We start from the raw sequence: 72,089 nt of genomic DNA, 5'->3' as shown, positions 1-72,089 counted from the left end.
TTCAATGTGATTTTTTATTTTTATTTTATTATTATTTATTATTATTATTATTATTTTTAAAAAGAAATTCAAGCTGCTTTGAAGCTTGCTTGCGTGCAGGAGATTTTGTTTAGAGGACGTGTTGCTACAATCTTCCCACTAATGCTAACTCTGTGGTAACCTTTGCATAGTCTGAGGCTGGTTCGAGGTTTTGAATCTTAGATCCTGCCAGGAGAGCTTCCGTTTGATTGATTAATGAGTCCATATCCATGCCGAAACTGGTGTTGTTATTTCTTGGTTTTTGGTTGAGTAGTGTGTTTGAAGTTGTGGGAGGTTATGAAACTGTATGGGTGGTTGAGGGAGGTGAAGGTTTAGGTTGGTTTTCAGTACTCCAGAGAAACGAGTAGAGAGACTCCAGATAGAGACGAGTAGCTCTCCTTCACATTCTACTTATTTGCTCTATCCAGGTGAATAGTTGGGACTCTTCCACATTATACTACTTTTACAGCATTAACACCTTGGAAAAAGTTGGGTAAAATATGAGTATATGATATTGCAAATGAAAAAAGGGGGGCATTTCTCATTTGATTTTTCTGGCGACAGAGTCTCGTGTCAACGTCTCAAAACACAATTTCTATATATAAAAATATATAATGACAAAAAATCGAGATATTGGAAAGAAATGTGGGTCAAGAATAATCTGATCTAAGATGAAAAAAAAAAAAAGAAGAATACATTTACCGCTAGTAAGATAATATTGGTATGTTTAAAACCGGTAGCAATCTGGAGATCTGGGCAGGAAGCCAGCCATTTCTCTTATCGAAATCCCCGGCAGCAAAATCCGAGGTCACCCACCAGCTTCTATACCCCAAATTCATTATCCATGAGAAGCTCTAAACGCCAATTGGAAAATTCCAGAGCGGGCAAGGGATCCCAAAGAAGTAGAAGACTATTATTCTCCATAGTTTATTCTATTGAGAGCTGTTGGAAACCTGGCTCTCATGTGTACTATCCAATAAATCCTGCCAAAAGAATTTCTTCAAAGAAAGCTCCTGCAGCATTACGATAACACAGATTGATTATATAGTGGTGGCAATTAAGAGAACCAAATATCCAGCATCAGCAACAAACAACATAGCCAATACAGCAAAAGAGACCACCAAGTCATTGTCACCTTTCACACGTAGCAACAATGGCAATTTAAATGACCTCCCTCGATTTTTGGTTTATCGGTCCCTTTTTTTGAGAAGATGGATACATTTCATCGACAATTAAAAAAAGGAAGTCAGCGGTGGTTATTCATCTAATGAGCCTAGTTAGAGGGAGACTAAGAAAATCTTGGAAGCTTAAACGCTAGAGAAGTATAAAATGGCCGTCACCCAATGTCAAAGTGCTTTAAAAAAGAAACTTGAGATCCTTGACGTCCCTCGTGGTGTCTTTGAGACGTTAGTCACTTCTTTCCTTTCACATGCATCATGTAAAACAAATTGGAATCATTTTCCACAATGTCTTGATATGATGGCCATCAACCCAGTCTTCCAAACAAACAAACCCAACCCCCCCCCCCCCCCCCCCCCCCCCCCCCCCCCCGCACCCCCCGGGGGCCCTTGGAGCGGTGGCAAGGCATCACTCAACTAGTCTTGATTAATTTTGAAGGACATAGCACCTTGTGCCCCAAAATAAGACTTAACCTATACTTCTTACCCCTGCTCAGACTTCAGAACAACATAGCCTTCATTCTGCTTCAATCCTATCCTTCACAAATAACATAACAAAGTAAGTGTCAAGCAGTGTCCAACTTCAGCCTTACCCAGCTCCCACAAAAGTAGCATGAAGTTCCCCCCCGGCCTCCTCATATAACTAGTCACCATTGCTAACTTTAAAAAGACCTTTCTTCACCTTTAACACCCCACCCAGAAGCAGAAAATGTCTGGAACTTTTCTGATCTCTCCAATCCCACTTAGTTATACCACGCAGAAACAGAGACAGGCTTGAGGCTTTTCCAAAGGTGAGCCTCTCGAAGAGACTACCTTCTTCTAACCCAGCCCAGGCCCTTGGTAAGAGAGGATACAAGGAATAATAAATTGTTGGTCAAAACATTAGTAATTCCAACTCCCGGTCTGTTCCTCTCCCAAGATTGATCACAGTGACAGAGAGCTACAATAAGTCGGATTATTCAATAAAATTTACCTTTTCTCCCATTCCAAATATTAGATTAATCTGACTCGTGGAAAATAACCACCCACATCCAAGTAACATAGATGCCACAAAATCAAGTGGGTTCAGATTGGTCGATAATATATAGAGGTTCCTCTCTTTCAAAATCAATAATATGGTTGGCTTGTTAGAAGAGTAGTTTGAATTGTAGCCTTTGCTCAATGCACTTGACATGGTTATTTTGCTTGCTGTGCAGCTCCCAATAAATTCAAAACTAGAATCACACAATTTCCAATTGCCAAATTGTAATAGAATGCAGCAGAATTAAAACAGCAGGGGAGTAGAGAAGAAGTAACATACTCAGGAGTAACTTTAGGTGGGCAGAAGGGGCTGTCTCTCATCAGATCCAACACGATGACTTGCCTATAAAGACACAAGTTAATAAGGAAGCACTTAAGTGAGTAGAACATAAGGAAACTCTACAAACTAAGGTCTGAAGATTCATACCTCTTCATTTGCTCCTGCTGCCATATTTATGAAAGAATCCTTTGACCTGATGAGGAAATAATATATTGGTAATTGCAATGGAGGATAAAGATGTACAAGTCATGAAGCTGCCCAAAACCCAGCTGAAGCAAATAATCCTAAAATTCCCAACTTGCAAAATCACATCAAAATATCTGCAAAAAAGTGAGCACTTACCTGTGGTTATTGTGGACATCTATCAATTCCATCTTCCCATTTTGCTGTTCGTCTCTGACTTTAGATAGGGGTGAAAAGAACTAATGGGACAAAAAGAAGCAGAAGATATCAACAAAAAGACAACCAATAAAAATACGTATCTCTTTTATCTAGTTTTTCATCCCTCAAAAAGTGTCTCAAAGTACCTGGTGCATCGAGATGAAGACAATTGAAATTCCTAACAGAAAATTTACAGTCAAAGTATGACCAAACAATGCAGCAGATGCTATGCCTGTAAAGATTGTCGCAACTGTCGACGAGTACTTCTTCAAAATTGTATCTGAACATATCAGACAACACTCAATATATATGATTACTATAATTATGCACAAGATGCAAGTAAAAAATATTTGTCATTAACAAGTCTCTAGCAAACTTTTTTTTTTCTAAATGCTTGGATAAAACAAAAATCTGCTTTGAATGGATGCTACGTTACATGTATGGATATGCAATAGATTTTGAACTGGAATACTCCATGCAAAAATAAAAAAATAGGAGAACAATCAAAATACAAAACAAAAGCAAAACAAAAAACAGGGTTTTTTTTTTTTTTTTTTTTTTTTGGGGGAGGGGGGGGGGGGGGGGGGGGGGGGGGTGGAATCAAATAGTTGGCTGAAACATGAACCTGCGTATTTGAAGAAAAAAGATGACAGAATTCCTTGCGCTGCATTATTAGCTATTAAAAGCATAGTAGCTTTTGAATGACCTTGCAAGATATCAAAGCTACTAGGACCTGAAACATTTGAGTAACATAGTGAGGCCCACAGCCTAGTTTGATTAAATATCTCATAAAAACAAAAGCAACACAATCATTGACAAAGGATACCACATTAAGAGACATGCAATTGGCTTCACTATGCTCGACATTGTTCTTGAGGACAAAGTTCAACCATAATGGAGTTTTAAAGACAATGGGAGCAACCACCCAATCATTGTATCAGAAGAAACCATTTCAATTCTACTTTCATTTCCCGTAATGGACAACCATTTTAATTTTCACAATTTACTCTCAACAGGATTACCAACAGATCATTCTTTATCCCACACACTACCATGTAATATTTAGAGAACCGTTGAAGATGGCTATAGAAGACTATTTTTCACAATAAATTTAACATGAGTAACTAATAAAACATGAGAGGAAACAGAAAAATATTCGACCACAAACAAGAAATTCAATTAGGTAATACAATCAACCACATGAAAGGAAAATTAAAATAGGGGGCAGGGATACTGGTAATATCATCTTATCTTATCTGGCGTGTACTTTCGATACACTACTGTTAAGTGGGTTAGATCCAAATATCACATCCGAGCCCTAAAACCCTGAGGCTATGACTAAGTTCAAGCCCTAGGCCTACAGGACCATAGTTTCTTGCATAATTATCTTGTATTACATTTTTTTATAACTAATTATCTTGTATTACATATATTATGTTGGGTGGATAATTGATAGAGGCTTTTGGTTGTGTTATCAGAAATTAATCACTTAAGATAAGTTTCAAAAAAGGAATTTTATCTAAAACCAATTCATAGACAGCTTGGTGTATGCAAGAGGCATGGGAATCTGTGGACCATCTTTTATCATATTGTCAGGTGGCTAGTGCTCTATGGAATGAAATCTTCTGTCAGGTTGGGTTGGCTTGGGTTATGCCCAAAAGCATGGTAGATATTTTAAACTCACGTAGAGGAATAGATGGCAGTCCACAAATTGCAGCAGTGTAGAAAATGGTTCCCATATTTCTCATTTGGTGAATCTGTAAGAATATTCTACGTGATTTTCTTGTACCTTTTTCTATTTCTAGCTAGATGACTCCCTTGTACACACCTCGTTGCATGTGGATTGCGCATTTTAGTGCTTTTTAATAAAATGTTTAGAACTCATCAAAAAGGAAGTATCTACAAACAACTGGTTTTTGATACAATGATTATACAAATACTAATTTAGGTACATTTATTTGCCAGAGAAATATAATCTGAAATACACTGCAATCATATAAGAAAGATTCGTGTCCATACCTTTGAAAACTACAGTTCCCAATATTCCTAGAAAGTTGAATATAGCACCATACCCATACAGAAATAAGTTCTGCAAGCCAAATATGGAGATTCAAAATTTTGAAAATAACTTGCCCAGAATACACTTCAATTAATTGCTAAATATCAGAACTTAGATACAACAAGATTCTGGATGTAAGATATGGACCAAAAGTATAAAACATATTTAGTATGCTGTAGGTAAGGAAGGTTGACCCAAATATGACTGCCAATTAATACACTATCCTCTTGAAGTCAATTAACCAAACCAAAAGAACAGGACCAGGAGCTCCAATGAACCCAATGTCACTGGTAGCCATGGTAAACTGTGTGCTTTCTTGACTTTCAACAGCAGAATTAAAGGGAACTTCAACTTTCTAAGGCTAGCCCATATTAAAGATAAAAACTTTATCTTGGGACCAACAATTTCAAATTCCAGCCCAGGTCTCATAACTGCACCCAAATGTCACTTGGTATGCTTTGATGACCACAATGGGTACCTCTTCCAAGATAAATTATGAAAGCATTAACAAAACATTTTCAGGAAAGGAAAGCATAATTCAAAGTTTGATAAAGGAGCAAAACTTACGCTGCTTCAAGTACAAATTTCTAGATGGTACTTGCTATATTCCTTGAATAAAATAATCAAATAATGCAACGCCAAGCCTTAAATTGTTGTCAAGACAAAACATAGAAATCATTTATACTCAATCTTAGTGTATCACCTGGAGGTAAATGCTTGTATCATATTGGCTTTTCAGAGCATATTCATTGTAGACGGAGGCCATGGACGGGACAGTTACCTGTAAAATAAATCATTTACAAATTATATTAGCCACTAACATTCACAAAGTTTAAAAAATAAGAAACACAACTGTAAACAGAGAGTAGAGAGTAGTTCCTCCAAAGTTCCTTCATATTGAGCATTCCAGCAGCATATTAAGAAAGAGAACAGAGACCAGAAGTAACTTACAAAGATCAGTGTGCAGATGTATGCACCTGTGGCAACAGGAAGACCCAAAGCAGTAGTACCTTCAGGTAAAGAACGCAACTGATTTACGCTAATACCAATGAGCAACAGAGCAAGAGCTTCCCACTGTAACAAGCAAATAAATCAGTTCCACACAGACAAGAAGCAAGGAATAAAGAGGTGTATTTTCAAAGGTGAGCCTAAAAGGAGCTACATTGCCCACTCTCACACAACAATAAGAAGAGCAAACATGGTCAGACATAACATTTCTTCATTTTTGCTGGAAAAAAACATGAGAAGCAATAAAGATATAGCACTAACCTGAATTATGGAAAATCGGCGTCTCATTATAATCTTTAACAAAACAGCAATTACTAAAACCTGCATGTCCATGGCCAACTATCAAGATCTTTACAAGAATTCTACTTTATTGACATAAGAATTTAACAAGAATAGAAGTGAATATTGAAGGAAAGCTTCCAACAAATCACTAAACTAAAATTCAGGCTGAGTAACTAAGCTTTCTTTATCATTTCACAGGGTATTTGATGAGGATCAATCCAAAAATTACACATTGAGGAATTTTTGATACAGGGTATCATCTGATCCAACAATTACACATCAAACGATTAAAACTCATCTTTGCAGCCATAAAGGTGAGGAAATTTTTACACAGGGTATCCTCAGATCCAACAATTACACATCAAACGATTAAAACTCATGTTTGCAGCCATAGAGGCTTCTGCAGGATGGTGAAAACAACACTTAAATATGCCAAAAATATTGTACAAGCAAGCAAGAATGTGTTAAATCCAGCTAAACCATCATAATCAGTGGACAGTGAAAAAATGGAATACAAATGAGTATTCCCTGCCCATACTTTAAAAAAGAAAAAAAAAAAAAAACACAGTAGTTCCCTAGAGCAGGACGCATTGCTGTGTGAGATATTCAAACAGAAAAAGCTAAGCAAATCGAAGGGAAGATCACTAAGATGCCATTAACAAGCATAATGGATAGCAAGCTACCTTCATGTTGCTCAGCATCTTCACTGTTGCAGGATTGAAATATAGCTGCACAATTAATGACCGACTATTACTTAGTTTATGATTTTAATGAAACATACAAGTTCTCAGAATACCCATAACCGGATATATTAATATGCAGACTATTCAACATAATTATCAATCCTCATAAATATATATATTTAGTAAAACACGAGAATTATACAAAATTTCATATAAAATTCTATGATTATCAAATGTCAACCGATCTCTTTCAAGTGCATTTTAAAGCAGCATCTCTGATTCTCCAGTCAGCAATTACAGTAGTTGAGTTCCCTAGGTGGGTCATGGTACAATGGCTACCAAGCTTAGGTATGCCATTCTGTAGTAAATTACCATGCATTTGAACAATCTGGAGAAAGGTTACATTTCTTCTGGGTTAGTATAACTGGCATTAGTGCAGCCTGCTCTCCCTAACCTATATCTCTTCTTTCATGTTGAGTTTTCCATATATATGGCATCTCAGAGCTTTGCAATTATATGAATTCTAATTACAATGGTAAAATCTAGTTTCGTAAGTCCTAACCATCTAACAAACACCCGTTGATGGCTCAACAGAAAAAGAACTAAGGCATGCACTTACGTCACTGGATGAGCATCTAGAATTCTGCTTCAGTAGTGCCTAGGCACCCGAATTCCTAGTCCTAAAATGACAACCTGGATGTTCAACATTGCCAGGCACCTGTTTATGCATGATATTGACAATAAAGTTTGTAGAAGACTTATGTCAATATTCAAAGAAAATACTGTGTGCATGAGCATGAGTGTACCATAATTTGACATGCTATCTAAAAGCAAAATCATACTCTAAGGAGGGCTATGTCAGGATTTACCTGCATCGTAAACTTTAGATAGTTATTAATAGCATAGAGAAGTGCTGGAACAGCAAGAAGCACGTTGTTTCGAGCTGCCTACAAGAAGAAATCTTATTTCTTACATTAGATGTCTCTATGTGTGAGTTCTCAAAGTAAACAGCAAACAAGAGAAGTCAAAGATGCATGTCAAATATACAGGATGAGAACAAAAAACAAAAGAAAGTCTGAATTTTGAATTAGAGATCAAGTATGCAAACAATAAACAAGAATTGAACATTCTAAGTACCACATCAGGCCATGCAAATGAAAAATGAAATACTTACTCTTTGTAAGGGTCAGAGACTATTTGCAATATATTAAGAAAGTGGTGAATGGGATCCCATATTACTTAGAAAAGAGCAGTTAAGGCACTTTATTATGTTTCCAAGGGACTCCAATTGTAATTTTGACTAGTCATTTTGGAGCATAGGCTTAAATGTGGATTGGGTTGTCTTTGGGTCATTACAAATGGTATCAAAGACAAACCCAACTAGAAGGGTGGGACTTGAGCCATGTCACCTATGATGGGTCCCACATTTTTATTTATTTATTTTTTGGGTGGGGCTGGGGGGGTGGAGAAGTTTGAGCCCTTTACAATGGTACAAAATGATTCCAATTGTAGCCTTGACCAGTCATTTCAGGGGATATGCACTTCAGCTTTCCTTAGGTCATTACAATATCACCAACAAACAATGCTCCTCTATATTGATAGATCAAAGATCATCTCAAGGAGTCAAGTGACGTACCAAAGCAGAGGTTTTATAGTCCTAATATTACCTAATCACATTTAAGCACTTAGGCACCTACCAAAGGCCGAATTGGACAATTTACAGCCATTCATGCAGAGTTTACCAAACCCGTCATTTTATATGCATGCCAAATATCATTTTCTAACCATCATATACAGAGTATAAGAAAGTTGGAATAAACATGTTATAAGGGAAGGAATTGAAAAGCATATCAACTTCTTTTGAATTTATACAAATTAACTTAATAACCATCAAATTGATGCCTGATTTGTTTCGAAACTCTGTACACACATATTTTGTATGAATCAACGCCCAATAGAATTGGAGGCTGCAAAAAGGAAGCCTACATTTTCCTTGTATCCATGTGCTCCCTTATCAAGTATAATTTCAGTTTCATTTTAACCATTCTTTTATTCAAGATCAACAATAATATCCCACCTCCATGTCCTTAATATAAGAGGAATAATATTGAAACCATCAAGTTTTTATAAAATCAAAACTAGAGAACTGCAAGAGAGCTCCCTCCATGAATACTTGTTCGATAAATAATAAGAATTTCATTAAAAAGTGAAAAGGCTCATTCCAAGTACAACAAGATGTGTATAAGAAAATCATACGGCCAGAGCTCCCTCCATGGATATCTGGGTATCTATATCTCAATTAACACAGCACTTTTAAAACACCCCATATGCAAGTCTAAACAGTCATCCTCTCCACTGATAAATCTAAAACTTGGAAAAGCATGGTTTAGTCTTATTATTATGAAAAATATGTCTTGTTTGAAAACTAAGAGTTATGCAACATATAAAAATAAAAATAAAAATAAAAATAAAATCCAACATCTTATTTCAAAATTTGAAGAACATAAATGTCGTGAGACCAGTGATACTTCTACCTGCACAAATGTGGAAATCGAGAGAAGAGGCTTCTCCCCTACTTTTTGATTCCTAGCCTGCAAAATAAACAAAAACCTTACCAAGAATATAGAAGCTCTTGCCCTTTAAGATGTGTAACATGATGCATATTGGAAACTATTCTCCAAGACTGTATAGTAAGTGAGAAAGTTATTCCAACTACCAGACCAAAACCTTCTCTCTCGCCCTTCACACACAAATAAAACACTATCATCTCCATCACATGCCAGAACCAAACAACATTTACTAACAACAATAAGTCTACCTACTCAAGATTGCAAAGTCAATAAAGTGACTTGATTTTACTTATAAAACTCAATTCATATATGTTCTGAAAAAGAAATGATATAACAAGAAAGATAAAGAACTAAACAAATGTACCTGCAATATGAGCATAACAACGGCAAAGATAACCTTTGCAACCTCTGTTAAAAAATTAACACTAATTGGGCTAAACTTGAAACTCCCATCCACCTTGGACATATAAACCAGAATAGGCTGCAGATAAAAAAGAGCATAAAACATTTCAGATCATCTAGAACTAAAGACAGAACTTCCCAAAGGAATCATAGCAAAGTTGTGGCATTCAATTAACAACCTGGACCAAGATCTCACATGTAATTTGACTTATGAACATGGATGGGCAACTTGTCTCCCATTTTTGTAAAAATTTTACAGATTTGGTAACCACAAGAGATGATAGCAGGATGTTTAAATAATTAAATCGGTACAAATCAACAAGGTAGAAAAGACAGTGATGGGAATGGCAATGGCAACGGCAATAATATTATTGCCGGCAGCTACAACAATGGCAGTGGCTTAGTACTTAGCAGTTCTGGTGGTAGAAGTTGGGAAGAGGTGAATGGGAGCACCATCATGGTGATGGTTTGACCATGTCAGTGTAGCTAGGTGGCAACAACAGACTATACCGCAGGCAGTAGCAATAATTTGGCATTTGTTCGTTGATGGTGGTAGGGTGCCAACAGCAATGATAATTGCAGGTGATAATGTTGGTGGTACCTGTGATGGTACTAGTGCATATAGTTGTGGCAGTTTACTCAGCCATGTTATGTCATGTAGAAAGCCTTTTAAAAGATTTTGGAAAACTCAAATATATATTTCTTAATTTCTACTTAATATAAACTTGTTCTCCATAAGAGACAACAAAATACACAAAGGTTACAAATTTTATTAACACTTGTTCATGGGAACAAAATGAAAACAATGATTAGAGATCATCTAGTGTTCAACCGAAAGAATATTTTTAAAATTTTGTAAATTATGAAAAAGAAAACAAGCATTTCAATCACCAAAAGCGCTTTGGCTGACCAACCATGTTCTATTGACTTGTTTTCAAAACAAGCGAGTCCATAAGCTAAGATAAAGAACTAGGTTTCAACTGAAGTTACAAGTTTCAAGTGCAGAAATCAGCCTAAATTCAAAATTCATTCAACCCCAAACCAGCAACCATAAAGAAAAAAAAAATCTAAAATAAGTCAAACCAGCACTTGACCCATATTGAAACCTTAGTGTGATGAGGAAATGGAAGCATCCCATACAATCCGTATTGAATTAGGAATACTTAATTCTCTTACTTTATGAAACACAACTGTTCTGAGTCTAGTGAGAGCCCAGACCTGGGAGGAGGGGGTTTGATACATGAGAGATTTATAAAATATTCTAAGCATTGAATGTTTACCTATCAGAGGAATCATAGATTACCAAACTTGCGGAGTATGACAGTAAAAATTTTACCAGTTCAGACATGCAAAATACCTGTAAACCAACTAGGAAACAATCACCAACAACCAAGATGATGTTGAGGGCACGTTGCTTGGATGATACCCTGCTCTTGTATTTATCATAAGCCCTAGACACAGTTTTGGCAGTAGGGGAAACCAACTTTGAATGGCAGACACTGCATTCTATCATCCCGTTGGTCATTGGTCCGTCCCAAAACTGTGACACTCTAACCAAAATTTTATCTGCAACCAGAAATTAGCTTATCACTATCCCTCTAGGGGTTGAACAAAACAAAATTGCTTAAAATCTATAATTGTCAAACTATTACAAATGCCTATCATAAACTACGTGTAGATAAACTGAAAATATTAAACATAGATGCAGATCAAAACAACAAAGGAGACACTTATGCTTCATATGGCTGCTAACAAATGTGGGGTATAAACGTAGAACCAAGATTTTGAATCTTAAGTTTTCCTCATTATTGAAAACAAAAAAATAAAAAAAATAAAAAGACTAGACCGACGGAAATATACAGTATGGTAAAAGGAAATCTTTTCAAAGTACAAAAGGCAAAGGCCCATATCATTTGTTTTCTTATCAAAAAGAAGTTTCTAAGCAATCAGACAGAATGTAAATGCAATGCAACTTCAATTATCCATTGCCAATAAAAAATTCTACAGCTATATTCAGTCGCATTTCATTAGAAACATAAGTCGCGGACAGTTCATCCAGATCTCCCTTCTAAACGATTTAAGAGCAACTCAGAAAAAAAACCTCATATAAACATACAGAGCTTAGATCTTGCTTCTTATGCAACAAAATGGAACTCCTAATACAAATATTAGCGCATTGCAAGCATAAAAAATAAAAATTTAAACAAACCAAATCATAAAAGCCACCTGATAAAAAATGCCTCCAAGCCGAGCATTAATCAAAGAAGTTCGTTCCGTCTCGTCGGCGGTGGAATTTCCCGCCAGATCGGCAACTCCGGCGCGGGAATTCAATTTGCCTCTATACACGATTCGTATTGCCGGCAGTGAACCTTGCAGCCAGATCCGCAATTCCGGTATCGGAATTCAATCCCTTTCTGTCCGGGCCTGAGATTAGAGCCTCGGTAGGATAAATGCGTAAGAGAATTTGGGGAACAAGAATACTCTCTCTTCTTATGGAATTCGGTTACACGCAGATGCGAGGAATATGCAGAGAGAGAGATATCTGGAATAGTACAGCAATTACTTTTTTTCTTTCTATTTTGCTTTGAATTCACCCAAACACCGTCTCCATGCCCTGTGTGCAGGAAAACGACCTACCGCCGCCAGCGAAGGATACTGGGTAACGGACCAATGAGGAGTGAAGCTTGTATATGAAGGAGTGGAGTCAAAGCAGAGTCGCGATTCGCGGGTGGATCGGGTAAGGTAGGAGGGTCGGTGACGGGATCGCCTCCTCTTAAATTAAGATGCAGATTTGTGTTTCAGGTTGGCTGTATCTTTCGCTTGATTTCAACTTGTTGCCCTCCCACGTTTAAAGTAGTTCGCTTTGTTCGTAATTATTTTCTTTTTCTTTTTCTTTTTTTTAAACTTCCGCCGGTTGCAGTCAGTCAAAACTGTGATCCCACAGTATGTCACAGTCGGGAAAATGTCGAAAGTAAAATTACATTTTTACACTCGCCGACATCTCACCACATCTAGGCAAGCGCGCATCCAGCAGAGGGCATTAATAGTCTAATCACAACTATCATGCTTTCTTACCAATTTTGTTGGGAGAAAAATCGAAGGTAGTGAAAGAGAGAATCTAAATTTTTAATTTTTTTTCTTGTATACACTGTATTGGGATTGAACCCGAGGGGACGTTTTATCGTAAAGAGTAATGGCATTGGTTTAGTGAATGTTGGCTTGCACTGAATTAGACAAAATCAAATTCTCCTGACTTTTAGCTAAGTAACCGAAAGAGATGCAATAACAAGTTTGTCTACTTTGTATGTTTTTAGTGTAAATTAAACTCTTTTTTGCGTTTCTTTTAAATTTCTTTTAAATATCTTTAAACATTTTTAATAAATAAAATAAAAATACCGATACATTAATAGTCACTTCTTAACTATTAGGTAAAACAAATTCATATAAAATAAAATAATATATATGAACTGTCAAATTGATGAAAAAAACTTAGGTAGTATAGTATCATTTTTCATAAATTTGACTTCAAATATACAAAGGTCATCTTAATTTTTTTTTTTTTTTCCTAACCGAAGAGTACAACTCACACATCTTAGAAGAAAATTTTGTACGATATTAAATTAGCCGAATATATTTACATTTCAAAAGAAAAAATCGTCGGAAGTGTGCACTATAAATTCTGGTAATTAAAATAAAATATAGTTTATTTGATTAAAAAATAAAATATAACCACTAGATCTGTAAAATATGATCAAAACAATTCTTAAAAAATATTAAAAGTTGCAATTAAATAATATTATATCATTATATAGAGTTTAAAAGGATAATGCAATGTGGATTAGGTTTTGAGTAGAATAGTCAAAATATAAAAAGTGTAATATTAGGCAAAATTTACCCAATGAGATAGCTAATCTAATACTATCTAATGCTTTAACTCCTCTCCTCCTATTAAATGTTCATGCATTTTTGGTTTTGTAATTTTTACTAATGCTTGATGTTGCGTCGTGTTTGTACGCCATTGGACCAGACTCTCAACAACTCGGATCCTCGATCTAAAGTCTGCAAACACAAAGGTAACTCCAAAGTCCAGTAGCCAAGGTGGTGGTTGGGTGGAGCCTCTGATGTCTAAATTAGTAGAGTTCAAATGAGAGGGTTCAAGGGCAATTGTAGTAAGCAAAGTCTAGAGAGTCTAACCCTCGTTTCAATGTTTGAGAGTTGCTTTTATACCTACGTTCAAGGTCAGAGACCCACGCCCTGTTGCCGGGTGGAAGGGTGTCTTCTTAGAGACCCTTTCTGTCATGCTGCATTTAATGCAGCGTAATCCCCTAATGAAGCAATTAATGCGGCATGATTCTCTAGTGTTTCCCATTGAGATGAAGTGTTTCCCTTCTCCTTCATTTGAGTAGCCTCTCGTGTTCCTAGAACCGTAACTCATCCTTGACCCGGCACCCCGTACCCAACTTGTAAGGGTAGGGAGTCTTCAATTGAGCCGCCAAGGGGCTTGGAGGATTTAGGCCCCCAGGTACTAGGCCTGGCTTCTTGGACCTTTAGGGGTTTAGGCAAGGTCCTCTTGACACCTGGTTTAGGCCTGTATTCTTAAACTTGAGGCTCCGGGAAAAATCCTCCAACAGTTACCCCACCAATTCCTACCAAAGTGGTTCGATGGGAATTCTTGCAGACACTCGTTTTCTCGCTTTTCCTCTTGATCGATTGTGGTTACTCCTACCTTCAGTGTTGTTAATTCATCCATTTAGTTGTTCCTTCACCTGTCCTGTCGCGATTGGTTCTCGTTCATTGTTGATGTGGCTCGACGATTCCCACTCCTTCTGTAATGGCACGGTCCAACGGTTTTCTCCAAGTACTTGATGGTGCATGTTCTGTCCTATCTGCATTGATGGTCTCAGACGGCTCTTGTCACGTCCTCTCCTTGTGCTTTGGATTTCCTATTTTATGTGGCATGGGGGTTCCTACAATCCCAGAATTTGAACCGTTCCTCCTAGTTGTGATGACCCGCTTTTGAGTGTATTTTCGCGGAAATAGTTGTTTTTATTTTAATTAATATATTAGTTATTTATTTTAATTTATTTGCGTTTTAACATTGTTTTTTTTTAATTTAATTGATGTTGTGTTTTATTTCTTTTAGTTGTTTACAGTTTTTAATCTCTTTTCGGCGGTTTAGTTTTGTTTCCCGGAATGAGGATTAGACCTCATCTCTTTTTCCCTATATCTCTTTTTCCTTTTTCCTTTTCTTTTTCCTTTTTCTCTTTTTTTTTCCTTCTTTCTTTTTCCTTTCTTTTTCTTTTTTTTCTTTTTTTTCTTTCTTTTCTTTTTCCCTCTCTCTCTCCCCGCGTCGACCCCCCTGGTCTCTCTCTCTCTTCTCTCTCCCTCACGCCGGAACCTTCAGCCGTTCGAACCGCCGCCGTCCGGCCACCGTGTGGCTCACCGCCGGCACCGTTCGGTTCCCCTCCCTCCGGCGCACCTTCCCACCAATTTCCACCCCCAACCGGCCGGCCGTTTGGCCGGAAAAGCCCTTTGAAGCCCGCACGGGTTTGGCTCCGATCCGCCGCCGTCGCTCCATCTCTGGCCACCATCTCTGGCCACCATTTCTTCACCACTTCATCACCGGTCTCTTGCCGTCCTAACCCACCTATTTCCGGCCACTAACGACCATCGGAACAGCTCCCACGAGCTAGCTTTCCTTTTTGGGAAATCCGGTCTCTTTCCGGCGATTCCGTCGCCACCCACGGCCAACCACCACTTCCAATAGCTTCACAACCATCCCTAGACCATTCCCTATCAATCCCAAGCTCTAGTTTGTCCCCGTTCAAAAGTGGGTTTTTCACAACCCACGGTCACAGTGAATTTTCACTGTGACGTTGCTTTTTTGCCACCGTTTGCAACGCCGCGTGTTTTCTAAAATTGCCATATAGCGCTGTAAGTATTTTCCAAACCCTATTTTCAGATTTAAACATATATTGCTCATTCAATAATTTTTATCTGTTGGTTGGTTGATTCCGGACTGAGTCCGAGGAGTTCGAGGGTCGGATGGATGGAGGACGGAGTTGCCTGTTTATTTGTTTTATGTTGTTGGATTATTTTATTATGTATTGTTATGGCATTGCATGGTGCATGCACGTGTGTTTGTGAAATAGTGTGAAAAGCATGTGTTTGGCGTAAGTGGTCTTACGGGTGCGTGTGTATCACGACCCCAAGCCGGGATGGGGTATTATCCCGGTGGAGCTCCTCTGGTCACTCGGGAGCGGAATAAACTGAGTGATGTCCCATGGGTCGTCGCTGGACGACGGGAGCGGGGGCTAGGGGTTGCTTGGCTATGAACGCGCCGGGCGCGGAACCGGGCATCGCTCTACGCACCGACTCCGTGGCCCTTCGCTGGTGAGGGCTAGAGGATGCTTGGCTACGAACGCGCGGGGCACGGAACTGGGCATCGCTCGTTAGGTGTTACATGCGTGGTGGTACTCTGCGGTGTGGCACTGGAGCTAGGGTGTGCGGATGACCCCTAGGGGAAGTCGTGGTGCATACGGATAATATGGATTCTGGATTGAGTTGGATAAAGGCCAAATGTGACTTTTGGCGTGTTTTTTGGAAAGGATGTGTTTTTGGGCCAAATGGGTTTTTTAGCGTGTGTGGAAAAATCGTGTTTTGTGGGCTTTGTGCATTGGGCATGTTTCATGCATATTGTTTGAGTTTTATGTGTTTTTATCTGGTAGTGTTTGGGTTTTACTTACCTGCGGTACCATTTTTGGTTCCGTAGCTTTTGGTGCAGAGTTTGAGGACGAAGAGGAGGAGGCTGAGCCCGAGGATGCGGCTCCGCCGGGTTGCTGATGATATGTTTTATATTTGTTTTAAAACTGTATTTGTGTTTTTGTAATATTTTATTTATGTAAGTTTTAAACAGCTTGTATTATGTTAAGAAAAATTCTGGTACTTAGTTAATGGCTTTCGTTATCCGCTGCGTGTTATTTCGTGCACATTTGTTGCTTTTGCACACACTTGGCACCCGTCGATGGGATGGTGACCCGGGTTGTCACCATCCGGACGTCTCGATTTCTCCGTGTTCGGGCGTGGGGATTTGGGGGCGTCACACTAGTGCATATAGTCCCTAGAGGGGCAGATCGTTCTATGCTACCGTTCTACACTGTTGTGTGTTGTCGAAACCTTTTTCATTTCCTGTACTCATCGTCTTCCTTCTCCCATTCAATGGCACCCAAGAATCCTTTTTGCACGCCCCAAAAAGGTTCTAAGGGCCCTAAACCCTCCAAACCCCCTAGTCCTTCACACATCCCAGCAGAGGCGGGGCTTTCAGAGACCCGTAGTCACCAAGAGGTACGTAGGTTCCTTGTAGCGGTCTTCGATGACTCTTCTTGACTTAAATGCATTGAGGTGGGAGTACAGTGTACCAACAGGCGTAGTCCTCAAGGTATCGTGACCAGATGAGGGGGTTGTGGATCTTGAGGGGTATGCTTACAAAGTTGTGTTCCCCTCATTGGCCTCATTGGATACTAAAAGAAATTCATTAGGATTATGGAACAATTGCAGCCCCATTAATTGAGTTACTTAAAAAGAATGCTTTCGCTTGGTCTTCTAAAGCTGCAATTGCCTTTAAAGCTTCGAAGAGGATTGTCACACATCCTCCTGTCCTAGTCTTGCCATTTGTTTCCTAGATGTTCCTAATTAAGATGGGGTTTGGATAGTGGGATAACATGAGATTATTTGAGATAAAAGTTAAAATTTGAATAAAATATTGTTAGAATATTATTTTTAATATTATTATTGTTTTGAGATTTGAAAAAGTTAAATTATTTATTTTATGTTACGTTAGAATTTAAAAATTTTGTAACGATGAGATAAGATGAGATGGGACGCTTTCATTATCCAAACAGGGCCTAGTGTACTACCTATAAAAGAGGTATTGGTGCCATTTTAATGCAAGGAGGTTGCTCTATTGCATATTACAATCATGTTCTTAAATATGAATTTTTACTACAATCTATGTATGAAAAAGAACTCCCAGTTTTGGTCTTAGTAGTGACAAGGTGGAGAGCTTATCTGCTTGGTCATCCTTTTTAAATCAAGACAAATTACTAGAGTCTAAAGTTCATTTTGAACAGAAGATAGTAAGTCCTATGTAGAGGTTGGTAGGTCTCAATTCTTTTAGGCTCTAATTTTGTCGTTGAGTATAAGCAAGGATATGATAATAAAGTTGTTAATGCTCTTTCTCATAGAAATAAAGGTGAAGAGAAAGAAGTGACCTTATGTCTATTAACTTATCCTACTCTTGAATAGTTGGAAGAACTAGAGCAATGTTATAATACTAACTTCCACCTCCAGCAGCTGGAGTAGAAGGTTCAACAAATTGCCCCTAGCCCAAGCTTTTTGTGCCTTTTTCTCAATGTCATTATTATCTTTTAGCACCTCAAAATACCCATTTCTTAGTGGTGGACAAAATTGGTTCCACAAAACCAAACCAAAAATCTAAAAAACCAACTACACCTAAACACTAGTTGGATGGAAATTGAATGCCTTGCAATTTGGTTTTATTTTCTACTCTCAAATGACTCATACCCTCACACCACCTCCATCACCATCTAATCCCTAAGAGACCCTTAGATTCATGGTGGGAAATTGACAAAAATTTTCTTCCCATGAAAAACAACCCAAAACCGATGGTATCAAACCACTACCACTCGGCAACACCCTTCCATTCACCTATTTTAAAGTTGCCACTTCATCATCACTTGGCAGCCAATCCCCCCACCTTCTACCACCTGAAAAATAGAGGAGAAGAGAAATGAGAGAGAAAAGAGGATGATGAATGTGTTGAACGACCATTAAGGCGTGAAAGTAATAGGGAGGAGAGAAGAGGGGGGTAGAGAAGATGAGAGAGGGGGGTAGAGAAGAGAAGAGGAAGGGATGATGGTAGGGAAGTTGGGAAGGAGAGAAAAGAGAAGAGAGAGAGAAAAAGGTAGTAATTCTAGTTAGGGTTTTTTTTTTTCTTTTTAATATATATATTGTTGAACTCAAGATTTCAAGTTTTTTGTAATTATATATTTACATATTGATTTTGATGATAACAAACGAATTCAAAGAATAAAGAAGTCTCAAGGTCAAGTTGTCTACACAATGGAGTCAAGCATATCAAGAAACCAAGCATGAGTAAGAAGGGAACAAACTCACATTAAACCTCATAAAATAATTTTGTAAATCTCTTAAAAATTTCAAAATAATGATTAAGACTCAAAATTAATATTTTATCATAAATCATTAAATTATAGGAGTGGGCAGCCGGGCCCCGCACCCTGCTACCCCGTCCCCGCCATGGCGGGGCGGGTAACATCGCTCTGCATGGGCGGGGGTGGGGTCCCCCGCCAGGCATCTAGTCCCCCTCCCCCTAGCGGGGAAGGGGGGTGGGGAGGGCCCAACCCAGCCCCGCCCCTACATATATATATATATATTATATAAAAATATAAAAAATATTCAAAAGCATAAATATATGTTTATATATATAAATATAAATATATTTTTATATTTTACAAATTGTGTATATATAAATATATATTACAATTTATTAGACTTGTTTACAAAGTATGCATTAACAAATTTAAAAACTATGTAGTTTAAAACTACTACACTACAACTTACATAAAATATGCACTAGCAAATTTAAAAACTATATAATTTTTAAATTATAGTCATATTTACAAAATTTAAATTTACAATTTGGATCTAAAAATATATTTTTGATTACTTTTGGATCTAGAAATAATTTATAAATATAAAAAAAAAGTAATAGCTTTTTAAAAGGAAAATGAGGCGGGGCGGGTATTCGCTTCGCACCCCACCCCGAATGGGAAAACCCCAGGCCCGCACCATGCGGGGTGGGGTGCGGGAAGGGGGTTACCCGCACTGTATGGTGCGGGTAGCACCCCTATTAAATTACATGTTCCGCATGTGCATGATATTTTTGAAATTTAAATTTGAATTTTTTAAAGATGATTTATTGTCATCTTTCACATGTGTATGATATGATTAAAAGTCACTTGCACTACGGTAAAAAAAAGTTATGATAACTTAGAAGTTATTTATGAAGGAATTTTGCAAGTTAATAAATCAAAAATTTATATTCTTACTGATGAATATGAAATGTTTGGGATGAATTATGATAAATATATTTATAGTATGTACACTCGTTTTACTAACACTATAAATAGTTTAACAGCTATCTACAAAATCTATTCCAAGGTGGAGATAGTAAAAAAAATTCTCAACTTTTTACCAAAACGGTAGGAATCAAAAGTGACAATAATTCTTGAAGTTAGATATCTCAATTAGGTTGAAGTTAATGAACTCATCAGGTCACTTACCAAGCACGAGTACATATTAAAAAGAGGAAAAGAAGAAGAAAGTCAAAGAAGAGATTGATACTTAAAGTTGCTCCTCATGAAAGCGAAAGTAATGAAGATGAAGAAAGTGCGATAAAGATGAAAAAGTTGCGATGATATTAAAAAGAATTAAGAGGTTTTTAAAAAAAATAAACCTTCTACGAAGAAATCATTCAAAAAGTTTTTTAAAAAAGATTAGGTAAAAATGACTCTTTAATTTATTATAAATGCAATCAACCTGAACATATCAAAGGAGATTGTCCTCTAAAAAAGAAAGATAGAAATAAGGACAAGAAAGTAATGAAAGTTATATGAGATAATGATTTAAGTAGGTCAGATAGCGAAACAAGCAATGAAGAATAAACAAATTTTTGTCTTATGGTTAAAGATGATCTTGAGGTAACAAATCTTGATAATATTGAAAATCCTTCATATGAAGAATTGCAAAATATTTTGGAAAATATATATATATATATAAGGAACTTGAAAAATTAGATATCAAATATACTACTTTGGAAAAAAAAATCTTCAAACGAAATTGATATTTTAAGAAAAGTAAACATTGTTTTGAAAGATGAAAATCTTGAGTTGAAGAAGAAAATAACTTATTTAGAAAATATTATTGAAAATTTTACGAATAGAAAAAGAAATTTTGAAAAATTTCTTGATAATCAAATATGTGTTTTTGACAATATAAGTTTAGGATACATGCCAAAACAAAAATACAAATATTATAAAAACTTCTTTAATGATTCTTCTAAATCAAAATCTAGCATTAAAAAGGCTTTTTATAAAAATAACTTTTTCAAAGAAAGATGTTATTACAATCACTCAAGTTCTTCATACATACCACATGTTATTTACAATTTTTGTAATAGAAATGATTATAATTATCATACTTGTCCTATTAAAAAAATAATAAATGACTATTAGGGTCATATGGGTATCCAAAAATCTTATTTATTCTAATACTAATAAATGAAGGATCCAAAGAACTTGGGTACAAAGAAAAATTATTTTAATTGTCTATGCATGAAACCTGCTACAAGCAAAAACAAATGATTTTTAGATAGTGGATATTCAAGACACATGATAAGAGACAAGACTAAATTCTTTGATCTTAAATCCAAAGAAGAACATGTGGCATTTGAAGATAACTTGAATAGGAAGATCGTGATAATAGGTAAAATTGATAATGAGTCTTCCTCATAATTGAAGATTATCTACTTATTAAAAGTCTAAAATATAATCTTTTGAGCATAAGTCAATTATGTGATAAATGATTTATAGTTACTTTTAAAATGGATAAGTGCATTATTTTGAATGATCATGATTGCAATATTTGTTTTATTGCTTTTAGAAACAACAATGTTTATAAAATCGAATTTGAAAAAATAGCCTCATAAGATGTCATTTGTTTTTCAACTCAAAATAAAATTGGTTGGCTATGTCAATAAGACTAAGTCATGCCAACATGGAACTTATTTCCAAACTTTTAAAAAATAATCTTGTGAGAGGTTTACTAAAAGTAAATTTTCTTAAAGAAAAAATTTTTGATGTATTTCAATTTGGTAAAAAAGTAAAAACATCTTTTAAAACCAAGAAACATATTTTCACTATTAGACCACTATAACTTATATACATGGATCTTTTTGGACCAAATAGAGTTGCAAGTTTAGGAGGAAAATATTATGCATTTGTAATTATTGATGATTTTTCTAGATATACTTAAGTCATCTTTTTTGCTCATAAAAATGAAGTACATAAAGTTTTTACCAAATTATGCAAGAGAATTTGAATGAAAATGGCTATATTATTTCAAATATCTGAAGTGATAGGGAGAAAGAGTTTGTTGATAAAAATATTGAAACTTTTTGTAATAAAAATAATTTTGTGCATAATTTTCTGCTCCTCGAACTCCCTGACAAAATGAAGTAGTAGAAAGGAAGAAAGATTTCTTCAAAAGATGGTTAGAACAATGTTGAATGAGAACATATTGCCTAATTATTTTTGGGGCGAAGCGGTAAGTTGTAACGCCCGTCCTTGTGGTGGGTCCTTGACAAAATAATTTTAATAAAAATCGACGAGAATTAAGATTCATTTTGATATTTCTTCTCCTTTCATGCCAGAATACAAAAGACTCAATGTTATAAATAAAATTCATTTTTTAATTAAAATATTATAGCAGAAAATATTAAATTTCATAATTAAAGTCTCTCGTACAAAATATCTTGCCTAGGCCTTCATGCTCTTCCCTTTGCGATGTGCCCGCCCTGACCTGTCATGCTCATCTTGTCCTTAGGAGGGCACACATACAAACTAAAATGAGTCGATGACTCGTAAGCATTACTTCATACAGTTAAAATATAATAACGTAGGCTTTTAGTCATGCATTTATCATTCCATATATACATATCATACATAGCATGCATAGACATTCTTTTCGTTTTAAAACGTTGGGAGGTGGAATTTTTCTTTAAAAACATGCTTTATTCTTTAAAACAATTTCCCACGCATCGCTGCCTTCATTTCTTAAAGAATATGTTCATGCATACATCTTTTCTTATGTAAATTCATGCATTCATACATACATGCATTCTTTCTTTCTTATCACTTTCGTTGGCCTTGTTGCACACCGTTACTCCCCGTGTGCCGGGGTTAGCGGTATTTTGGACCTGATTCCGCCACGGGTTGGGAATCCATTTCATCAGGATACAGCACTGGGTGCACTACTAGTACTACTTATCCGGTATGGCAATATGTCCAGTCCAGTCCATTGGTACCTTTTCCTTTTCCATTCATATGTCTGTTATGTATTTTCATATATCATCAATTCATTTCATTCCTTTACAGTCATTTACAGTTCTTTACAGTCCTTTCTTACAGTTCTTTACGGTTCTTTAGTTCATTTTATTTGTAAAGAAAATAGTTCATTTCATAAAAGTCATTTTAAAGAAAATAGTTTTCTTTCTTTTCATAAAAGTCGTTTTAAAAGAAGTTTCTCTTTTAGTAAAAGTCATTTTAAAAAAAGCATTTTTCTTTCTTTTCATTGTAAAAACATCTGTTCTTGCATCTTTTAAAGCTTCATTTCATTTCCTTTCGTGAATATACAAACAATACATACCACTTATAGTATCCATCCACATGCATACACGTACGTAATTGCCAAGGAGAGCCGCTATATATTTATACTTTAAAACTTATGCTTCGTTTTCTTTTTCTTTCGTAAAGCGTGTCTTCGTGGAGAAAAAAGTTTCATTTTCCTTTTAGAGAAAAGCTTTTGTTTTCATCTTCAATTATTTAAGAAAACTCTAGAAGAGTATAAACGCAATACTTACCTAGACTTCTAGACTTCATGCCATACTCATTTCATGCAATCCATTTGTGTGCGTGTCAAATGACAACCTACATGCATACACATAACTTTACGTCATCATCTATTAAATGCATAAGCAACTATATTAAAAATAGAACTATGCCTCACTTGGAATACTCTCTGTTGAACCCAAAATTTCAAGTTTTGTGTAATTATATATTTATACATGGATTTTGATGATAACAAATGAATTCAAAGAATAAAGAAGTCTCAAGCTCAAGTTGTCTACACAATGAAGTCAAGCACATCAAGAAAACAAGCATGAGCAAGAAGGGAACAAGTTCATATTAAAATTATAGAGTAATGTTGTAAATCTCTTCAAAATTCGAAATTAGGATTAATGCTCAAAATTAATATTTTATCATAAAGCATTAAAATACATTTTCCACATGTGACGCCCCCAAAATCCCCACGCCCGAACAGGGGGAAATTGAGACGTCCGGATGGTGACAACCCGGGTCACCACCCCAACGACGGGTGCCGAGTGTGTGCAAGGCAGCAAAAGTGTACAGAGAAACACGCAGCGGATAAGAAAGTCATAACTAAGTACCAGAATTTTTCTTAACATAATACAAGCTGTTTAAAACGTACATAGATAAAATATTACATATACCACAAATACAGTTTTAAACAAATAAAAAGATAACATCAGCAACCCGGCGGAGCCGCATCCTCGGGCTCAGCCTCTTCCTCCTCAACCTCATCTCCTGCACCAAAAGCTACGGAACCACGAATGGTACCGCAGGTAAGTAAAACCCAAACACTACCAGATAAAAACACATATAACTCAAACAAGATGCATGAAACATGCCCAATGCACAAACCTGTAAAACACAAGTTTTCCACGCACGCCAAAAGACACATTTGACATCTCAAACCATTATCCAATTTTAACCGTATGCACCATGACCTCCCCTAGGGGTCATCCGCACACCCTGGCTCCAGTGTCACACCGCAGAGTACCGCCACGCATGTGACACCCAACGAGCGATGCCCAGTTCCGCGCCCCGCGCGTGCGTAGCCAAGCATCCTCTAGCCCTCGCCAGCGAAGGGCCACGGAGTCGGTGAGTAGGCCGATGCCCGGTTCCGCGCCCGGCGCGTTCGTAGCCAAGCACCCCCTAGTCCCGCTCCCATTATCGCTTTCGATAACTCAGGGGACATCACTCAGTTTATTTCGCTCCCGAGTGACCAGAGGAGCTCCACCGAGATAATAACCCATCCCGGCTTGGGCTCGTGATACCCACGCACCCGCAACACACTCACGCCAAAACACAGGCTTTTCTCATAAACCCACAACACACGTGCATGCACCATGTAATGCCATAACAATGCACAATAAAATAATCCAACAATCATAAATCAAATAAACAAGCAACTCCGTCCTCCATCCATCCGACCCCCGAAACTCCTCGGACTTAGTCCGGAATCAACAACCAACAACAGTAAAATATTTGAATGAGCAATATATATTAAAATCTGAAAATAGGGTTTGGAAAATACTTACAGCGCTATACGGCAATTTTAGAAAACACGAGGCGTTGCAAACGGCGGAAAAACAGCAACGTCACAGTGAAATTTCACTGTGGCCGTGGGTCCGAAAAACCCACTTTTGAACGGGGACAAACTAGGACACGGGATTGATAGGGAATGGTCTAGAGGTGGTTGTGAAGCTATTGGAAGTGACGGACGGCCGTGGGTGGCGGCGGAATGGCCGGAAATGGCCAGATTACCCAAAACGGAAACTAAGCTCGTAGGAGCTGTTCCGGTGGTCGTTGGAGGCCGGAAATAGGTGGGTTAGGACGGCAAGGAGTCGGTGATGAAGTGGTGAAGAAATGGTGGCCGGAGGTGGAGCGACGGCGGCGGATCGGAGCAAAATCCGTGCGTCCTTTGGAAGCTTTTTCCGGCCAAATGGCCGGCCGGTTGGGGGTGGGTTTTGGAGGGAAGGTAGACCGGAAGGAGAGGAAGAGAATGGGACCGGTGGGAGGCCGAACGGTGGCCGGACGGCGGCGGTAGGGCTTAGGGAAGGTGACGCCGGCGTAGGGAGAGAGAGAGAAGAGAGAGAGAGCACGGGGGGGGGGGGTCCGAGTCGAGCGGGAGAGAGGAGAGAGAAAAGAAAGAGAAAAAAGAAAAAAAAGAAGAAAAAAGAAAAGAAGGGAAAAAGAAAAAAGGAAAAAGAGAAAAAGAAAAAAAAGATGTGAAAAGAAATGAGGTCCAGTCCTCACTCCGGGAAAAAGAAACAAACCGCCAAAAAGATTAAAACCACAAAAACAACTAAAAGAAATAAAACACAACCTCAAATAAATTAAAATAAATTAAAAACCGACTTTAAAAACGCAATTAAAATAAAATAAAATATCTGATATATTAATTAAAATAAAAACAATTATTTCAGCGAAAATATACTTAAAAGCGGGTCATCACACCACATGTGCATGAATATTTTTGAAAAATAAATTTGAAAATTTTGAAAGATGATTGATTGTCATCTTTTGCATGTGCATGCCTTGATTAAAGGGTTGAACTTTGAAAATATTAAAGATGATTGATTGTCATCTTTCACATGTGCATGTTTTATTTGAATATTTTCAAAAGTGATTGATGCTTTTTTAGACTTATACAAAAGGTAGATGATTTTGTTTGAAAAATTTGAAAAGTAAAGTGTGCTCATTTTGTCATATACAAAAAGTAAAAGATTAGCTTTGAATTTTTTGAAAATGAAAGTGTGCTCATTTTGTCATATGCCAAAAGTAAAATATTAGGTTTGATTTTTTTGAAAAAGTGAATGATGTTGTCTTTAACAATTGAAAAAGAAGAACCTTTTATTTGAATTTTTTTAAATTTGAATATGAAGTCTCATATGCCTATAAATAGATCATTTGAGAGCTTCACATTCACAACACCAAGAGCATACAACATTCATTCAAAGCTTTCATTCTCTCTTCTCTAAGCATTGAGCCTTAATCCTTGTTCATTTTGAGAGATATAGTTTGCGCTGTATTGTTCTTATTTCACTCATTGAGGAGTGTTTTCTGATAACCTACCCACTATCAGCTCTTGTATCAGAAAAAGAGTGTGTATAACCCTTGTGCGTGTAGAAAGTATTCTACACGGGGAATAGTTGAATTACCACGTGTAAGGTGATTGCAAGTGTAGAGGGTGTTCTACACGGATCCTTTGTAGCGGTGTTGTTCAAATGTGTAATAGGTTTCTATCTCCACCTGAAAGAGGTTGAATAGTGAATTTGGAAATCTTCAAGGGGTAGCTTGAGGCGAGGACGTAGGCAGTGGGGTCGAACCTCGTTAACATATTGAGTTTGCTTCTCTCTTACCCTTACTCTTTATATTTATTGTTATTTCATATTTTGTTTATATTTTATATTATATATTTGATTTATAATTGTTATTTTTTTAATACAACTCAATTCACCTCCTCTCTTATGTTAGTCATCTGGGCAACACTCTCCATCCATCCCTGGCTCTTATGTACCATTTACTATGCTAAAACTTTCGAAGTCTTATTTCTTAAAGTGTGTTGAACCCAAGATTTTAAGTTTCGTGTAATTATATATCTACATATGAATTTTGATGATAACAAATAAATTAAAAAAATAAAGGAGTCTCAAACTCAAGTTATCTACATAATGGAGCCAAGCACATCAATGAACCAAGCATGAGTAAGAAGAGAACAATTTTACATTAAAAGCTCATAGAGTAATATTGTAAATCTCTTAAAAATTTAAAATAAGAATTAATGCTCAAAATTAATATTTTATCATAAAGCATTAAAATACATTTTCCACATGTGTATGAATATTTTAAAAATTAAATTTGAAAATTTTGAAAGATGATTGATTGTTATTTTCACATGTGCATGACATGATTAAAGGTTTGAATTTTGAAAATATTGAAGATGATTGATTGTCATCTTTCATATGTGCATGATTTATTTGAATATTTTCAAAAGTGATTGATATTTTTTTTCACTTATGAAAAAAGTAAATGATTTTGTTTGAATTTTGAAAATATAAAAAATGATTTATTGTCATCTTTCACATGTGCATGCTTTATTTGAATATTTTAAAAAGTGATTATTGCTCTTTTTGACTTATGTAAAAAGTTGATGATTTTGTTTGAAAATTTTGAAAAGTAAAAATACTCATTTTGTCATATGCGAAAAGTAAAAAGATTAGGTTTGAAATTTTTGAAAAGTGAATGATGTTGTCTTTGACAAAAGAAAAAGAAGAAACTTTTATTTGAATTTTTTGAAAAGTGAATGATGTTGTTTTTGACAATTGAAAAAGAAGAACCTTTTATTTGAATTTTTTTAAAAAATAAATAATGTTGTCTTTGACATGTGAATCTTTTTAAATTTGAATATAAAGTCTCATATACCTATAAATAGATCATTTGAGAGCTTCAAATTTACAACACCAAGAACATACAACATTCATTCAAAGTTTTCATTCTCTATTCTTTAAGCGTTAAGCCTTAAACCTTGTTCATTTTGAGAGTGATATAGTTTGGCCTGTATTGTTATTATTTTACTCATTGATGAGTGTTTTCTAATAACCTACCCATTATCAGCTCTTGTATCAATAAAGAGGTATGTATAACCCTTGTGCGTTTAGAAAATGTTCTACACAGGGAATAGTTGAATCACTACGTGTACAGTGATTGCAAGTTCAAAGGGTGTTTACACGGATCCTTTGTAGTGATGTTTTTCAAAGGTGTAATATGTTTTTATCCTCATCTGAAGAAGTTTGAATAATGAACTTGGTGATCCTCAAGGGGTAGCTTGAGGCGAGAACGTAGGCAGTGGGGCCGAAACTCGTTAACATACTGGGTTTGCTTCTCTCTTACCCATACTCTTTATATTTATTGATGTTTCAAATTTTGTTTATATTTTATATTGTATATTTGATTTATAATTACTAATTTTTTAAATATAACTCAATTCACTCCCCCTCTTGTGTTAGTCATCTGGGCAACAAAGTAAACCTCTGTGATTCACCTTAGGATTAAGACACTAAGACCTCAGTCTCATTCTTCTATTTCCACATTCCTAGCATTATTTCAACTGACATAGTCATGCGTTCCAACCTTAGACCATATACTTGTCACTACCTTCATGTATCCTAACCCATACTAAAGCCTCATTCTCATCCAGACAGGCTGCATGAATTCAAGTCAATTCTGGGACTAAAATACTATGTAACCATGCTGAGGACAGCTTACCCATTATATATGGTGAACCTGTCTGACACAAATGTCTCGCTAGAGGCACATGTACCTTATACCTTTTATCACCTAAGACCAACTTATAGTCCAATGAACACCCGCTTATATAACAAGTTTCATACTCCGATACCAATTTTCTCAGAGTCAGTCGATAGAACTATTTCTACTTTTCGGCCCTATACAAGTTTATCCCAACACTTGATAGGAGAGGACTGCATCCAAAAATACACCTTTGTCACGTCACGTAGCTCGAGACTAATCCCAAGTCACGTCACGATGCCCATCATGCTTCCGCTGTACTCTCTTATACCTTTCCACCACTTCCATATACTCTTAGCCATAAGTCAACCACAAGGTGACACCCGTCACCTCGGATTATAGGCCACATCACCATTGATTCTGGACACTGTTACACAGTTCCTGACACTTAACAAGAGGACTGCATCCACAAATGCGCCTTTGTCACATCACGTAACTCGAGACAAATTTTTGAGTTACAGCATGACGCTCGTCATGCTTCCGTTGCACTCTATGATATTTTTCCCACCACTTCCATATACTCTTAGCCATAGTCAATCACAAGGTGAAACCTGTCACTCCGGACTACAGGCCACATCACCACTATTTCGGGACACTGTTATACAGTTCAAGACACTACACCATACACTCCACGCTTCTCCACTACGCCATCCAACCCTTCCTGATACACCATCATGTGTATCACGACATAGTACAAAGTACACTCATGTGAATTTTCTTCCATCCACACTACAACACACATCACTACGATACATGCCTCACGGTGCATCGCTACATAACATGGAGTACACATCATGCATACTTCCTTCACGCTTCATGCCGCATCACAATTACGGGATACATCTCACGCCCACTTCATAGCACAATCCACAACACACACAATCAGGTTCGACACTTCACAACTACGCAACGAACTCCACAATTACTAACTACACAGTCTACAGTCCAACCAACCAACTAATATAAACATAAATAGCTAGAGATAAAGGGTTATACCATCAATGGGATAACCCGTGCGTCGCTCGCTGCACATCACGATCAAGGCATCGGAGGAGTCGTACGTGGCGGTTACACTGGGTACAATGACTGTCCACCACATAAGGTGACTGTTTGGGCTTGAGAATAGCTAAGTGTAGTCTTGGAAAGGCTCAAGGTGGCCTCGTGGTGGTCTGAAGTGACAGAGCACGGCTGCATCACGTCGTGAACAACGCATCCGAAAGGAAGGAGGGTGCTTGAGGTGGAGAAAGGCTATGGAATTTCATGGAAAGCTAGAGAGAGGTAGAGGAAGGTGTGGTGCAGCTGTGATGGCGAGGTGGTGGCTGGGTTGTGGCTCACAGTGGCGGACCGGCCAATAATGGTGCCACTCGTGCCTTAGAGAGTAAGGGAGAGTGAGAGCTGTGCAGAGCTCTGTTGGGTATGAAAATGGTTGGGAAATGTCATGGTGATGAAAGGAACAAGATGGTGGTGGTGAGACGTTGTGGGTAGCCGTGCATGGTGGTGCAACCTAACGTGTGGTTGTGGAGACCCATCAAAGAAAGAGAGAGAGGTAGGGGGAAATGAGGACATGGGGAGGAAGCCCATGATATGGTGGTGCTGGTGGAAGTGCTTGGTGGCCATTTTGGCCTTGCATGGCGGCGCTAGGATGAGGAATAGGCTCTAAGGCCCACTCGGTTGGAGGGAGAAAGGGAGAGAGAGGGCTGCCGATGGAGTAGAGCTCACCGATGAGAGAGGAACATGCCGGTGGTGGAGGTGAGGCACAATGGCTGGAGGAGATAAAGGTTGCACACAGTAAGGAAGAGTAGGGGCACGTAGGGCATGGGGGGAGAGAGAGAGAGAGAGAGAGAGAGAGAGAGAGAGAGAGAGAGAGAGAGAGAGAGAGAGAGAGAAAAATGAGGAGGAAAAGAGAGGGGCTTGGGTATTTAATCAAAGTCATTCGTTTTAGGATTCTCAAAAAGATCTAACGATGAGTTTAAACACTGATTTGAAAACACGTAAGTGTTTTATTTAAACTAAAGTTTAAAATAAAACACTGAGATGAGTTAAGATAAAATATTATTTTATAAACTAAAATTTATAAAATAATATTTCTTCATCATTATTTAAAATGATAAAATATCGTTAATTGCTCAAAGAGAATAAAATCATTTAAATTAATTTAGAGTTTTCGACGTAAAGTTAAATCTCTTAATATTTTAAAATTATTAAAATATTTAATTTAAATAATTATCCATAATTATAATACTTTTATAGCTCATTAAAATATTATAATTGTGTTACTTTAAAAATAAACTTATCTAATAATACTGGAATATCACATATAAATATTTTCAGAATATTTAAACCATCCATAAGTTTTAGAATATCTATCATACTTTGAAATCCACTAGATAATTTTTAAAACAAGCCATCGGGACTCGACACATAGATCGAGGCTTATAATTAAAGAAGAAGAATGAAGGAGCGGATCATCATATAAGTACTACATGTTATATTATAAATAGAGTTATATTATGGTCTAAGTTAGATAAAGCCCCTTATGAGTTTTGGAATGAGAAAAAATTCAACATTGGTTACTTTCATGTATTTAGATGCAAATGCTTCATTTTGAATGGTAGGGATAATTTAAGCAAATTTGATACAAAATATGATGAAGATATATTTTTCGGGTATTCTACTAATAGTAAAACTTATTAGTGTTCAATTAAAATATTTTGACTGTACAAGAATCTATGCATGCAGTAGTTGATGAATCTAACTTTCTACTCTTCAAGAAATTTGTTGATGAAGAAACAAGAGGTTTAAATAATATAAAAAGTCTCAATCTCAACAAAGAGAACAAAATTAAAGAAGTCCAACATGGAGACATCAGGAAAAATTATCAAAACTTGATACAAGATCCAACTAAACAATGAAAATTTATGAAAGATCATTCAGCGAAACAAATTCTAGTAGATCCTTGATGAGTGTGCGAAAGTACACTCTAAATACCCTATTATTAGACTAAAATATTAAAATATGAATAGAAATCATAAGAATTAATGTGTATTCTTAAATTGAGTTTCTATTTACGTTGGGATACTCCTAAGCAGTTTTTTATATTTAATTTCAGAGTTCATAAAAGAGCAAGTCAAGCCCAGTCAAATTCAAAGGAGGACATTCATGGGGTTTGAAAGAAATTTGGAAGAAAACAAATAGAAAAAAAATCACAAAATGAAACCACAAGAAGTCCAAGTCTGAAATTCGTTAGGAGACAGTCTGGACATACTTTAGTCTTTTGACTGTATATTTTTACTCACATATTGTATTGATGCAATTCTTGATACATTAGAAAGCTATTTTAAAGGGATATAATTTTGTCTTTAATAAAGATTTTCAAATTTGAACTCAGTACACCCTGCTACGATAAATCCTAAAATTTAGGCAATTTTTTTATGCGAAAATTAAGAGGACATTAGGGTTTCTTTCCTACCCTATAGAAGCATATCATTAACACGAAATAGAGGAGAGGGGGAGGCACAAGAGGCAGATCTGAAAAGAGGAGAAAATCACTTCCATGGTCACCGTTCTCTTTAGTTTTTTCTGAAAATTTTTGTTATCCAGTATATTTATAGGTAACTAAATTCTCAAGTAAGATTAGGGATGAACTTGCATATTAGATGGTATTTTTAATATATATATTTGATCTTCAATTACTAAAACTCTTTTATTTTATCATTCTCAATTCATCATTGATGTTTTATTTTTCGAATAATCATAAAATTTATTCTGTTTATGGATTCAGTCATACTTTTTCTATTGAATAGGTTAGTTCTTTGATTATGTTTGGATCAATTATTTATCTATATTGATTTAGTTCTTTGCTACAATATCGCTCCCTGAGTATATTGTCGTCATTGAATTTTCTCAATAGTGATAGTAATTTACGTATTTTAAAAGTGGTGAATGATTTTTCAAAGGGTTAATTTGATTTAATTTTGGTTTATAAATCTATACATTCCGATTGAGAATTTCATGAATTAAGTTCCTAATTGAGTTATCCAATGAATTAAGAATAATTAAAATACTGGATTTGTGCAAGGGATTCCCGACGCTCTACTGTTCATCAAATTTGAGTACTTTTTCCGTTAATCACTTTGCTTCACTTAAAATTAATCTTTGTTCTTCATTACTTGTTTAATATTTTTCTTTAGTTTCTTTGTTTATTTTGCTATTTTTTTAATTTGTCTCCCTGTAGAATCGACACCCTAAAGTTGTGCTAGAACTACCGCATTATTCTTTGGGCGTAATCAATCCTTCATAAGGTATAAATACTCAATTATCTCTAAGAAATATTTGCAATCATACTGCTTTTCTATCTCGGATTGAAAACAAAAATATTAATGAAATACTTATTGATAAATCTTGGATTCTAACTATGTAAGAAGAGCTAAATCAATTTAAAAGAAATAATGTTTTGACACTTGTTTCTAAACCCAAAAATCATACTATTTTTTGAATAAAATGGATTTTTAGAAACAAAAAAGATGAGTCCGGAGTCATTATTAGAAGTAAGGCTCGACTTGTAGCCTAATGTTTCAATCAAGAAGAATGAATCAATTGTGATGAGACATATGCACCAGTAACAAGATTAAAAACTATTCGAATGCTACTTACATATGTTTGTTATAATGATTTCAAATTTTTTCAAATAGATGTTAAAAATGCATTCTTAAATAGTTTTATAAATAAAGAGATATATGTTGAGCAGCCTCCAGGTTTTGAAAATTAGATTTCTCCAAATTATGTTTTCAAACTCACTAAAACATTATATAGACTTGAACAAGCTCCTAGAGTTTGGTACGAGAGACTTATTGGTTTTTTAATTGAAAAATGTTTATCAAGAGGAAAAATCGACACAACTCTTTTCATTAAACATAAAAATGACAATATTCTTTTGATTCAGAGTTAGGCTGATAATATAATATTTGGTCCTACTAATAAAAATATATGCCAAGTTTTTGCTAAGAGTATGCAGAAAAATTTTGAATTGAACATGATGGGAGAACTTACCTTTATTCTCGAATTGCAAATCAAGCAAGCAAAAAATGGAACATTTATTAATCAGTCAAAATATATCAAGGAATTACTCAAAAAGTTTGGGATGGAAAGTGTTAAGAAAATTGGAACACTAATGAGCTCATCTACTAAACTTGATAAGGATGAAACCGGTAAGCCAGTTGACTTGAAGGTATATCGAGGTATGATGGGTAACTTATTATATTTGACAGCCAGTAAATCAAATATTTTGTTCAGTGTATGCTTATGTGCACATTTTCAACCATCTCTAAAAGAATCTCATTTGACTACAACTAAGCACATTTTTAGATATTTTATTGGTACAATTGACCTAGGGTTTTGGTATTTTAAACACAGTTCTTTCGATCTAATCAGCTACTTAGGTGCAGATTATGCTGGTCGCAAAGTTGATCGAAAAAGTATTAGTGGAACATGTCATTTCTTGGGTCATGCACTTGTTTCATGGTTTAGTAAAAATCAAAACTATGTTGCATTATCTTCTACTAAAGCAGAATATGTTACTGCAGGTAGTTGTTGTGCTCAAGTTCTTTACATAGAGGATTTTAAACTCATGTATAATCACATACCAATCAAATGTGATAATATAAGTGTTATAAATTTTTCGAAGAACCAAATACAACATTCTAGAACTAAGTATATTGAAATTAGATATCATTTTCTTCGATATCATGTACAAAAAGGCGATATTATACCATAATTCACAAGCACACATGATCAATTGACAGATATTTTTACAAAACCTTTGCCAAAAGATAGTCTTTGCATAATTATAATATAAATAGGTATGATGCATGTTTTGAATATCTGTTAAAAGATAAACTAGAGTCAATAGAAATAAAGAAAGATTTTTTAAAAAAAATATATATATATATATTTTTACATAATTTTTAGGTTTTTAGCCTCATGTTTGAGACGCTCATTGTCTTCTTACAATATCATGCTGTCTTCTTACAATATCATGCTATCCCTATCCATGGGAACTGGCAAGTGGAATAAAGAGTCTAATAGGGACTTCAACTATTTATTCTTCAATCGAAGGATTTCTTCCTTAGTATGAGACTCTTGAACAATTCACTAGAAGACAACAATTTGTTTATTAAGTTTTTCCACCTCATGGGTTATGGCTTGTAGCTACTGAGAAAAGCAACTATAGAGAATGAATAGCTAATCCCAAGACTCACCAAGTCGTAGAGAGCGTCGAAATTTAACTTATTAGCAAATTATTATTTTCTTGTTGTAGTATGGCACTAATGATAACTGCAGAAATTGATGGGCCCCAAAGTGGACAAAATCTTAAGGATCAATTACAAAATCAAGAGCTAAGAATGGCAAGGAAGCAATGCAATGATTGGTACAATCTACTTGAATTGAGTCTAGCAAGAGCCCAATAATCAAGATGGGCTTGAGAGAAGAAGATCCAGTTTTCATCCATGTGATACGCTATGGAAGACATGACTTGTGCCCATTTGTTATTGAAGGCCATGGACTTATTTATTTAATTAAAATTTCTTATTTTATTAGTCATAAAATTAATCTAGAATAATTGAGTTTGGAGATGTCCAGCCCACACGTCTTATTTCTAATGAATTATGGCTTTTGGGAAAGTCTTGTATTTTGGCCAAGGTCATATTTAGAAAGTTATTATTTTATGTGAACTAGAATTTTAGAAGTTACTATAGCGCGGCATTGTTCATGCTACAGTACCACGATACTATTCACTTAGGGTTTTTGGGAATTGTTATTTAAACCACTTATAGCCTCATTGAGAATGTTAGACAATATTGAATTTTCATTATGAGTTGAGTTTACTCCTCTTGTTCTTAGTTGAACTTTTGAACTTATCAAAGGTAAATCATAAGTTTGTGGCGTTCCTCCTTGTAATCCGGGTTCTTGAGACGGGTTCTTCAACAGGTCTAGATTTTAATATAATCTAAGTTCTTAAAACGAGTTCTCAACGGATCTAGATTCTCCATCCATAGACTTGAGTTTGGCTTTCTTGGGTTTGTTTTTTTCAATATTATTGTTGGGTCTCAAAGTGAGTCGATTGGGGTTCACATTAGAAATGATAGAAGATTGAGGTGTAAAATACCTCTAGATGGATTTAGAAGAGTGTTGGAATAATAAGCCATTAGAAAATAATTGAAAACTTAAAGCGAGAATGTTGAATGAATGCAGATGAGTTATAGAGATATGAAGAAGATTTAATGCGAACTAGATAGAGTTTAAGACTGATTTTATAGAGATAGCATAAAGAACAAGACAAGCTATCATCTCTTCAAATCTTATTTAGTCAAAGATTAGAAGATATGCTGGACGCATATTGTCAAATGTTTTCTTGCTAAGCCAGCGAGATTAATAGCAGACTATCCTTATTTTTCTCATAAATGATGAACTTCTAAAGTTATTTGCTGATGTTGACCTTGTATTTGAACTCTCACTCGTTCCAGCTCCTCTATTCGTAGTTGCAAATCATGAGCATACCAGTATGTAAATTTTTTTAACTCTTTGTTTTCTTGCTTTAACCTTTTACTTCTCTCTATCCTTATTAATAAGCTTATGTCATAACTCATATATTTGGTTGTTAAGATGATCAACCTCACTCACTCTCGCCATTAACTTTCGAGATATGGTCGTAATAAAAGCAGCATATTAAGTACGCATTCTTGATTCTGCAACAATCTCAGAATCAGCCCTACCAAAAAAATGGATCTCTGCTTCTATCATGGTATTGACGATTCAGGAAAGAAAATTAGTGGTTGAGGTGTAAAGGATTCATAAGTCAAGTCCGGAATATTAATGGAAGAGAGTTGTTTGGCCATACTATTGTTATAAAAAAACAAAACCTAGGACAATGAGCAATGTGAGATTTTTTTTTTTTTTTTTTATATATCTGATAGGTGAAAATTGTCATTTTTAAATAGAAACACAAAACCTTCAAATCTCTGCTCAATCTTGTTTGTCAATAACATTAAGCGATTTAAATCTCCAGCCACACTAAATTCATAGAGTTAGGCCTTAAGGCTTTGCAGCACTTGTCGGGTCAGGGACGGCTCTAATTTTTCGATTATCTACCTTTTCTTCTAACATACCATTTTCATAATTCCATTTACTTATTGCAAATCTTTTTAATGATGCCAAAAGGGGGAGACATTTTAGACTAGAATATTAACATTCTTTGAATTATTAAGTTGTTATATATATTTGGAATTATTTTTATCCATTTCTTGAAAAACTAACGCACATTCTTAAGAGAAGTTTAAGTATTAATAAGTATTTGTCATCATAAAAAAGAGAAAGATTATTAAACCCAAGGTTTCAAGTTTCTTATAATTATATATCTATATATTGATTTTGATGATAACAAACGAATTCAAAGAATATAGAAATCTCAAACTCAAGTTGTCTACACAATAGAGTCAAGCATATCAAGGAACCAAGCATGAGAAAGAAGGTAACAATCTCACATTAAAGCTCATAGAGTAATTTTGTAAATCTATTAAAAAAATTGAAATTAGGATTAAGGTTCAAAATTAATATTTTCTCATAAAAAATTAAATTACATTTTCTACATGTGCATGATATTTTTGAAAATTAAATTTAAATTTTTGAAAGATGATTGATTCTCATCCTTCACATGTGCATAACATGATTAAAAGTTTGAATTTTAAAAATATTAAAAATGATTGATTGTCATTTTTCACATGTACATGTCTTATTTGAATATTTTCAAAAGTGATTGATACTTTTTTTGACTTATGCAAAAGATAGATGATTTTATTTGAAAATTTTGAATTGTAAATAATACTCATTTTGTCATATGAGAAAAGTAAAAAGATTAGATTTGAAATTTTTGAAAAATGAATGATGTTGTTTTTGACAATTGAAAAAGAAGAAACTTTTATTTGAATTTTTTGAAAAGTGAATGATGTCTTTGACAATGAAAAACTTTTATTTGAATTTTTTTAAAAGTGAAAGATATTATCTTTGACATGTGAATCTTTTCAAATTTGAATATAAAGTCTCATATGCCTATACATAGTTCAATTGAGATATTCAAATCTATAACACCAAGAGCATACAGATATCATTACAAGTTTTACAACATTTATTTAAAGTTTTCAATCTCTCTTCTCTAATCATTGAGTTTTAACCCTTATTCATTTTGAAAAAAATATAATTTGAGCTGTATTGTTTTTATTTCACTCATTGAGTAGTGTTATCTAATAACTTATCTATTATTAGTTCTTGTATTAGTAAAATAGTGTGTATAACCCTTATATGTGTAGAAAATATTTTACAAAGGGAATAGTTGAATCACCACGTGTAAGGTGATTGCAAGTGTAGAGAATGTTCTACACGAATTCTTTGTAGAGTGTTGTTCAAAGGTGTAATAGGTTTCTATCTTCATTTGAAGGAGGTTGAATAGTAAATTTGGCAATCCTCAAGGGGTAGTTTGAGGCGATGACGTAGATAGTGGGGCCGAATCTCGTTAACATACTGAATTTGCTTATCTCTTTCCCTTATTTTTTATATTTATTCTTGTTTCGTATTTTGTTCATATTTTATATTATGTATTTGATTTATAATTTTTAATTTTTAAATATAACCCAATTCACTCCTCTCTTGTATTATTCATCTTGGCAACATACAATTTATATATTGGGCAAGGTGAGCCCGAGGCCCAACTGACACCAAACCCCTACATTTCAAACGAGCTTTAATCCACCCGTCCGCCTGATCTAGGCAAGGGTCAGGCGAACCAGATGCTGAGGCTCGCCCAACAACCCTATTTATTGGTTTTGAAGTATCCACATTCAAATTGCTTAACCTTGCTTGATGTTTCCGCATTAGTTGAATCGGGATAATTTACTTGAGCCATAAATGCTTTGAAATTTCCACCAAACCTTGCGGTATAAGTAATAATAACACATAATCATTTCTAACTCATTATATCATTAATTTACCTAACTTCCCCTTATAGAGGGTAGGGGTAACAGGTTGCAACAACATTATATAATTCGGAGGAGGCGCATAGGGGTTTGGTAGAGGCACATAGGATTTGGATTTTGGAAGAGATGCATAAGAATTTGGAGCAAAGTTTTGAATTCCATTCGAGATATTGGAACAGAGTTTTGAATTCTATTCGAGGTATTGGAACAGAGTATGTTAGTACTGATACATCAATATACTATTTCGGGATAGTCGTTATCTGAATAAAATATATTATAAATTATATTCTAAAATAACATCAATACAAATCTTAAAAACATACATACTTAAGAAACTCAATAATAATTCTCGATCAAGTGTGAGACAATTTTGGGGCGAAAAACACAAGGGAACTTGCTAGTGGCCACGTTAATCCACGGAGTACTTTGAGGAAGACGACACTCTTAGGTTCTGCTTGGCTCCAAAAAATTTTTATCTTAAAGAAAAAATTTTCATCTCATCATTACAACTTTCTCAAATCCCCATATAAAATATAATAAACAATTTAACTTTTTCTTAACTTTTTCAAATCCCAATACAATAATAATATTAAAATATAATATTTTAATATTTAATCTTAAAACTTAAAATTTTCATCTGAGAATTCTCAGTGACCAAGCAGAACCTTAGTAGCTTGGCCGAAAAGCTGGACCCAAATCTAAAGGTGAAAATAATGCCGTTTCAGCTTCAATCCTTTCTTGGATTCTCATTTTTTAGCTCAGTTTTGGTACTTCAATCTCGTCTCATTTCAACAATCTTGCAAATAGAATTTCCTATTCTCAGCATAGACAAACATCAAGTTTTCCTGGAATTTACATTTAGCGAAGAGAAAAGGCTTACGTACGGCAGGATGAACATAAATGCTGACAAAATATGTTGAAAATTTTCCTATTGATCTCTCTCCCCACACACACACACATTTGCAATAAACAAACTTAAAGAAATTAGTAATCAGAAGGTCGGTCACGACTACTGGACCTCCTCTCATGTCGATAGGAAGAATTTCTATGTTTGTGGCGCTTGTGAGAGCTCCTCTCATCTTTGCCCTCAGAACTCCTTTTGCGAGTCCTGTCTGTGCTCTTGTGATGGCGCTCTTCCCTCCGGCTAGAGCTCCAATTGTAAGAACGATCATCACGGTCCATGGAGGTGCTTTTTCCATAATGTTCTTCCCTATCCAGTGAGCTCCATTTTTTAGAGCTCTCTTCCCTATCCAGAGAGCTCCATTTTTTAGAGCTCTCTTCTCGCTCTATAGAACTCCTGCTGTGATAACGTTCTTTGCTGTCCACAGAACTTCTATCATGACTGTGTTCTTGCCCATCCCTTGTTTGAGAGCCTTCTTCCCAGTCCACTGAACTCTTCTTTCTTCTCGGGGGAGATGGGTCCTTTAACCACAGAAAATATACCAACGAACAATTAGTTCAAGGATTCATGAGTCAAGGGTTGATAATTCATTCATAGCTGCATAATTGGAAGTGACATTCCACATATCAGTAAACTCAAGACCCAAAATTCAATTGATACCTGAAAGAGTTTGGATTTCAATGTCTTAAACCATTATTGTTTGTAAAGTCGTTGAAATTGATTCTCGGAAAGAAAAATGTGCATACTACCCCGGAAACTGCATATACTCGTGAGGCTTCTTTGATTATTAGAAGCGTTTAAGACAATATGTGAATCTATAACTGAGATATTTCCATGTATGCTATTATCGATTTCCCTTTCATCTCTCCCTTCTTTTCTCTCGTGTGATCATCATGTTCTCTTGCAGCACATGTGGGTTTGGTATCTCTCTTTGAGGAGCTGTAGAGGCTAATAAGGTAAGAATACTACCTGAAAGCGTGACATGTACCTTCCTTCTGGTGGAGGTGGAATGCCAAGTCTCTTCAAATCATCAAATGGGATTGGTCGCCTGATTACATAATTCAGGATACAGTTAGTAATACCATATATGATAAGCACTCAGCAATTTAACATTTTATAGCCACAGAACATAGAATTTGACATGGATAACTGTTTTACAACCCAATTTACAACCAGCCAATGATAATGCCACTTCATAAAAAATGTTGAAGTTTGTTTAAATTTGAGGATCCCATTGGACTCGAATTTCAAAATTTATCAAAACCGCTTTCTGTTTAATACAAAATTGTAATAAAGACTCTATGTATCATCAGGTCAAAACATGTAATATTTTCAAGGTAAGATGTTGGGTTTCATCTAGATCATGCTTGAATTTCCAAGGGAAAAACTATAATTTTGGTCGGATTAAGCTTGGTGCAAATGCCTAGTGCTGTAAGTGGCTAAACCAAAGAGGAAATGTTCGAATACAATAATACTAAAACTCTCCAAGATTGGTAGAAGACATAAGGGAAACCAAAAATCTAGCAAGCTGACACAAAATTTCATGCCAAAAACATTTTTCATTGGTAATAGGCATTTTTCACTGACATGAAGTTGCTAATGGAGATAAAAGGTAGCATAAGCTTCTGCTAATTATATAACATGCAATCAAAGAAATGGGTTGGTTGGACCAAATTTAAGCAGATTCCATAAATGACCAAAATCTACACCAACTCATCCCAATATCATCAACCCTTTTACCGAGAAAAAAAATGTTATTCCAATGCATTTCCTTCTACTAAAATTCATTAGAAAATTTTGATATTCTTGAAAACACTTTGATGAGGCAGATTCAGACACCTAGCAGCTTATCTCCCAACCAAGTGGGTGGTTATCAATGTAAGCTCAAGTTAAACTTGTCAAGTCAGTTGAATATTAACTCTGCAATATGTTAACAAAATTGAAATTCTTTTTTGAAGAGTACCAAATCTCTATTAGAAAGGGGTAAAAAGTGCAACCCAAGTACACAAGAATCTATCTTTAATAATAATGCTATGGGTCATTGTGTACAAAGCTAACTTCATTTCCCACTAGTTGATGACTGGTAACACATCCTGAATGTATTACAAGTAATGCATGCATAGGTCTGAGTGAAATTAGATTGACCATGCATCCACCTAAACTTGATCCAACATTAGTCTAGTCAGTGTTTTTAAACTTGAATCCAATGCTATTGTCAGGAAAAAACAAACAAACTGAAACCCAGGCTTGCCCATTGGTTAAGTCATGCTCAAGTCAGATTGCATGTAACCTTCCCAGGTTGCAGCCTAAGATACAATAATCAGTAAACATTTATGCAAATGAGGTCCAAAAGCTAAACAAAAAGATCTGCAGCCCACATAACCCAGTGAATTTGGCTAAAGATTAGCCAACCCTAAACCTAACAATACACAAGACAAGCCATGTATACAGCTATGCAGTGGAAAAACTTTCATCTTGAAATTGGACAGAAGGTGTAAAACATCGATGCTATGCATGTACGTTATTAACCTTCTAGCAGCCTATCATCAATTTTCCTGCTCTGTGTATGCTTGATCTAAATGCTGATTGAAATTTCACTTTTCCAACTGTTCCTGAGTTCTGGCCCATCCAAATAAACTTTTACTCGAACTTTGGTCTATATCTTTGCCTACGAACACTAGCTTAAATGGCACCTCCTCACCCTATACAAGCACAATGGATGGTATGGCTGTCCACTCAAGACCTAATGGATGAATGATCAAATCGAAAAAAAAAAAAATGATGTAATACTTCTTCCTCGCTACAAGACCTGGATATGCAATTCTCTTTCACTCAACCTTTTTACTAGTAGAATTCCTAAAAATAGTATCTAACAAACTAATATAAGGCAGCAAAAATCATAGCTAAGAAAGTACAGGATGATATGACATCCAAAAGAGAAGGAAAAATAACTAAAGTACATAAAATATGGAAATTGTGCATACAGAGGAGCTCGGAATGGTTTTTCTCTGCCTCCAAATCGAAGTTGTCCTGACTCTTTCTTACCGCCAAGACCCCCTCCTGTTGAAAGAGAACAATAATTATATAGAATTACACTATAGAGGCAATGGAGTTTCAGAATTGAGAATGTAACTAACCTAACCTTCTCGGAATCCACCCTGGCATCAACCGTTGTCTGTTGCAATCAACTATAATTTCACAATCATCAATTATAGAATGATGAGCATCCTGCAAAGTAGAGTCACACAACGAAGATGATCTTTTTGTTCCCACTAGCATAACCATCACAGGCAGAGTGCAGCCAGGAGACTTCATCATATACTACTAGGCTCAATCATTGTAATAAAGAAAGTAAAAGTCATGATCCTTATATTGTACCAGATGATCCTTATAGAGATAACCATAACCCTGCATTCATATATTTGCAAATATATATTGGAAAAAGAGATAGCAACCTTCTTGCAAAGAGGGGAGAGAGAGAGAGAGAGAGAGAGAGAGAGAGAGAGAGAGAGAATGATTTATGCTTAAGATTTAAGAAACAATGCAAGAAATGCACAATACAATGTTTTTTCTCTTTCTTTCTTTTCTTGTCTTTTTTTTTGTGGCTGAGAAATGGCCCATGAATTATTTGCTACAAAAAAAAGGAAAAAAAATAAAAGAACTCCTATTAGGGAAAAATCTATGTCAAACAATGTATTTTAGATCAATTCCTTCCTCGCAATCTACAATAAATTCCTTCCTCTCAATTTTTTTAGTTAGGAGTATTCCTTATCATGATTTTTTTATATATCCATTCCTTTATTCATAAAATAATTTAATGTCATCTTGGAGATTAATTTTAAAGCTCCACATATATTAAAGTAAGACCTAGTGAATAAGAGAAAAGAACAATACCTTCAGGAAAAAGCTGCTACCGATTGTCCCTAGTATATCCTTTCATAATTTATTTCTTCTTATTTTTCTCTTCTAATATACACCGCACACGTTAAATGGGCTTCGCCTATTACATTCATTCAATAAAATTTCATTTTACTTATAAAAAAAAATATCCACCACAGACGTAGGGTCTGAAAGAGTTAGATATTTATCTCACCTACCCCACTTTTCATCTACACATATTGGTACACACTCAAGGTAGGCTCAGCCCCTCCTACCCGATATAATTAGTTTTACAAGTGTGATACCCCATGTGATAAGGATAAGAGAATGTGGTGTATGGGATCCCACATTACTTGGGAATAAAAAGTTCTTGCTCTTTATAAGGTTCCAATGGAGCTCCAATTGTATCATTGGCTACTCATTTTGGAGTAATGGCCATGTGGTTTGAGCCTTTTATTGGAGTGTTACGAATGGTATCAGAGTCTATCCCGACCAGAAATGTGGGACTTAAGCCGTGCCACTTACAATGGACTGGCCCGACAAGAACATTAGGAATTTAAGGGGGGTAAATTGTGATACCCTATATGATAAGGATAACGATAGGTGGTGTATGGGATCCCATATTGCTTGGGAATGAGAAGTTTTTACTCTTTATAAGATTTCAATGGGGCTCCAATTGTATTATTGACTAATCTTTTTTTAGTATAGGTCATGTGGTTTGAGCCTTCCATTAGGGCATTATAATTGGTATAAGAGATTATCCCAACCAGAAATGTGGAACTTGAGCCGTATCATCTACAACGGATAGGCCCGATGAGAACGTTAGGAATTTAAGGGGAGAGATTGTAACATCCCATATGATAAGAATAAGGGTAAGTGATGAATGAGATCCCACATTTCTGGGAATGAAAAGTTCTTGCTCTTTATAAGATTTCAATGGGGCTCCACTTATATCATTGACTAGTCATTTTTAGAGTATAGGTCATGTATTTTAAGCCTTCTATTGAGGGCGTTACACATATGGACCAATTGGACCAACCGAACCCATAGCTAACGATCCAATCTAGTCCAAAAAAAGGGTGCACTGAATTTTTCGGTCCGTAACCCCCCCGGTACTAGACCGGACCGATTACCCCCTAGCAACATCAAAAGATATGGGACCATAATAAAATATTTTCTCCATATTTTTTTTATAAGAAATCTTTTTTATTATTATATCAATAGGAGTAACCAAGTACACTGGACGTATACAAGAAAACACCTAGCCCATATTTTCTCCATTATAGGCAATAAAAACCAACCTAGCTCAATTAGACATGGGAAAGCGGGACACGTAAGAAATATGCAAGAATCTCATGAAGCCAGATCATGAATGAACATTAGAAAATACATTGATACTGCTCAATAAGTTACTCCCCCCATCTCCTAATAGATGAAAATTTAAAAGGGAATGCATTTTAATGAAATGAAGACTCTTCTTTAAATATCATTAGATAGACCAGACAGATGGGTTCCAATTTGAAAAACTGAGTTGAAGTTAAAAAAATGTGGTTTCAAATTTAGGGTTAATATGTATTGTTAAACGAATGAATGCTTTCATATTTTGGAAACTTTCATCTATTTTCAAAACAGAGATAGATACAAGATATCTTTAGTAATGTGTTCCAGCACCTTGTATGCACGCCGCATCTCCCTTTCAGTCTCATATTCAACAAAAGCATAACCTCGGGAAGCACCAGTAACTGAAAGACAACGTAGCATGCAGATTAGCAAGAGTTCCCTCATATGTACACAGGTTCTCTAGTGAAACAAGTCCATAAATTACCATATTATTTACTTTAGAAAAGTCTGATAAAATTTTAGAAATAATTCACATGAAATTGAATAGAAACCAAGTAGAAAAACCACACAATTATGATCATTATCCCTTTCCATCATATATATGCAAGCAGTTACCACATTTTATGCACATGTTTACAAATTGACATTGAAAGATGCCTCCAATATTCATCCTAACTTGACATTTTACCAATTAAAAACAGAACATAATAACTAGATCATTTTCAGTTAACAAGCATGATCATGTATTTAAAAGATATGAAATATTTTTTTTTTTATAAGAAGTTTATTAAATCACGTAATTAGGCAAGGAGAAAGATACCTAATTACAAGCAAACCCTGAAAAAAAAGTACAAAAGTCATTAAGACTATTCCCATCCATTACAATAACCGAAGCCCAAAGCAACAAAGTATGAAAAAAGAAAGCTCTAATCCCTTCCACCAATCATTCTCTATTCTCAAAATAGCACCCATTCCTCTCATTCCAAATACACCACAAGACAAAAAGGTACCATCTCCCAAACAATTGCCTTTTGACGATTTCCTATAATTCCTCTCCAACAAGCCAAAAAGTTCACCACCCTCTTGGGCATCACCGAAGCAATTCCCACCTTAGCAAAGACATCGTCCCACAGAACCTTCGACACATTAAAATGACGGAGAAGATGATCTGCCGATTTGCCACATCTTTTGCACATAAAGTGCCAATCCATTGCAACGGTACCACGCTTTCTCAACTTATTGATGGTAAGAATTTTCCTGTGAGAAGCCAACCACCAGAAGAAAGCCACATTAAGAGGCACCTTGCATGTCCAAATATTTTTCCAAGGAAAGGAGTCAGTAGAAGAATGTGACGCCAAGACCTTGTACAAAGATCTAACCGAGAATTTCTTATTGCCAAACTGATTCCAAAGTAATATATTCTCCCCTCCACATTTTATGTTTAAAGCATAAAGCAAGCTGCAAAATTCAGTAATGTCCCCCACTTCCCAATCCTGTACGTCTCTAATAAAGCTTACTGACCACTGTATAAATCCAGCAGTGTCATCCATGTAATTAGCCACAGAAGAACCTTTATTCGAAGCAATTCTAAAAAGAAAGAGGAAAACATTCTTCAAGGCCTAATCCCCACACCAAAAGTCATGCCAAAAACTAATCCAGTTTCCCCTGCCCACCTCAAATCTTAAATTTCTGGAGAACTCCCACACCACAGGCCTCATACTTCATTGGAGCACCAACCACCCCAAGTACACCCATACTTGGCATCAATAACAATCCTTCAAAGAGCATCCCTTCTTGATGATACCTCCACAGCCATTTCCCAAAAGTACCTTATTGAAAGTTTTCAGCTTTCTAATCCCCAAACTTCCCAATGAAAGAGGAGTGCAAATCTTACCCCACTTAAGCAAAGGGAATTTCTTCTCACTCTCCATTCTGCCCCACAAGAAAGCACGAAATATCCTTTCCATTCTATTAGCCACTTCTGCATACAAAGGAAAAAGAGATAGGCAATAGGTTGGAATATTAGGTAAGGTGCTCTTGATTAAAGTGGTAATTTGGACAAATAAATCATTTTCCAACCAGCCAATCAACACTCAAACTTCTATATAATCCCGTCCCAATTTGCCTTGGATTTATGAGGTACCCCCCAAGGAAGGCCAAGATACTTATAGGCCAAATAGAGACTTTGAAACTCAAAATATCAGCCAATTCCCCTAGATTATTGACCATACCAACAGGGATCATTTCAGACTTTGACAGGTTCACCTTTGAGCCTTGGGCTTGGGGGTATGCTCTCCACAGGTCTAAGGTTCAAATCCCCTTGGGTGCAAATAATTTCTAGGGGCCACCAGACTGGGGGATTTTCCCCTTGAATTACCCGAGGTACACTTGCGGAAAACTCCTCACCAAGGGCCTGTGCACCCCTGGGATTAGTCGAGACGCTGTTCCTAAACACCCAGTGGCAACCAAAAAAAGGTTCACCTTTAAGCCGGATATGGCTTCAAAACATAGCAGCAGTTAAACATAGCTTCAAAGATATTAAATATTCCATGTAATTTGTTAAAGTTGTGAAATATTCAATGTCAATGAAGTATTATAAAAATGATCTTATTAATTTTGGACAAATCAATATTAAACACTATATTATAAAGCACGCTTTAATTCTTAAAGTTATTAGACAACGGATATAACATTTTTTTTCCAAGTCATTCTTAATAATAGTAAATACACACAACCCATGTACATAAGAAATATCCACAAGAACACACCCTACTAAATAGAAGAGCAAAAAGAACAAAAGTCTTTAAAATCTAGAAAACTAGTAAATTGAAATGTGTTGTGGGCAGCTATTCAACTATGAAGGGAGCTGAGCAAAATGCTTTTTATCTCTAACACCATCCTCTCGCCACTCAAAGCCTCTAACATGCACTTATGCCAAATACACCACATTAAGCCCAAAGGAGCCATCCTCCAAACTTTAACATTACTATGACTAAGAAAGAGTGGTATGATTATTATGGAGTGGTGCTTTATGTGTAAGAAGAATGGTGAATCGATTGATCATCTTTTTCTTCATTGTGAGGTGGCTAGGGAGTTATGGGTAGGTATCCTTTGTAGAGCTGGGCTGAGTTGGGTTATGCCTAAGAGGGTGGTGGAAGTTTTAGCCTGCTGGAACAGAATTCACAATAACTCTCAACTGGATGAGGCATGAAGGATGATACAATTGTGCTTATTGTGGTGTTTATGGATAGAAAAGAATGACAGATGCTTCAACAACATGGAAAGAGCAGAGGGAGATATATGGAATTTCTTTGTGTCTTCTCTTTTTTAGTGGTTTTCTGCTATAGTATTGTAGGGAGAGAGTGTTCATGAGCTTTTGTTTTCTTTTCAGCTTTCTAGAATGTAATTAGGTGTCAAATCTTGTATACTTCCTGCGTACATGGGCTCCGCCTAGTATCATTACTTTTAATAAAGTCAATTACTTATTAAAAGAAATGAAATGATTGTCGGCTTCTCCAACAACTCCACAGTCATTGTGTAACACCCCGTTCCCGTAGGATAGAGACGTTACTAACAAACATAATAAAATGCCCGGTAAAAAGACTCATTACTCTGAAATACCTTATTTATTGAAAGAAACTTAATTGAAAGGATATAAATAGTCTTGAAACTTGAAACTGAATAAAGCAAAACATGAGCTAATCTTAAACAAGACTAATTATTGAAATGACATAAAAGAAACTTAATCCTTGTGTAAATGACACTTATTCATCCCTAAGTCCTTATACTAAATCTACTCCTGGCCATCCAGCTCTGCATCATCATAATCACCATCTGTGGCAATCAACATAGAAGAAAACAAAAAGACAAACAACAAAAATGAGTCGAATACTCAGTAAATAATACATCATACCGTAAAATACTATCTAGCTTAGCATAAATTTGGTTTTTAAAGCCTTATCATAACTTTCATATAACATTCATGGATTAACATGGGTGGAAACACTCATAATCATGGCAAACATGAAGCGTGAATGCATGAGTAACTTGTTTATCTTGAATTGTACTTATTTCATGGTGAACCACGCTTGAGTCCGTGGCACCACATAACTTGTCATGTAGTGAAACACGCTTGAGTCCGTGTTTCACTTAACTTGCATAACATGAAGTGAAATACGCTTGAGTCCATATTTCACTTATCCTGCTTGACGTGGAGTGAAACACGCTTAGGTCCATGTTTCACTTATCTTGCTTAACATGGAGTGAAACACGCTTGAGTCCGTGTTTCACTTATCTTGCTTGACATGGAGTGAAACACGCTTGAGTCCGTGTTTCACTTATCTTGCTTGACATGGAGTGAAACACGCTTGGGTCTGTGTTTCACTTATCTTGTTTGACATGAAGTGAAACATGCTTGGGTCCATGTTCACTTAACTTGCATGACATTGAGTGAAACACGCTTGAGTCCGTGTTTCACTTAACTTGTGGTAACCACGCTTGAGTCCGTGGTACCGTCTTAGCATAACTGTGGTAAACACGCTTGGATCCGTGTTACCTTAAAATGTTTATCTTTCTTGATGCATGATAATTTTCTTGGACTTCTTAGACTTTTCTAACATGGCATATTCTTGTACATGGCATGGCATAACATGATATATTCTTGTACATGGTATAGTATAGCATGACATGGCCTAACATGATTTAATCATTTTATGACATTTCATGGCATGCATGATCTGAGAACTAATGAACATGTCATACATGATTAGGCTATTTATTACATGGCATGCTTGACTTAAGTTATTGCATGAACAATACATGGCATATATGGTCTAAGTACTACATGAATGAAGCATGCATGATCTGGCTATTTTAATTCATAGAATACCTATCTTAAATTATTATATGATCATATCATGATTTCCATGTGATTTTTGTAACATTCAATCCATCAATCAACAATCCGTAAAAGCATAACATATATATAGGCTTACTTTCATGTAAATCATCGTAATTCATAGAAGTTCGTGAAAGCAATCTAACCTTGACTTGGCTCTTAGCGCAACGTAGATAACCATCAAAACCATATCATATTATCATACCCAATTATAATATTTACATTACGTGTACATTTATATGATCATACTATTTACCTCTTAGCGCTGCTTCAGAAATCTCACGTTGTAGCTCGTGACCTATACGAGGCACTAGACGTTACTAATCTTTCTAGAAAACGTGTCGTAGCAATCTAATTACTTAAAATCTTACCATAGAGATAATTTAATAAATAAGTAATTAATAAAAAGAATAAATATAATCATAACATAACTAAATAATTTCTAACTGACTTAACCTAAATTCTAGGTTCGTATGTTACACATTGGGCATACACTTAAACTCAAAAAGACAAAAGATTAATACCCATAACTCCTTAACCATCTTGCAATGGAGCAAAATGAGATCAATGTTTTTACTGCTTTGGTTGCACATACAACACAAATCCTATTATAACCCATCTTGTTCTCAAATTATCTATCGCAAGAATCTTTCCAATGGCTCTGGTTCAACCAAAGAATGCCACCTTCTAAGGAGCTTTATTCCTCCATACACTCTTCCAAGGAAATGAACCTTGAGTTGAGGGATGAGCACATCAGTAGGGGTGTGAACAAGTCAAATTCAAGTGAGTAGTGGGTGGTCAAACCTCGTTCATTTTAATTTTTATTCAAACACGAGTCAACCTCAAGCTGTTCATTGAGCTAGATTTGACGTTCACAAACAGCTCGTTTAATATTCGAGCAAGTTCGAACTTGTTCACAAGCTACTTCATTTAGATAAAATAGATTATCTATATTGTATTTTAAAACTTCGTCTAAAACTTTACTCTTTCCTAATATCTTTATAAACATATATCAACAATTAGATTCATGATTCAAGTAACATGTTTAGTATTACAACATGATTTGCTATAATCTCTTTGAATATTTTAAAGATGGGAGGCATGTGGGGTGGCTGGTGCTCTAATGAAGTAAGAGGGGCTTATGGTGTGAGAGTTTGGAAATTCATTCGGAATGGATGGGAAGATTTACTCGGCAATTTCAGACTTGCAAGGGGAAAGGGCATGCGAACTAGATTCTGGCACGAAATTTGGTGTGATGATGTTGCTTTGATAAACGCTTTCCCCTCTCTTTATAGGATTGCGTCAGATAAGGATGCCTCAGTGGCTAATAATATGAGCATTTCCACTTATTCCTTGCAATGGCCCATGAGAGAGCTGTACAGGATTGGGAGGTGGGAGACATTGCTGATTTTTACAGTGCGCTTTACATTCTGAAAAAACAGGCAGGAAGGGAGGGCAATTTACTTTGGACACCTACAAGGAACAAGAAATTTTCGGTCCGTTCATATTACAAGGCATTAACGACTCATTCCTCCAATGCCTTCCCTTGGAAGGGCATTTGGAGGAGCAATGTTCCCCTCAATGCTGCATTTTTCCATTGGTTGGCATCCCATGGGAAAATTCTGACTATCGACAAGCTGAGAAAGCGTGGCCGCTACATAACAGATTGGTGCTCCATGTGTAAACACAATAGTGAATCAGCAGATTACCTACTTCTTCATTGCGAAGTAATCAAGGCTTTATGGGATGAAATCTTCACTAGGCTCAATCTTGCATGGGTAATGCCTAGGAGGGTGATAGACTTATTGTCATGCTGGAGAGGAATACAGGGTAAGCGTCACATTACAGCTGTTTGGAATATGGTGCCTCTATGCTTAGTGTGGTGCACATGGAATGAAAGAAATGGTCGCTGTTTTGACAATAGGGAATGCTCTTCGGATGGTTTTAGGGCCTTTTTCTTTCATAAATTGTTGCTTTGGGCTACTTCTATTGTATTGAATGCAATGAGTTTTAATGACTTTTATGCTACTTTTTGTAAAGCATAGTTTGTAATTAGGCTCTTTCTTGTATACTCCCTATGTACTCGGGCTTTGCCTAATTACGTGGATCAATAAAATCTCTTTTACTTATCAAAAAAAAATATATAGCCCTAAGCGCATGGTAGAACGATTTGATCTCAAAGGTCCATGTTTTGGAAGGAATAAATCATATTCAACCCCCACCCCACCCCCGCGTCTCTCGTCCATACAGAATACACTTGCCAAATAATAAAGAGACTAGCTCCACCTCCCAAACATGTGCTGATCTGATAAATGAAATCTACCACTGTGGTTCGTTGTCCGAAATCTGCATAAGTTCTGCTATTGAAGCTTCCTTGCAACTAGAAATACCAGACAAACCAGGAAAACAATCTTCAAAGGCTAAATCCATAACATTAATATGTGTATTTAAAGGGAGGATCACAATCACATTTCACAAAGTAACAAGCGAAGTCACCAAAATGGAATTCCATAGTAGAAGATAATGGGAAGAAGAATAAAAAAACAAAGTGGATTTCGAGCATTATATGATGAGATATGTAATTGAATAACCAATAATTCAACTATTACAATTTGAAGATATCAATATTAGTGGTAGGGATTAGTACTCTTGAGAAGCCAAAAAAGCAAGTCTTACTTCAAGATGCAAAATACAATTCTTAAGCCAACGAGAAATGTAGAACTAAGATTTCATTAGTTGGTAAACAACTTAAATAAAGTTCAAAATAACTAAAGATATGTAACAGCATCCACATCCAGAGAATTGTTTAAGATCACATGAAGATCTTTACCAATGTGCCGGACCAAGCGCAAGTTCCTCACCCTCCCATACACGCTCATTGCCTAAAAGACCAAGACCCATATTTATTTTCTGTCGATTAGAACAAAGGAATTTTCGTTGATAACAAGAAAGTAAGATATATGCATCAACCAAATGCAGATCAAATAAATAAAATTTAGAGCGTTTTCCCAATCCGCGGAGCCCCAACAAGGAAGGTGTTAGTGCTTTATCGTTGGGTCAATAATGCTAATCCCTCTTTTTGTACTACTCCTACTCCTAAGGCGGGGAATAAACCAAGAGAATACGAATTTTCTTGGGTTATTAAGTGACACATAGCACAAACAGTCAAAACAAGATATTATTATTTTTTTAATAGGTAATAAGTAATTTTATTGAAATAAGGATGGGCATAGCCCAGGTAAACTGGTCAAAACAAGATATTATAGTAAGAAAAGACTAGATAAATACTCCGGAAATAGATAAGACTTATAAACAGACTCTTTCTCCTTTCTTTTTCCATCTAATTAAATTAAATTGGTTTATGTTCATTATAGGATAACAAGATGATCAGAATTGGAGATAATAAAAATCATTTCATCTTTTTAGTTGGAACTTTAGGTGGTTCCCTAAAAAAGATAGTGAAAAATATTATTCCTAAAGTTGAGACAGAGGAATGTATAACCCAATGCTTCCATAGATTCAATTGTGGTTTACAATTATAGCTTCCATACCTGTTTATTTTGAATCATCCCCCAGATAACTAAAAAGGAGTCAAAGGAAAGGCAGCAATTCAAATCAAGATTTAACTGGTACCCTATTTATTTTAAACTATGTTAAATAACAAAAATAAAGGTGAAATCAAGAAATCAATCTTGTATCAGATTAATTGTCTTCCTGTAGTCGGATCCTCAAGTTTTTGGAATGCTCCAAATTCTACTTGAGCATCCAAAGGTCAATACCGGCATAAACATCTCTGGTTCTAACACCATGCCAAATATGTCCAAATAACAAGAGTGGAGAAAACGAAGCATGTCCAAAAGTAAACCAACCCCTTGGAACTCCTATGAAAAACACCATCGGATTTCAACATAGCACGATCTAATTCGAAGCTTTCTCCCAATTAAGCATGTCTAGAATATGTTTTCACAGTAGCAGGATCACTATAACTGACTCCATCCAATTCCTTAGGGAGGAGCTGGTTTCTCACTCTATATGAGCTGCTTACAAATTACAGCCTCTCCTCGGGAGATGTGGCCCCTAAAACTGTTTTTTGTTACATCTCTAGAGTTGCGGCAGTATGAGCCCCCCCCCCCCCCCCCCAAAAAACAAAAAAAAACCCAAACAAACAAAAAAACCCTAAAAAGCAAAACGGGAGGCCGTAATTTGTAGGAAGTTCATACATAGCGAGAAACCAGTTCCTCCTCAAGGGAGGGCGAGCATAGCAAAGGAAGGGACCAATCCACCAATTAATGCTTGGTTAAGATAATTCATAGGCAGCACAAGATCTTGTATTCTTGTATTGCTTTTTGCTTCTTCTTTTTTTCATGTTTGATCCTTATAACTTTATTCACCATCTTTTTCTTGGTTTGAGCAAGTGGATTTGATATATGGTTGAACAATTAATTCCTTTTCCCCTTGATTTCTATTTTCTAATTTGAGAGTTTTTTATTAGAAAACTAAAAAAAAATATTTTTTTTTCCTTTCCGGTGATGCTTTTATGTTTATTAACATTTTGGTTTTTGTTTCTAGCAAAACACCAAAAAAGAAATTAGCAAGATCTGGCTACTGACCAGAGATTATGTCTATGGCTAAATATCACAAGTAGTGATCCTACAATGGGTTCAGTTGAAACCAAGGAGACTAATATGTTGGTTTAAGAATCCAAAATTTGTTTGTCCCCTATAAAGGTCAAAAGTAAGTAAAAGGAGGTGGGAGACATAACGGTAACAGAAAGTAATTAAATGTGGAGGGGTGGCTTAGTCGAATACTTTTAGTACATAAAAAAAACCAATCAAATAAAACAAAGATTCCTATTTGACTTTGTCATTCCTCAAGAATTCAACGGTGTTATTAGAGAATTTCATCTTGCACTAATATGTTTTTTTTTTATGATTTTGAGGTAGAACTTTCGTAGGCTTTATTTGTTTCAAAACGGAACATCTTTTGTATCTGAAATTTTTTCCTTAAGGAATTAACAGTTTTCTTGCATTCATATGAAACGTGAGAGGATCCAAAAAATATTTTACATGATTTGGTAGGTGCTGAACCATTCCCATCACCATAATTGAACCAGCACAAAATTGGAAACCACCACATATGATGGCCCAAACTCCTAAAACTTCACCAATGGCCTCATGACACACAAAGTAGCCCCATCCGCACCAATGACAACATCTACATCCAACATCTGCTTCTCCACTTCACCATCTTCCAAACGAAAGACGCAATGGGAAACCATGAATGTCAAAATCTCTAGGGAATGATACTCATTGTTCTTGCTCATTTTGCTCTTCTTGTTCATTTTGCTGTTGGCAGACTCATATTCAATGCAAAAGAAGCTTGTGCCAATGATCTACCTCTCACGGCCAAGGTCTCATCCTTGAAGATCTGATGTGTAGACAAGATGTCGGTATGAATCCAATGACATGACCAGAGTCGAAGTAGGATTCTTTCAGGAGGTCACCAATTGTTGGTCTTGAGGCCTAGTAACAAAGGGGAGCACATGGTTTGGACAAGTATGATAATGGATCTGAGCGGAGGTCATTCTGGTAAAAAATTAGAGTTGAGAGGAAATCAAAGCAGAGCTCTTTTTTTCTCTTTCTGAAGCATGGGAAACCCTTTCTAAGGGAAGCCAATTTCAGCTCTGACCAACTTGATTTGATTTATATTTAAGGTTGTTAGAAATTGTATGATGAGACATCCTATATAAAATTTAAAACTGGGATTTGGAAGCTTCAAAATCCCAAAGTTTAAACTTCAATGCAATTTTCAGAATGACTTTTTCATTAACCTACATCAATTTTTTATCCGAACACAAGAGGCATCCCATACTCAAGATTTTTATCCTATGCTTTATGCAATTCCATACTTTTGGGACTCTTGATACTTGCAACACTTTAGAGCATGAGGTCGAGTTCCCAGCATACTTATCAATGCTTTAGATTTTCAACTTAGCACCATGCATAAACTTTTGAGTGATCTTGAACATTCAAAGTCCATCTCTCCAACAAGGAGAGTTGACGAACGAAAAGATTTCACCTAGGTTATTGCTCTTGTACAATCGCTCAAAAATCCATACAACTACAATTGAAAAGGCAGCCCATTCTTCCGCGACATCTTCCTAGTTTGGTAAACCTCTCGCATGCGTCTATAAGCTATTAATGAGATACTTCTGATAATGTTCATTTTGGAGGTCTATGAACCAGGGTATACAGGGATTGAGCTGACCCATGGCATAACTAAAGAGTCCTCAAAGATGCATAATTAAATTAATTGAGTTCTTAGTTCAGCCTTTACTGTCTTTGATTCTACAATAAGTCTCTAATGTTCTAAGACTATAAATGTGGCAATACATGCGCCTACAGACTAAATGAGAAATGAAATTCAGCTTCTGATATTTGATTTCCATCTATAATGACCCACTCTTTCCAAACAACAAAATTATTTTTTATTCTTTATGCTTCCCTCAATTTGTTTTCTATGAACTTTCCCCACGACTGACAGAACAACGGAAAATAATACAATTTTCTCTCCTTTCCTTTGCTCTTCTAGATTTTCTGTAGTGAAAATTAAACCAAGTATTAGTATTTTCCTACATTAGGGTAAATTTAATGAACCTTCGTAAGCTTGAGAATGCAAGTATTCAAGATGAAAATTAGTTTTAAAGTCTCAAGTACCAAAACAGCTTGAAGATTTTTCTTCAAAAATAACTCCGTACTTGTATTTTTTCACTACAATTTCTTAGCAACCAAACAAACTTGAAACCAAATACTACCAATTACCTCAACACCTAACCGCTTCGCGAATGGAGCTAACATGATAATTTTAAGAGGGCTGAAAACAACTTTCTATCCGATTACAAATTTTCTCCTGCTTAGTTTTCTCGGCAGCCAAACAAACAGAAAGAAAGGGAAAGTAAAAAGCTTTGAACGCATACCTTCCGGAGAGTTTCTTCCGTGGTGAGGTGAGAGAGCCGGCCGACAAAGACGGTGCAATAAGGGTCTCCGATGACTTTGGGATCACCAAAGGGGTCATCTGCAAAAAGAGGTTTCGAGTCAGGGGTGCAAATAAGAATACGGGAATCACAGGCAAGGCAAGTGAAAATTATGAGAGAATATCGAGAGGGAATACAGAGGCCAGCGGAGGAGCAGAGATGGGCTCGGTAAACGGCGTTGTCGTGTGGGAGAATGTCGGTTCCGTCTATGCTTCCGGCCTGGATGGGATGGTACGACTCGGCGTAGAACACTGCGTTTATTTTGTTCCCACTCATTCTCTCCTCTTCAATCGACCTATTTCACAGGGTTTCTTCTTCTATTTGTTCCCACTCATTCTCTCCTCTTCAATCAACCTATTTCATAGGGTTTCTTCTTCTATTTTTAAAATTCTTTTGAAATTCTTCTTAAATTTTAAATTCTTTTATTTATTATCTATATATTAAATATTTAATAAAAAATAATAATAATAATTAAAAAAAATATGATGTGAGAAAGTTGTGTGAATAATAAAAACTTGTGTAACTTTTTTTCTTAATTTAATGTTCTCTCGTTGACATCTGAGAAATCATTTTATTTTATATAAAACAGCATAATTTTCAAAATAATATATATATATATATATATACACACTAGTAATTGCACGTTTGCTCAATTGACAAATTTTGTCAAAAAATTTCTTGTTTACGAGACATATCATACACACGAATTTTATAATGTTTATAACTATCATACAACGACTCACAAGAATCAAGTTATAACCAAGTAAAAATATTTTTAAAGTATATATTACAAGAGTGATAAGTTTCAGACGAGATATTTAAAACATTTAATTTTTTATTTAAGGAACAGCATTAACAAAGAGCACATTAAGTTTGTTTTTGAGCATGTGATGACCTGTTTTTACGTGTATTTTTATTAAAGGGTTATTTTTAATTTAATTAATATATTTGTTTATTTATTTTAAATTATTGCGTTTTAAATTAGTTTTTAATTTATTTAATATTGTGTTTTATTTATTTAGTCGTTTTACGGTTTTTTAAAATCATTTTCGGCGGATCTATTTTGGTTTCTAGAGTAAAGACTGGATCTCATTTCTTTTCCCTCATTTTTTCTTTTTCTCTTTTCTTTTTCTTTTTCTTTCTCTTTTTCCCTTTTCCTTCTTTTTCTTTTTCTTTTTCTTTTTCTTTCTTTTTCCCATTTCTCTCCCGCGCGACCCCCCCTCCCCCATGCGTCTTCTCTCTCTCTCTCTCTCTCTCTCTCTCTCTCTCTCTCTCTCTCTCTCTCTCTCTCTCTCTCTCTCTCTCCTTCATGCCGAACGCCCCTATCACCCAGACCCACAGCCGCCGGCTACCGTGCGGCACACCACCACCACCAACCTCTTCCCCTCCCTCCGGTGAACCACCCCACAAATTTCCACCGCCAACGGAGCCGCCGGAAAACCATCTTCAAGCCGAACGGCTTTTGCTCCGATCTGTCGCCGTCGCTTCACCTCCGGCTACCACCTCTTCACCACTTTATCACCTACTCCTTATTGTCCTAACCCACCCATTTCCGGCCTCTAACAGTCGCCGGAACAACTCCCACGAGCTAATTTTCTATTTGGGTATTTCAGCCCTTCAACCACCATTTTCGCCGCCACCCACGGCCAAACTCCACTTCCCTTAACTTCATAAACATCTTTAAACCATTCTCTATCAATCCCGAGCTTTGATTTGTCCCCGTTCAAAAGTGGGTATTTTACAACCCACAGCCACTGTGAAATTTCACTGTTACGTTGTTTTTCTTCTGCCGTTTGCAACGCCACGAGCTTTCTAAAAATACCATATAGCGCTATAAGTATTTTTGAAACCCTACTTTTAGATTTAAATATATTTTGCTCATTCAATAAATATTTATTGTTGGTTGGCTGATTCCGGACTGAATCCGAGGAGTTCGGGGGTCGGATGGTTTGAGGATGGAGTGCTTGGTTATGTTTGTTTGTGATTTGGTTGGTTATTCGTGCCATGAGGCGTGCGTTGCATATTGCATATTTGTGCATTTTATTTATTTGAGAAAAATCCAGTTTTATCGGCGTAAATGAGTTTCGGGTGCGTGTCTCACGAGCCCAAGCCGGGATGTGTTATTATCTCGGTGGAGCTCCTCTGGTCACTCGGGAGTGGATAATACTGAGTGACATCTCCTGGGTTGTCGCAGGGTGACGACCAGATCGCACGATACGGTAACGCTGTCATGTCGACTCCGTGGTCCCTAGAGTGGCGGGGAGTAGAGGATGGCCTGGCCAAGTACGCGCTTGGCGCTAGTCTGGGCATCACTCGTTTAGGTGTCACATGTGTAGTCATTACCTGCGGTGTGGCACAGAACTAGGGTGTGCGGATGATCCCTAGGGGAGATCATGGTGCATGCATAATCGGATCGTTTTTATGGTTTTCGGATGCGGGCCATTTTCTGGGAAAATGGCGAGGTTTGGTTTCGAAACTTCTGATCCATTTTCTGGGAAATGGTGGCTTGGGCCATTATCTGGGATAATGGCGAGGATGTACTGAGACTTCTGATCCATTTCCTGGGAAAATGGTAGTTTGGGCTATTATTTGGGATAATGGCGAGACTTGGTTTTAAGGATATGTTTTTGTGGGCCAAATGGGTTTTTTGGTGTGCGTGGAAAAAATATGGTTTTACAGGACATGTGCATTGGTTTTTCTGTCACGCGTATTGTTTGAGTCTTATATGTTTTTATCTAGTGGTGTTTGAATTTTACTTACCTGCGGCACCATTTTTTGTTCTGTAGATTTTGGTGCAGAGTTCGAGGAGGAGGAAGCTGAGCCCGAGGATGCAGCTCCGCTGGAGTTCTGAGTGGAGTTTATGCTTTATATTTGGCTTTGAAATAATATTTGTGTTTTGTAATATTTTATTATGTATGTTTTAAACAGTTTTGTATTAAAACAAGAAAAATTCTGGTACTTAGTTATTAACTTTGCTTTTCGCTGCGTGTTTCTTTTGCACATTCATTGCTTATGCACACACTTGGCACATGTCGTTAGGGTGGTGACCCGTGATGTCATCATCCGGACGTCTCGATTTCCCCATGTCCTTACTTGGGGATTTGGGGGCGTCACAGAGCAATTCGCCATATTCATTTATTTGTGCGCCCAACAGGATCATCCATTCTTTAGTTGAAATATGGACTGCTATATTCTGGAAATATAGAAGGTGATCTTGTAATGATAGAAACATATAAATAAGTAATGTATTAAAATTTTTAAATAAACTTATAAATACATATTTTACCTCATTTTCATGTTTTAAGAGATCCATTGTGGTGCAATTGATGATCTCTTATGCTGTTAGTCCGAATACTACGATTGCGGTAGATTTGGTATCATCATATACCTCTAAATATACTCGATATCTAATATTAACCAAGAAATTATTATTTATTAGTATTTTAGTAAGTTTTAATTTTGATGTGAATCTATAATTTCAAAATATGAAAGAAAATCTTTACTGTGGCAACGACACAATCATGCTTTTACAATTGTAACATAAAAAATTCTCATTGTAGTCATACTCGATTGCTCTGTTATAATTTGCACAAGACATGTAATAGAACCGTTGATCTAGGTCAACCAGGGAGAACCTTCATTTAATCATAAAAGTTAGCCTCTGCATTAAGACAGAAATGGATAGGCATATCATATAATAAATTAACAATATATATATACAAGTCATTAATATTTGGATATAATAGTAAAATAATTGCAAAAAAAAAAAAAATTATTTATAACGAACCAAAATATACTATCCTCGATAGTGCGGATATAAGGATCACTACAATTTCAAAAATTTTTATTATTGTATTTACAACCGTGCCTAAAGTCGATGCTCTAGGTGTTCCAAAGTTATTTCTAATTATTTCTTTCAACAACGGATCACTTTTCACTGCCTTGAGAATTTGGAGTGATAATTAAACTAATGCAACTACTAAAAAATGAGGCAATATCATGTTAGATGTATCTGATGTTATATTAGAGCAAATTGTTTTAGATAGATTATTTACCATGTGCGTAAGGCAACTGCAGATAGGAGGAGAGGTTCAACGGTGAAGACGCTTGTTGGTCTTGATGATAAATAGAGGCCTACATTATAAATATGTATGAGTAAATATGTAAACATATGATAGATATTTAATAAGGATGTTACTTTTAATGGGAAGTGTAAAAGCCAAACCTTATCTGGGTTCCTAGTATTATCGGCTTTGCTTCAATAAGATTTGAAATTTCATTGCATTCGTCACAAATGAAACAATTCCACATTGTCAAGTATAGGAGTTTTAGACTACAGAATATGCAAATTTAAGTTAATTTTTAATAATGAGAATATTAAAAGATGTTAAATTAAGAATTTTATAAATGTAATTGAAAATATGTCCAAACCTTTGATCCATGATATATATATATATATATCTATCTCGAACTACTGATTTGCTACGAACAAAGTTAACTTCTTTCGGCGATTTCATGTGAATTGCAAGAGCAAAAATGTCTAAATCTTGAATTAATTTTTTTTTTTTGCTAGTTTATAATCAAGGAAAAACATATAACCAAATGAAAATGCTCATATAATGCTAAAAAATTTTAAAAATGCCTCTTTTCCAAGCCAATTTTATGTCCTTAATCATCAATAAGGACATGAAAATCTTTATTTATCACTTGAGATTTGAAGAATTGGGGTTTGTTTTAGCCACAATTGAGATCAAAATAACAATGGCTTGCCTGGTTTTCCTGTGATGATGAGAGGGGGGAGAGAGTAGAGAAAGAGAGAGCTGTGACAATGAAAAAGAGAGGAGGGAGAAAGAGCGAAGAAAGAGAGGTGTGATGAAGAGAAAAAGAGGGGAGAGAGAGTTAAACGGGGATGTGTATGAGATTTAATTAACTGAGATCGGTTGTACTTTTTACTTCCTAAGAACTACACATGTCATAACTTCATTGCAAGGTGTAAATCTACTCTTTACACCAAATCTAATTTTAAGTTATTCTTAATTTTCATAGATTTTGCAAGACAATGGATGGAGAACTATATTCAAAAAACTAACGTAGATAAGTTTCGGCTCTTATATCGAGTCTTCATCAGTGATGTATTTTGAATTTCAAATGTTGAAACGGTTCCTCCTATCTATATATCTTCCATTTTGCCAACTTTTCAAAATATAGTCCATCTTTCCAAAAATCAAATAGAGAACCTAATAGAGCCTTACACAGAAAAATGGAAAAATCCAGCGAGGCCACCTTTGCAATCTCTCTTCAAACCGAAACACTTACCTCGCCGCCATTGGAAGACACCCAGAAGGTTTTGAATGTGAGTTTTCACAGGGGAGAGTCGGAAGACCATTTAAGCAACCTAAAAAGTTTTGATCCAACCACCACCATTGCACTCCGATCTTCTCTTGATAAGATCACGTCGAATCCTCTTTCTTTTCTCCACCGTTCTTGAGCCTAACAAAGCCTAAATTTATTTTCTGCTGCACAGATGCCTTCATTGTGGTAGCCTCAGTCCAGCCACTAGTTTTGTCACAATCTATCCTTCCTCTCAGTGAGTCTTTTGCATGGCCCCTTTTGTTGAAAAATTGTTTTCTTCTCTAACGTGAGATATGCATCTTTAATTGTTAAGTAAATCATGTTATTTTCCCTATAACCTCCCTCTGTAAAGCATAAAAGAAGTTAGATATGGTTTTGTTAATTTCGTAGTCTCCCTCTGTAAATCATAATAGGTTAGATTTGCTTTTTAATGGCTAAATTACGTTCCAAACCTTTTTTATTTTTCAAAAGCAAATACTTTATTCTTTTAAGATTGATTTGCCTCTAGCTTTTCCATTAGACACATGTAGAGTTAAAATTATTACATAAAAAACCATCTAACCTTTTTAAATTTGAATACTTATAAATTTGAAGACCCTTATTATATTATTTCTCTTGAATTATAAATCATGACAAAAGTGATTGCTTTTTAAGATTTGGGCTTGATTTGAATTTGTTTTAGTTTGGATTATGCTTTTATGAGAATGGCACTTATATTCTATGGCAGTTAAAATATATTACTAAGTATTGATTTATAATTAGATTATACTAATAAATTACAAAGGATTTGATTTAAGCATGATTAATTCTATTTATGAACCGGCATTCTGCTACTTATTTTAATAGATGTAGATAAAATATAACTATTCACTAAGTTATAATTTGAAAAATGAAAGAATATTTAAATAATAATATTATTAGTTCTATATAAAAAGCTTAAATTTTTTTAATTATTTTCTATAATATGGATTTACTTGAATAAAATATTATATCCTGTTTTTCTAAAAATTTAGTGAAGTTTGATACTCAATTAGTGACATTTCTATCTAAAAACTTTAGTGACATAGAGATCATGTTTAAACATATTAATTGTTTATTGACGTTTGATCAATTGTTATTAATTATTAATTTTAAATAGTTTTAATTGTGATTATATATAGTGCATATTTAAACATAGATCTAAAAAAATCCATATCTATAATTGTTTCTGCATTGTGCGGATTACATGCTTGTGATGATAAAAAAAGAGACATAATCGGGATAAAAATGGTGGACAAAAACATTGTTCATCCACCATTCGCGTTTATATATATAGTAGATATATATATATACACAGAGCATTCTTCCTCACATTTTGTAACTCATTTTCTCTCTAGCTGTAACTTCACTTTAGGGCACTGGCTAGTTAAAAGTAAAAGAGTAATACTATATGTCCTTACAATTTTACTTACACTTTTACTTACAAGACTCATTTTATTTTATTTTACTTTAAATTCAAATTTTGAATTAGTTCTTCTAGGGGCAGTCGGCCCACGCAAACAGTGAGTAGTCAGTTGTGCCACGCCAGTTGTTACATTAAAAAAAAAAGAGAGAAGAAATGCGAGAAAGAGATCTGGCATGTGGGTTTTGGTTTTGCTTGTTCTTCAAGCAGCGAAATACCAATTGTGATCTAACGCTTGTGTTCGTGTGGTTTAAGCTTTGGCTTGTTTACATTGTACGTGGTTGGCTTTTTCGTTCATGTCGTTCACATTGTTCTGTGAAACAAAAAACTAGATCTTTGTATCGCAGTCTTCGGCATTGTCAGTTGCTTTCAAACTAGATAGTGTTCTTGTTGGAATAGTTGGTGCAAACTGGTAAGAGCTTCATGTGGGTCTTTCTCTTCTCTGTGTGGGTCTTCTCTAACATGTGGATGTTTGAAGATCTCACTTGGTTATTTTATTGATTTAGTTTTTCCTTTTGTTTTCATGCTTCAGATGTTTCAATTCGATTATTGTACATTGAAAATGTTTCGGAGTTAATGAGGAGGAAGAGATTGATGGTGAATTAAGAGTCTTCTTCACTTTAGTCTTGTGTCATATGTGAGTTAAGCTTAGTTGATTTTTGAAGCTCTGTTTTTTACCAATGGAGAAGAGATATGATTAGAGCATTGGATCCTTGGGGTTGTAAGCTATAAATATGTGTTTACTAATATAGGAATATTTATGTCAAAAGGTCCATATCATTTACAAACCTCCCATCAAAATAGTCAATGTGGGATAAAAACTTTTTGGGTACAAACCGTGTGTTCTTTTTTGGGTAAAGATCTTGGAAACATGTCCAAGAACATTAACACATAAAAAGACTAATTCAAAAGATTTGAGTGTCATGTACCATTTCTTTCTGAGTTCTTGCCTGTATCCAAACTCATTGAGACCCTTTTATCTAGAATCAATTTCCATAGCTTTTGGATTAATCATGCCAACAATTACCTCTTGAGAAGCTATACTCATTTCAATATGTTATATCACTGCCTAAACATGTATGTTAAAAAGAGATGAAGCAGAACTGTACCGCATCTTTCAAAGTTTTGAAATTTAATTGAAGCTATTTTCTTGTATTAATTTCTCCCTTTTTTAATGTTATGATTCCCTATCTATTCATTGTTTACATTTAGACTAAACAAATTGCAGCCAACAAGTTGTAGGGAAAGTCAACTTACATTTAATTTGAACAAAAGCTTTGTTTTAGTTAGCACTTTAAAATGATAATGCCGACTCATTCCCTATGAATAGGGAGAGAGATGTAGATTAAAAAAGAAATATAGGTTTCTGCTTTTGATGGGATTGTTAAAAAAGACAGCCTAAACTGTTACAATTCAAAGTTTTTCAGTTAATTGAATGGATCCCCATGTTATCATATCTATATATAGCTATTTGACAAACAGAATGCAGAGTGAAGCGTCATAGACAGTCACATTCAAAGATGTTAGGTTGTGAAACTTCATTATTTCTATTTGAATCATGATAAACAAAGAACTATAATAAGAGGTAAAAAAGTCCTAGAACCTAGCTCGTAGATGTCTTGTTTTCTATTGTACATTAAAATTAAACAATTAATATACAAAGAACATATTTAAGGAAGATTGGAATTTAGAAAGTTATTGGTTTAGGAAGTTATACTTTAGAAAGTTATTGCTTTAATTATCTTGCTTAGGGATCTAGGATTAGGCAGTTGCAATTCTAGTACTTTCAACTCTGTTGAAGACATTTGGATTAATTACAGGGACACCTATACTAGAGTTGAGGAAATTTATATTGTAGGAGACTTGAGTGCTGGAAAAATTAATTTTTCTCTTAAAAGTGTTTAGAACTGTGGGATATTGTGGAAATCATATCTTGATAAAGTTATTTTCCGGTTTGTATTTAACTATTTTATTAGCATTGATGATGATGATACAAAGTCCCTATTAATTATGTGGGTGCACAGATTTTTGCCATAATTAATGAATTTCAGGGAAAGTTTAATAGCGAAGATAAAAGACACATACAAGGAGATACTCAGAAGCAACTAGAAGGATCCAACACCTAATGGGGTTAACCCTTTCAAAAACTTTTGTAATGGGGTGGCACCTTTTTGTAATGGGATTATGCAAATGTTAATTCCTAAATTGGACAGGAAATTTTTGTATTTCATGTAATTCCTGAGAATTGGGAAAGGAAATTTGTGTATTTGATGTAATTCCTATACACTTTTTGTATATTTCATTTAAAAAACTGTTAAATGTCATTAAACAGCTTTTTAATTATTTTTGAAAGAAAGAAACTTATATATAATATGCAACTAGATTTATGTATGTATGTATGTATGTTGTTTGGATGTATGTAAGCACATGTATATATACATATGTAAAATATAGAGTTACAGTATTAATGGACATATAGAAAATGATGTATATATATGTAAGATACAGAGTTTCATCACAACCCATCATGTTTAAATAATTATTCAATATAAATTCCAGTTCTCATCAAATAACAAGCCTTTTATTGTTCAATACAAATTCCAATGGGACAACCAAAAATCATCTTCTGCTAGTTGAAAAAGTATAGGGGCGATCTACGGTATGCACCAGTAGGTATTGAATCAGTCTTTGCAAGTCTACGCTTGGTATCCCTTGCTATTGAGAAGAAAACCTCCTCCTTGTTTTGACAGCCTGCGCTTAATATGAAATAGATATCAAAAGCCATCAATGATGCTAATTCCATCAACAAGTCAGCAAATCAAGACACAATGGGAGCATTTCTAAGGTGGATGTTGTTGTTTATTATTATTTATAATCATTTATCAAAAAAGGAAAATGAAAAGGCAATTACTCTCATCCCTTATTGTTTTGAATATATCAATTTGAAATTAAATTCTTATTATGTAAAGTATAATATGAATTATGACAATTTTTTTTTGGAAGAAAAAAATGTTCCAGAAAAAAAATGTATGAATGCATGATATAAAGTTTCAGATTTGTATTTCATAATTTGCTTGATGTTTATTAATATGATTCAGTTCTTGTCGACTGGCATCTTATGCTTAAAAGTATAACTTGGCAAGCCGGCACTGAGTACAAGTGTAGAAGATTAAACCTTCACTTGATTCTGAAGACATTTATAGTAGGAGCTCACATAAACGTTCGTTTGCATATGATCTGCAATGTATTATCTAAACTATCCTGGTTATCCATTTGTAGTGTAACTCCTACAACACTCATTGAACCTCTTTGATCGAGCTGGAGGAGGGCTACCATGATAGTCATTATCATAAATTCCTTCATAGTTTACCTCCACAACAACAACATTGCAATAATCCTGCATCTTGCATCTGAAACTTCCACATACCTCCTACCTATGCTTTGTCGATCTCTTTGTAAAGCAAACTCAACCTGCATTAATCCCACGAAGACAACAAAGGCTTCTCCCAAGAACCATCATCTCTTGTTGACAAGCACATCCATAATGTCCAGTCCAATAAAGAACTTGAAAATGTCAATGTCGGTGCAGTTGAATAGAAGCCCCCTGAGCTGAATCACTAGAAAATGAGGGGGTTGAAAGCCACCACCATAGCCATAAGGTTGAAAGCCACCAAACCCAACCCACTATTCCCTGATACCCAACCCTTTATCTTTTCATTTTTTTATCTTAAAAAAAGGTATATGTAAAGACTTTTTTAAATCAACCAACAACATATAAACCCCAAAGAAACCAAACATGACTATGCATAAGCAAGGAAATACAATCTTACAAATCAAGTTTTATTAGTGATAATCATCAAAATATGAAACATGAAAATACAACATGTTGACTAAAATTATACCTTATAAAGAACTAAAATGATATAAAAAACTAATTAGGGGAGTAAAAGAATGAAAGAATCTCATCACTCAGAGGTAATCAATTCCCACAATTTGCTCACATAGTATCCCAACTTCAGCTTAACTTTGTTACACAAAGAAACGGGGCATAAAGCAGGTGATATGCAAAATTAAAAAAGGAACAAGTAGCATAGGCCAACCATTATCCGAAGTTTTGCTTAAAAACTAGGCAATAAATCAGTCACCAACTCCTCACCAAATAAGATATTGGTGAAACAATGACTGAGCACGCACTTATAAAAAATCTAAGCATTAAGAAATAAATATTTTTCACTTCCTGCATCATATTCTAGAGAGTGAACATTAGGGCCTAGATGAGATTGTATAGATGTTTATCAAATTATAACAAAATCATATGAAATTCCTTGACTCATAAGACTTGTAAAATACCATTATACACAACACAACAATTTATTATTGATGATATTTGATAATAAGATAGATAAATAATCTATGTTGATTATTTTAATTTACATGAATTTTCTAAAAAGCAGTAACATTTATCAATCCAATACAAGCAATTAAAAGTCGAATAGGATTTTCTTCGCTTTACTCCCTAAGAAAATGGAAGATCTATATTCCCACAAATATGGTTTCTTTCATAAAAAACTAAAAAGAAAAATAGCAAAAGCCCTAAATCCTATGTATCATCATGTCAAAAATAGATAAGCAAAAAATCAAAGAAATAAAATAAATCACGGTGTTGCCACAGCAAGTGGCAGGACGAAAATGACTAGGAATAAGCAAATAGAGATCATCAAAAAAAATTTAAGTCCAAAAAAATTAGAGAATGGGGGAAGAAGGGTGACAAAATGTTAAAAACACTCAAAGTCAATAGATCTATACCTGAGGAAGGATGAACCCCGAGATTTAGGATAGACAACCGTGGGAAGATGAAGGGAGAGAGAGGCAGAGCTATGGGTCTCTCGAAGGGGGGAAGAGGCAGAGCTGTCATGGAAAGGAGGAGAGTTTCAAGGGAGAGGTACCACTATCATGGTAAGAAGAAGACTGATTCGAGGCAGAGGAAGGGAGGGAAGGTTCGAGTGTGGCTTCGGTGGGAGATCAAACTAAGGGAGGGAGAGCAAAGCTGGCTTAAACGAATCGTTTTAGCTTCAATTTCCACATAGGACGCAGTTCCTTTGCGGTTACAAGACGACTGTTTTGAATATTTTTATTTTCTTAAATACATTTAGCATTTTTCAAAGTAAAATATGCTTCATTTCACACTTAAAGTCCTAAATTAGTTCTTTTTTTTTTTTTAATAGGTGCATTGAATTAGTTAAAGGGTGAAAAGGGAGCCTTTGAACTACAGTAAATGAGTGGGTCTTATTTAGCATGACACTATTTGGGAACCAAATGTATATTTTATTTCATTAAAGTCCATCCAACTGCTTCATGTGGTTTCTCTTGTATTTCTCCCAAACTCAATTTTGGCCCTTGCATATTTCATTTCCCTTGTATTTCTCTCACTTTCTCTCTTCTCAAATTGCGATTGTCACTCTATTGAGGAGAAGAAAATTTTTTGATTATGTTTCCTGGAGTTGATATTCTCTCACTTTCTCTCCATTTTCTGTCTTGCTGAATCTCGATTGTTGCTCTGGAGAGATTTTCTTTCATTCTCTCCATTTTCTATCTTCCCTCGAACATTGTCTCTCTATTTCATTCTACAAAAATTTTTCATTTTGTTTCCTTGATTAATTATCTCTCTTCCCTCTAGCGATTTTCTCTCTTCTTGAGGCAGCTAGTTAAAAATTCATGCTTCTTTTTAATCTTGTAGTTGATTTTTACTTCATTGTGTGTTGGTTTTTATTCCTTGTTGGTAGTGATTTTGTATGGATTTTAGATTAATTTAGGGTTTGTTCAAGTGTTTTTAGTTTAGGATTTTAGTGTTTGTGCTTATGGGTTGGGGTAGGTTTAGTGGTTTGTTGTTCTAAATTTGTGCTCAAATTTTTGGATTTTAGATTCTATGAGTTGTTGACTCTATTGATCATATACATACACTATGTTGCGGTTGTGATTCTATTTATACTTTAAATAGGCATAAAACTAATATGTTTTAGTTGTTCTTGTTGTCTTGTAGTTGTTCTTGCCACTTTGAGGAATGTTTAGTTTTTTATTCTTATTTATGAAATAAAATTTAAAATATTACGACCTAACTTGAACATAATTGAATTTGACAACTGATGTTTGAAGTGTTTTAATCAAGGAGCATGTTGTATGATGTAAACTTGATTCATGCAGTTAATAACTGTAGCAAGTAGGTTTGTTGAATTCGAAACTACTATGCATAGATATATTATTTTGAATTTTTTGCGAATGAAAACTTTTTGACCATAGCCAAACCTTATGGCACAAAAAATTTGAAAGAGACCTAGGTGTCCCAAACCAATTGAAATAGTTTTTTATTTTTAACTTTTTAGGCAACCAATTCTCTCCAATTTTTAACTTTTTGTTATCTTGGGTGTTCTAAACCAATCCAAATAGTTTTTGTTATCATTTGAAAGAATAATGAGCCTGGTATCATGGTTTGTTCTATCATATGTATATGAACAAACCATATTTAGGTTGAATACTATGCTTCTTGAACCAAGGGGCACCATGCTAGCCGTAAGTTTTGTGTACATTACCTGTGTAAACATTGTGGCTGCAACTATATAGGTTTTTTCTCTATTTCATTAAAGCTTTGGAATTTAAGGAAAATTCTATGCTAGCCATTATAAGGTTTGTATGATTTCTAGGAAAGAGTTGAATGGTTTGTAATAAAAGAAATTAATTTATTTTTCTAATTTAGGGATTATCTACACAATAAATACATTGTTAAACAACTTTATACATTACTCGTTGCTAGATAGTTTGATACATTGATTATTGTTGGACACTTTAATACATTGTTAATGTTCAGTTGGTATTCAAGTTGTTTGATTTCTTAACAATTATAATTTCTTCAAGAATGGACACACCATTCAAAGATGATTCGTTCTTCACCACTCTCTTAAAAAGTGGTGGACAATATTGTAACAACATCCTAATGAATAACTTATATGATAATATTGTGAGCCAAGCATCACAAATCGATAGTAGAAAAAAGTCACCCATTAAGAAATCTCAAAGAAGTGTGTCTTTCACGGTAGAGGAAGACAATCACCTTGTCTCGATTTAGCTCAACATTAGTTTTGATGTTATATGAGGAACTGACACAAATCTGCACAAATGTGGGAGATAATTTCTAATTTTTATCATGACTATAAAAAATAAACACTTCTGAACATTAGTCATGTCATTGAAAAACTGTTAGTCATCGATTCAAAAATACACAAATAAGTTTTGTGCTGCTATAGAGTTCAAATTGAACGATTGCGTCTAAGTGGTGCCACAAGGTAAGATATGGTATTAACTATTGTCCTTTTTTATGGGAAAATGTCATCATTTATTTATCAGGAAAAATTACATTCATAACTCGATACATTATAGGATGTCCTTATATCTAATATAATATTATAAACTAAAATAATGCATTTGGAGGTCCACCAGTATACTATTTCCTTTTGTAACTAGTTTGGTCTTCATTACTACTAATACTTTTTATAGACAAACGTTCAAGAGATAACATTCTTCATCTAAACAAAAACTCAACCTCACTCTTCATAGAAAGAGATGACTCAACCTTTACAGACAAATGTCTAGAAGGCAAACTCTTTTTTTTTTATTTGAATTAACAATAAGGAAACCAAAAAGAAAAATAATAAGATAGATAAAAAAATGACGGATTACAGTTTGGACCAACTTTGATAGACTTTGGAATATGTGACGGCCCGTGAAGGCAACACACTAATCTCTTTTCAACTACAAAAAGTCAAATTTGAAAGGTCTAGTGGTGGCGAGTCCGATGATTTGACATGTGTGTTGAGAAGAGCTGTCCAAAGGGTTGGTGCGTGAGTACCACGCATAAATGTAGCAGCATATAAGAACTACGCGTGGTGATTTTCGCAAAACTACTACTTTCCTCCAAACGATTTTTGACATGTGAATCTGCTTGTGTCACACGTGTCTCTCGAGAGTTGTCGAAAAGCTGTAGATTTGTTTTTTTTTTTCTTTTGTCATGAAGGAAGTAAATAAATATTGATAGGCAAGGTGGGTGAATGGAGGAATGAGAGGGGGAAGGAGGCTTCCTCTCCCTTCAACCAAAATCAGATTTGGAATCCTGGATTTTTATGAGAGAGAGAGAGAGAGATAGAGAGAGGGAAGGAGACGTTAAGGTTTTTTTTTTTCAACTATTGTCCTTTAATTATGCATTTCTTGGGGCTGATTTACATATTTACATTATTTC

General features: G+C 35.4%; 2 protein-coding genes across 5 annotated transcripts; both read right to left on the bottom strand.

The window, feature by feature from the left end:
- Positions 1-539: 539 nt before the first annotated feature.
- On the bottom strand, positions 540-12,729 carry LOC122314406 (CMP-sialic acid transporter 2). Of its 2 annotated transcripts, XM_043129984.1 has the most exons (16): positions 12,108-12,727; positions 11,239-11,447; positions 9,844-9,960; positions 9,444-9,500; positions 7,779-7,856; positions 6,910-6,954; positions 6,206-6,265; positions 5,888-6,010; positions 5,640-5,717; positions 4,897-4,966; positions 3,503-3,610; positions 3,024-3,157; positions 2,839-2,918; positions 2,644-2,689; positions 2,497-2,559; positions 540-1,031 (listed from the first exon to the last, which is right to left on the bottom strand). In XM_043129984.1, the coding sequence occupies exons 2-15, from the start codon at positions 11,404-11,406 to the stop codon at positions 2,509-2,511; spliced, it is 1,215 nt and encodes a 404-aa protein (XP_042985918.1). In that variant the 5' UTR covers positions 11,407-11,447; positions 12,108-12,727; the 3' UTR covers positions 540-1,031; positions 2,497-2,508. The 2 variants fall into 2 exon arrangements, with proteins under 2 accessions (XP_042985918.1, XP_042985929.1); XM_043129995.1 differs by lacking the exon at positions 9,844-9,960 and having other exon boundaries at positions 12,108-12,729.
- A 26,997-nt stretch (positions 12,730-39,726) lies between these two features.
- Positions 39,727-57,378, bottom strand: LOC122314401 (U11/U12 small nuclear ribonucleoprotein 35 kDa protein). 3 transcript variants are annotated; one of them, XM_043129958.1, is made up of 9 exons: positions 57,147-57,378; positions 56,953-57,050; positions 52,807-52,858; positions 45,410-45,480; positions 42,997-43,087; positions 42,844-42,919; positions 40,829-40,907; positions 40,205-40,380; positions 39,727-40,168 (listed from the first exon to the last, which is right to left on the bottom strand). In XM_043129958.1, the coding sequence occupies exons 1-9, from the start codon at positions 57,283-57,285 to the stop codon at positions 39,943-39,945; spliced, it is 1,008 nt and encodes a 335-aa protein (XP_042985892.1). In that variant the 5' UTR covers positions 57,286-57,378; the 3' UTR covers positions 39,727-39,942. The 3 variants fall into 3 exon arrangements, with proteins under 3 accessions (XP_042985892.1, XP_042985883.1, XP_042985902.1); XM_043129949.1 differs by having other exon boundaries at positions 39,727-40,380; positions 57,147-57,376; XM_043129968.1 differs by lacking the exons at positions 45,410-45,480; positions 52,807-52,858 and having other exon boundaries at positions 39,727-40,380; positions 57,147-57,377.
- Between the last annotated feature and the right edge of the window lie 14,711 nt (positions 57,379-72,089).

This window comes from Carya illinoinensis, chromosome 1, assembly GCF_018687715.1.
Source record: "Carya illinoinensis cultivar Pawnee chromosome 1, C.illinoinensisPawnee_v1, whole genome shotgun sequence".
NCBI lineage: Eukaryota > Viridiplantae > Streptophyta > Magnoliopsida > Fagales > Juglandaceae > Carya > Carya illinoinensis.
This window is presented reverse-complemented; position numbering and strand designations above follow the sequence as displayed.

What these genes read in the sequence shown, in the direction of transcription:
- LOC122314406 (XM_043129984.1), bottom strand. Translation starts at nt 11,406, where the DNA reads ATGACCAACGGGATGATAGAATGCAGTGTCTGCCATTCAAAGTTGGTT. An exon ending in GTTTCCTAGTTGGTTTACAG is followed by an intron (nt 9,961 to 11,238) that starts GTATTTTGCATG and finishes TTTTATCTGCAG; the next exon opens with CCTATTCTGGTTTATATGTC. An exon ending in ACATCTGCACACTGATCTTT is followed by an intron (nt 5,718 to 5,887) that starts GTAAGTTACTTC and finishes TTTATTTTACAG; the next exon opens with GTAACTGTCCCGTCCATGGC.
- LOC122314401 (XM_043129949.1), bottom strand. Translation starts at nt 57,285, where the DNA reads ATGAGTGGGAACAAAATAAACGCAGTGTTCTACGCCGAGTCGTACCAT. An exon ending in CGGAAGAAACTCTCCGGAAG is followed by an intron (nt 52,859 to 56,952) that starts GTATGCGTTCAA and finishes TTGGTCTTTTAG; the next exon opens with GCAATGAGCGTGTATGGGAG. An exon ending in AAACCATTCCGAGCTCCTCT is followed by an intron (nt 40,908 to 42,843) that starts GTATGCACAATT and finishes TTATGTAATCAG; the next exon opens with GCGACCAATCCCATTTGATG.